The sequence below is a fragment of the Dendrobates tinctorius genome, unplaced genomic scaffold (assembly GCF_039654945.1).
Source record: "Dendrobates tinctorius isolate UK_male_01 unplaced genomic scaffold, ASM3965494v1 ptg000202l, whole genome shotgun sequence".
NCBI lineage: Eukaryota > Metazoa > Chordata > Amphibia > Anura > Dendrobatidae > Dendrobates > Dendrobates tinctorius.
Window position 1 is genome coordinate 2,333,103 of NW_027361869.1, and position 72,089 is coordinate 2,405,191.

Below are 72,089 nucleotides of genomic sequence, written 5' to 3' on the forward strand. Positions count from 1 at the left end.
TGATATTATATTTGTACTATGAATGTTGAGGTGTTCCTTCAGTCATCCTGGAACGTGAAAGTTCGGGTTTCTAATCTAGAAATAATAAATGAGCTATTTAGAAGCTTTCTTGCAGCCTACCTACATCTACTGGAATAAGGGGCAGAATAGAAAAAAATGATTGATAGAAATATAGCTATATAACTTGGATAAAATAGCCAGATGGAGTTAAAAGCGGTTTGTGGGTCTGAAGATGAAACCTGCTTCCTATGAAAGTCCTGTGATTACTGCAACAACAGCACTGAGTCAAGTAGTGTGTAGACATCAACTGGAAGAAGAGAGAGGAGAAGGTGGTAAGTGTTCAAGGCAAAGGCTCTGTAAAGGTGATTGTACATTAGAATCTAAAGTTATTATTTTTCACTGGTGGTACACTTTAATATTTAAAGGGTATATCCGACGCCACTCACTTCAGTTATATGCCGACTCACAGAATGGAGGAGAAATTAAGTTCTCCATTTTCTCCGCATCTGTGATCCGATTCAAGTATGAGAGAATCGGATCACAGTAAAACGACACTCTGATCACGCTCACAGCAGTGCCCATTGGTACCAAGTTTTTCCTCTAATAGTCTGCCTTTTTGTATTGATTCTGTACTTCGCATTCATGTCCTCAGAATATGGATTATGTCTTGGGAGAAAGGTGGCATCTTTACCCCTTAATGACCGCCGATAGGCCTTTTAACAGCAGCAGTTAAGGATACATATTCATCAGCACTGCTTTTATCGGCGCTGAGAAATAAGGTAATAGCGCCCCCCAGCATCGGAAAATCTCCAGGGTCTAGGCTACCGGGGGTAGCCGAGACCCCGGAGAACATGATTGGGGTTGGTTTTTACCGTCCCCAGTGTTGTGATCGCTGTTATTCACTGAATAACGGCGACTGCAAAAAAAAAAAAAAAAGTCAGATTTCCCATATATTTCTCTCTCCTCTGATATGATCTAACATACCAGAGAAGAGAGAAATGGGGTCCCCTGAGCCCACCCCAGTACCTCCGGTGTACCTGGACCCTCAGGCTCTGTCCCCTGGCTATTGGCTCCTTCTTCCTGAAAGAAAATGTCGGGCGCATGCGCAGTGCAACCGCCAAGATGTGCCGGCCAGCAACCAGCAACAATAGGAGATTTTTCTTATTGGTTCATTTTGATCACTGTGATAGACACTATCACAGTGATCAAAATAAAAAAAAATAGTAACTCATCCCCGCTTTATCACCCCCTTAGTTAGGTAAAAATAATAAAATAAAAAAAGGATTTATTTCCATTTTTCCATTAGGGTTAGGGTTGGTGTTAAAGCTAGGGTTAGGGTTAGGGTTTTTTGTTGGGGTTACGGTTGTGATATGGGGGTTACAGTTGTGGTGTGGGGGTTAGGGTTGTGTTGGGCTTACGGTTGGGGTGTTGAGGTTAGGGTGGTGTTGGAGTTGGGGTTGTGGTTAGGGTTGGAATTAGGGTCAGGGGTAGGGCTGTGCTAGGGTTGGGGTTAGAATTGGGGGTTTCCACTGTTTAGGTACTTCAGGGGGTCTCCAAACACGACCTGGCACACGCCAATTGATTCCAGCCAATTTTGGTTTAAAAAAGTGAAACTGTGCTCCCTCCCTTCTGAGCCCTGCCATGCACCCAAACAGTGGCTTTCCCCCACATACAGCGTAACGGTGTACTCACGAAAAGTTTCACAACAAATTTTGTGGTCCATTTTCTCTTGTTACCCTTGTTAAAATAAAAATTGTGTCTAAAGAAAAATTTTTGTGAAGAAAGTAAATTGTTCATTTTTATCTTCCACATTGCTTTGGTTCTCATGAAGCACCTGAAGGGTCACTAAACTTCTTGAATGTGGTTTTGACTACCTCGAGGGGTGCAGTTTTTAGAATGGTGTCACTTTTGGGGATGTTCTGTCATATGCCCCCCCCCCCCCAAACTCAGTTCAAATGTGAGGTGGTCCCTAAAAAAAAGGTTTTGTAAATTTAGTTGGAAAAATGAGAAAGCACTGGTTAACTTTTAACCCTTATAATGTCCTAACAAAAAAAAAATTCTGCTTCCAAAATTGTTCTGATGTAAAGTAGACATGTGGGAAATGCTATTTATTAACTATTTTGTGCGATATGACTTTCTGATTTAAGGGCACAAAAATAAAAAGTTTGAAAATTGCAAAATTTTCAACATTTTTGCCAAATTTCCATTTTTTTCAGAAATAAATGCAAATCATATTGAATAAATTTTTCCACTAACATGAAGTACAATATGTCACAAAAAATAATCTCAGAATCAATGGGATCCGTTGAAGCGTTACAGAGCTGTAACATCATAGAGTGACAGTGGTCAGAATTGTAAAAATTGGCTTGGTAATTAAGTACAAAATTAGCTATGTCACTAAGGGGTTAAGGGGAATTTGTCAGCATGTTTTGGTATGTAATCCAACAGCAGCATTATGTAGGGGCATATACTCTGATTCCAGAAATGTATCTCTTACTAGGCTGTGTGTTCCTGCTTCAATACAATCAGTGTTTTTTCAGCAGGAGATTATTACAACAGGACTACATGTCTCGTGCCTCTTGGTCCAATCACATCTCCGCCACTGACTGGCAGCTTTCTGTCAATATACAGTGTACACAGAAATCTGCCAATCAGTGGTGTGGGCGGGTATGCAGAGCTCAGCATTCGAGCTCTGCTAGATCTGCAACAGAGAACAATGTGATTCTATCAAAATGACAGCAAGTAGCCCAGCAAGTGATACATCACTAGAGTCAGGGTGTCAGCCCCTACATCATGCTGCTCTCATCTTACTTACAAACCCTAAGATAACAAAATGAGCAAATACCCTTCAGTAAGTGAATAAATAGCAATAGTGCATGAAAATAACATAGGGTGATTAGTTAACCTTGTTTTGTTAAAAAAATATAAAAACAATGCCACCACGACAAGGTGACCCTACTTGGGATGGTCACTTTTCACATTTATGTCATTTGACAAATAGTAAGGTTTTATTACTAGAGGTTAGGACCGTCCCGAGTAGGATCACCTTGAAGTGATGGCTTTTGTTTTTTTATCAAAACAATGTTAACTACTTAGTGAGCAGATCCCCAGTGATCAGTAACTGCCTACTAAGAGTCAGGCACCCGTACAGCTCAGACTACCCGTACAATGTAATGCTCAGGCTGGCCGACAGCTCTCTACACCCGGGCGTGACAGCTGCAAAGAAATACATGCTGTCACGATCAGGTCGGGAGAGCCGCTGGCCAGTCTGAGCATTGCGTTATGATCCTCAAGTTATTTGGCCATCTGACTCTTCCCCAAGAATAAATTTTGTCTAAAGTGCGAGCAGAGTACTCCTGCCTTTCAACAAAACAGAAAAGACCACTAAAGTGATCCACTATCAAGTTTAAAAAGAAAATTGTACAAAACTTTTTGGATATTTTAATTAAAAATTGATTGCACAAGGAAATGTCTTCCCTATCATACTGAGCCACATCGCAATAAGACCATTGCTTGTGAAAGCCAAACTTAGCAATATTATTAATACTCTTCCGTATACCATAAGAAAAGTTTTTGTTGGGTATGAATTTTTTTTCTCTATTTCCTGATATTTAAACCTGGGAGCATTTTATAGTCAGGTGTGTCTCATAGTCTGAAAAATAGGATATATATTGCTGGCTAATAGTAACTCAAATTAAGAAGCATTTCTGCACGTTAAGCGAATTCCCTTTAAGAGCCGCCATGCATCTTCGACAGACGGCATTGTTCATATTAACATTTTATAAATAGTTAATTTCTGCTTCCTAAAAAGGCAAAAAAAAATCTAATAATGTCCAAGAGCTGCGTTTACAAACTGAAATGTTTTGGCTAAAGAAAAGCAGAGAACAGAAGTACAAAACAAGTAAGTGAACCCAGACGAAAAACAAAAACTCCCCTTTAATAACTTATGAGTTTGCACTAATTGTACACGTCCACGGTGAAGACATCTGTTCATTGGAAGTCTATGTATACAACTGGCGTAATTGACAAGTCTTTCCTGCCATAGACACTGTATGTGCACACCCAACAAGATGTGAATATACCATTAAGGGTCTGTTGTAGTCCTAATGTGACCATGTTTAAGTGTCCATATTTTAGTGTCCGTTTTTGCTGAGTAGATCCATGATAAGTTTGTTTCTTGCAGTTGTAATATGAACACTATGTTTCTGGATCCAAATATTAAACAACAAAATAAATAAAATTGGAAAAAATGTCTCAAAGATTTATAATTTAAACAGAGAAAAGAGTCTAAGAAATTGTGAGGCCCCCACATTCGTGAAGAACAACACCAACAAGGAATATATGTGTTGGATCATGTGATTACTCATCAGTGATCTTGATCCCTGTTCATAAGATCTCTGGGGTCCTCAATGGTCAGGCCCATGAATAAGGGTATAACTTTTTAACTTGGGAATGATCAGGTCCAATGACAGCAGAAAACTTTTTAACTTAAGAAAGCATCTTCGTCTCAAAAGTTACCTTCAAATGGAGTGGTTTTTTGCTCGACCATTTGGTGCCCATTTTTGTGTCAGTGTCCATCGGACAATTCACTAGGTTGAAATAGCTTGTTCTTTGACAAATTCTCTTAATTTATTTAAAAAAATGTCATGACCTGATGACCTTCTGTAGTTTCCTATGGAGCCTCCTCCAGGTTTTTCTCACATACAGGCACATGACTCATTTCCTTTCTTCCAACACCTTGCTTGGCTCTCCATGATCTGATTTCCAGACTTAACACTCTACTGAAAGAGCAAAGACATGCTCTTTCTGTAAACCGTAAGGACCTGTAATTTGTTTGTACTCTCCACTACCTTTTATATTAACCCTCACACCCCATCTCCATTTATAGGACTCTTCATCCTGACATCCTCTGGTTAACTGCGCTCTTCTGATTCCCATCCTAATGAAACATATTAGATTTGATTTGACATTCAGTATTGCGATACCTTTGACTTTCCAATGTGTACCCCTTCACTTTCGGGGCTTTAACCTTCCGATTTTCCTTTGGCGAGAAACACCGCAACCAGTGGCACCAGTCATCTTCTCATCTTTTGTTCTCAATACCCTTGTTTACTTTTCACTTCTATATAAGATATGCACAAGCTCTCCCGCCATCCTAATAGGATGAAGCACGTTGGCACTGTGTGTCAGATCGCTGAATCGGTGGATTCTGCATTCATTCGAAAATAGAGGAGTCCGTGAAGTTCCGAGGTCTGTACTATAATGTTTCATGTGATGCTCCGGCTAGCAGCACTGGTGCAAGCACGCCAAAGAAAAAAATTGCAGCTTCCAGACAATGTGACGTCACTTACTACGGGTGCACCCATGGGCAAAAAGGAATACTAAGCGATTGTACGCGTTTCAGAGGTATCGTCCTACTTCATCAGGGACTCCCTGATCGCTTCTCCTGATGAAGTTGGTTCAACTTAGAAACGCATTGAGAATAAAATGCTTGGCTTAAATCCGTCATTGCTTCCGGTAGATTTTTTATAACCCAGCGCAGACTGCTACTTCTAGTTTCCCATTTATCGGTCTACACGGTGGGATTTCCCGACCTGAGGATACTGCTGCAGCTGTCACATCTTGATTCCTAAGTTGTGGATTTTAACAACCCCAAAAGGTGAGAAAACGTGTACATCTCTAACCTAGACTCATCTATTCAACGGATAAGACCCTGTTGCTTTTGGTGTCCCCCGAATTCTCACAGATCCATATGAGTATCGGCCCTATTCAATGCACGTTAGAGGACAAAAGGACACATTATGGTGTTATGAATGGGTCACCGAGGAGGATAGCAGGACCAGGCTAAGCCACAGAAAACCGGAAAGGTTGGTAACTAAGCGGAATGCAGACCCCTGATCCTATCAACACAACTAGCAGTAGCCGTGGAGTGTACCTACGATGCCCTAGACACCTCGGCACAACCGGAGAACTAACTCAGCCTAAAGCAAGAAAGGTGAAATCTAAATTGGCCCGGAGCAGACCCCAAAGGAATAGATAGCCCCCAAACATATATTGTCGGCGAGACAAGATGAAAACACAAACGCAGGCAGAAAAATAGACTGAGCAAATGATGGGGCCCAAATTGACTAGACAAGACAGGAAAGGAAAGACACTGTCTGCAATCACGCAAAAACCCTGAAAAATCCAACACGTCTGATGCACAAAAAACACTGAAGTCACACAACTTCGCCCCCACTATATCAGCACTCTGGTTTATACTGAAAGCAAAGCAAAAAGAGACCAATATAACAGGGGACAAAACAAACTGACACAAGCAGTAACATATGGGCGGTGATCCAGCACAGCCCCAGCAGGAGCAAGCTGACCCACACAAAGCAGAGATAGACAAAACCAGATCAAATGCAAAAAGAATAGCAAATGAACCACATAGCTGAACCATGCAGGAACAGAGCAGGAGACATCAGACCTCAGAAGGCACAGGAAGAAAATCACCAGCAGGGATTGAAGGAAGTCAGCTGTCTTAAATACACCAGTCAGAAACCCCAGATCTCCAATCGTCATCATCATTATCAGGTGGCAAGCCTCTGTCAATCTGACCAGCTCCACTACCTCCAGTAACCACCAGAGGGAGCCCAGAAAGAGAATTCACAACATTATGGTCTCCATCAGGAAAATGGAGCCCTGTGAATATGAATGATGTATATTACAAACATGGGATACAATAAAAATTTGAATTGAGACCAAAGTATTCTTCATATATTCAGTAATCGTAAAGTGGACAATCCCTTCTTAGCAGCTAGACTGCCCCTCTTGATATAAAAAACAAACATATACTTACCTCTCGGATTGATGCTGTTCCTCCATTGTTAGGTCATGTGACCACTGCAGGTAATCAGCAGCTGCTGATCGGCTGCAGCCTTACAGTATTCCGTCCGCCAGAGCAGAAGTCTGAGCACAAGTGTAAACCTACATCTGGTGCGCTCCCTACCCAACATAAGTCATACCGACACCTGTCAGCTCTGCACCTGCACAGGTTATTTATCAGGGAGTCTGAAGGGAAAATTAGGAAATATTGTAATAAGCGTCATGCTTTTTTTTGCTTGTTTGTTTTTAAACTTTCCTTCGCAAATAATGTCTAACATGTGCGAGTCACTAATATACATAAACTCGGCACATGTACTACTACACTTTTGGCTTCTCCGAGACTTTCACAGGGAGAAGCCATATGTATTTATTTGTCTTTTACCTATAAAGATCAATGCTGCCCCCTAATGAAAAATGATTGAATTACACACACCAGATCAAGGCGACTTAGAAAATAACTAATTCCTTAGTCAAGGGGCTACACTTTGCTACACTGCAGCATAATGTGGTTGAATATTTTTGTGACTTGCTTGTCAGGGTGGCAATGCTCTGGTGGTCACAATGCAACCCCAATCACTTGCACTATGCTGGGATGTAGCAGCGGTATACAGTGATCGTTGGCTATGTGACCTGTGACGTACCATAGCCGCCGTATAGCTCCCAAAGATCATCAAAACAACTTTTACTCCCCTATTAGATCTACAGCCACTTCTTCCCACCCGATAAAATTGGATGACACTCTGATCAAACTCAGATCAGAGTTTGATCAAAGTGTAACTAGCATAATCGTCCTGTTTCTCTTGGATGAGACAAAGTAAGCTGGTATTCCTATATACCTTTTTTGACAAGCATCGTCTTCTTTCTCTCGCGTTCCTGCTTCTATTCCCTTTCGTCTCTAAGACACAGGGTAATAAAACATTATTTTTGGCCCTATGTGTCCCTCGCCTTCCAGTAACCTGGTCAGGCGAAGGTCCAGGAACTAATGGTTTCCCAGTGAACACCAGATGTGTGCATGTAATGTACATCTGGGACTGTGTGGGCACCTGGACTTTGGCCATTTATTAGCCGGACGGTGGAAAATATTGTTTTTCTAAACAATGTAACAAGGTTAAATACGCAAGTATGCTGGGAAAAAAAAAAAAAGAGTAAAAGGCAAAACTAACTGTGTAACATCGCCCCATTCCTCAGCCGTACCTATGAGATAGGCAGGTTCATGCACTGACTATTAAATAGCATTTAACCCCTGCATTACCAGCAAAAGACACTTTAAAGGGGTCGTAAGCTTCTTTTTAAAAATGGGCTCTAGGTCTGGAAAAAAAAACAATGTTCACTTTGTGGACCCCTGCCCTTCCTCATTTGTGCTGCCCTTAACCTCCACCGCTCTCCTCACTTCTTCTTACAGTCATATGACTACAGCAGCCCATCAGTGGTCAGTCAATCCTGCCGTCATTCATTGGCTACATTGGTTGTATGGCTGCTGCTAATGGCCTATTTTTTATTTTTGGGGTCAGTGGTATATACCTGCATATTCTGGATACAGCATTAGTATAAGACCCCAAAAAAAGCATGCTATGAACTTGTACGATCATGAAAAATGCCACTAAAAAGCTTCATTAAAGGGTTTCACCCAAAATTAGTAAGGCAAGTCATATCTGTACGATAGGAGACTTGCTGATTGCTGTGCGTCCGACTGCTGGAACCCTCAGGCTCTGTGCACACCGTGCGGATTCTGCTGCGGATCCGCAGCAGAACTGCAGGTGATGTACAGTACCATTATTGACTATGTTAAAAAAAAAAAACGCTGTGCGCATGCTGCGGATTATTCCGCGCGGTGTTGTGAGTTCATTTTCCCCTTCACCATTGAGGTCTGATGAACTCCCTCTTCTGGTGAAGGAAGGTAGTGAGGCTGATTACCAAGCACCTGGGTATGATGATGATGACTGGGTGACGGGAATTGCTGACTGGATATAAGGCGGCCGACGCCCTTCTGCCTTGCTGGTGATCTCTCTGAGGGATTCTAGGAGACCAGTCTGATTCCTGCTCCTCAAAAGCTAAGTTTTCTACACTGCTTTTTGCATTTGTGTTTTGTTTTGTTTTTGCCATGTTTTTCTGAATTTCTGCCATTCCCTGCTAGGGTGAGTTGAATTCCTTTTTGCTCTGTCTTCAGAAAATACCTGAGTGCTGATATAGTCTTTTTGAAGCCTAGCGTCTTCAGGTCCTTTTTCCCTATCAGCCTGTTGGCCCTTGTTTTGATAGGGTTTTTGGCGGATTGCAGACAGCAGCTTTCCTATCCTGTCCTATTTAGTTAGCTTGGGCCCCATCCTTTGCTCAGCCTATCTTTCTGTGTGAGTGTTTTTTCATCTTGCTTCACCGTCATTATGTTGGGGGCTGCCTATTGCTTTGGGGTCTGCTCTGGGGCAGTTTAGATTTCCCTTTCTGTCTTTAGGCTATGTAGTTCTCCGGCTGTGATCGAGGGGTCTAGGGCACCGTAGGAACCCCCCACGGCTACTGCTAGTTGTTGTTGATAGGTTCAGGGGTCTGCAATCCGATAGCTGCCAACTTCTCTGGTTTTCTGGACTTAGCTAGTATTTCTGTTTTTGCCTCCTACAGTGACTCATTCAGAACAGAATCACCAGCCATACCGCAGATCCTAGGGTACTCAATAGCAGGAAAGAATTGTAAAAAAAAAAAAAAAAAAAAAAAAAAGTGTGTTTATTTTTTCCTCTATATCTCTGAGGCCGTAGGGGGAATTTTTTTTTTCTCTCAATGGAGATAAAGCAATTGTCTGATCGTGTGGAGCAGCTCGCTGCAGAAGTGCGGGGAATTTCCACCTACCTTGCTCATTCACATGCTGCTGAACCAAAGATCCCTACTCCTGATGTGTTTTTTGGGGATCGGTCTAAATTCTTGAATTTCAAAAATAATTGTAAACTATTTTTTGCCCTGAAGCCTAACTCGTCAGGGAGCTCCGCGCAGCGTTAAAATTGTCATCTCTTTGTTGCGTGGCGATCCCCAGGATTGGGCGTTTTCTTTGGAACCAGATGATCCTATTCTGACTAATGTGAACGCATTTTTTCAAGACTTGGGGTTGTTGTATGACGAACCTAATGCTATTGATCAGGCTGAAAAGACCCTGTTGGCATTAAGCCAGGGTCGAGATTCTGCAGAATTGTACTGTCAAAAATTCCGAAAGTGGGCGGTCCTTACTACCTGGAATGATAATGCCTTGGCAGCTCTCTTTCGGAAGGGTTTGTCAGAAGCCGTAAAAGATACTATGGTGGGATCTCCTGTTCCCTCTGGTCTTGACGATTCTATGTCATTAGCCATTCAGGTTGATCGGCGTTTACGTGAACGCAGGACTGCACGAGAGGTGTTGCCACCTGTTGAACAAGTGTCTGAACCTATACAATGTGATAGAGTTTCGTCCAGGGAGCAACGTCAGGAGTTCAGAAGGCGTAATAAGCTGTGTTTTTTTTGTGGAGATGCCTCGCATATTATTTCTGTCTGTCCTAAACGAGAGAAACGTTTTGCACACACGTTTTCTGTGGGTGGTGTTCAACCTAAGTTTCTTCTGGCAATTACTCTGATCTGCTCTCTGTCCACATTTTCCGCCAAGGCTTTTGTGGATTCGGGAGCAGCCCTGAACCTAATGGACTTGGATTTTGCTAAACGTTGTGGATTTCCGATGACACCTCTGCGGACGCCTATCCCTTTGAGAGGGATTGATGCCACTCCTTTGGCGAAAAATAAACCTCAGTTTTGGACCCAGGTGGTAATGCGGGTCACCCCAGACCATCAAGAAAATTGCAGATTTTTGGTGTTGCATAATTTGCATGATACCATTGTTCTGGGGTTTCCCTGGTTGCAAATTCATAATCCAGTTTTGGATTGGAAATCTGTGTCTGTGGTGAGTTAGGGTTGTCGGTGTGCCCTTAATGAGGCTCCGGTTTTTTCCACCTCTCCTCAGTCGCATGATGTTCATGACTATTTGGCGGACTTTTATGATGTATTTAGTGAGAATGAGTCTGCGTCTTTGCCTCCTCATAGGAGTTATGACTGTGCAATTGAACTGAGCCCAGGGTGTAAATTTCCCAAGGGTCGGCTCTTCAATTTATCTGTACCCGAGCACGAGGCTATGCGATCCTATATTAAGGAGGCGTTGGAGAAGGGTCATATTAGACCATCCTCTTCACCCTTAGGTGCTGGGTTTTTTTTTCGTGGCCAAAAAGGATGGTTCATTAAGGCCTTGTATTGATTATTGTGCCCTCAACAAAATTACTATTAAATATCAGTATCCGTTACCCCTGATTTCAGATCTATTCTCCAGAGATAAAGGTGCTTGCTAGTTTACCAAGCTTGACCTCAGGGGGGCGTATAATCTTATCCGCATTAAGCATGGGGATGAATGGAAGACGGCGTTTAATACTCCGGAGGGACATTTTGAGTACCTGGTGATGCCTTTTGGGCTCACTAATGCCCCTTCTGTCTTCCAGTGCTTCATGAACGACATTTTCCAAGACTTTGTGGATACATTTTTGATTATTATCTGGATATTTTGATCTTCTCCAAGGATTGGGATTCTCATGTGGAACATGTTCGGACTGTGTTCCGGATCTTGAGGGAGAATTCCCTGTATGTCAAAGGATCGAAATGCCTTTTTGGGGTACAGAGTAATTCTTTTTTGGGATTTATTTTGTCTCCGTCAACTATTGAAATGGACCCGGCCAAGGTACAGGCCATTTATGATTGAGTTCAACCCACTTCTTTGAAGGCCCTCCAGAAGTTTTTGGGTTTTGCTAATTTTTATCGGAAATTTATAGCAAAATTTTCTAGCATTGCCAAGCCATTGAATGATTTGACTAAGAAGGGTGCTGATGTGTTGAATTGGTCTACGGAGGCTCTTTCTTCCTTTCAGGAGCTGAAGCGAAGATTCACTTCTGCCCCGGTTTTGCAGCAACCTGATCTCTCACTCCCGTTCCAGGTAGAGGTGGACGCTTCTGAGATTGGTGCAGGAGCTGTTTTGTCCCAAAAGGATCCTGTAACATCTAAAATGAATCCCTGTGCTTTCTTTTCCCGAAAGTTCTCTCCATCTGAACGTAACTATGATGTGGGGAATCGGGAACTGTTAGCCATGAAATGGGCATTTGAGGAGTGGAGACACTGGTTGGAGGGAGCTAAACATCAAGTCGTGGTCCTCACTGACCACAAGTATTTGATTTACCTGGAGTCGGCCAAACGCTTGAACCCTAGACAGGCTAGGTGGGCCTTGTTTTTTACACGCTTTGATTTTGTGGTCTCTTTTCTTCCTGGCACTAAGAATGTCAAGGCTGACGCTCTCTCTAGGAGCTTCTTTGCTGATTCTCCTGTGGTGACCAAGCCTGCTACCATCTTAGGCGAAGGGGTAGTTCTTTCTGCCATCTCGCCCGATTTGAGACGTGCTCTGGAAGAGTTCCAGGAAGACAAACCTCAGCGTTGTCCCAGGGGAAAGTTGTATGTTCCTGACCAGTGGAAGAAGAGAGTGATGTCTGAAGTTCATTGCTCTGCATTGGCTGGTCATCCTGGTATTTTTGGTACTAGAGATCTGGTGAGTCGGTCTTTTTGGTGGCCCGCCTTGTCTCGTGATGTCAGGAATTTTGTGCAGTCCTGTGGGACTTTCTCCCAGTCTAAACCTTGTTCTCGCTCTAGTGGGTTGTTGATGCCTTTGCCGGTCCCCAGGAGGCCATGGACCCATATTTCAATGGATTTCATCTCTGATATGCCTGTCTCTCAGAGAATGACTGTTATTTGGGTGATTTGTGATAGGTTCTCTAAGATGGTTCATCTTGTACCACTCCCTAAGTTGCCATCCTCCTCTGAGTTGGTGCCCCTGTTTTTGCAACAGGTGGTTCGCTTGCACGGGATTCCTGAGAACATTGTATCTGACAGAGGAGTTCAGTTTGTGTCTAGATTTTGGAGGACTTTCTGTTCCAAGCTGGGAATTCAGTTGTCCTTCTCCTCTGCTTTTCACCCTCAGACCAATGGGCAGACGGAGAGAACAAACCAGACCTTGGAGTCGTATTTGAGATGTTTTATTTCCGCTGATCAGGATGATTGGGTTTCATTTTTGCCCTTGGCCGAATTTGCTTTAAATAATAGAGCTAGTTCTGCCACTTTAATGTCACCTTTTTTTTTGTAACTTTGGGTTTCCTCGATTTTCTTCAGGGCAGGTGGAGCCTTCTGCCTGCCCAGGTGTTGACACTGTGGTGGAGAGAATGCACCAGATCTGGGACCAAGTGGTGGATAAGTTATCTCTCTCCCAGGAAAAGGCCCAGCGGTTTTCCAACCGACATAGGACCATTGGTCCCCAGTTTAAGGTTGGTGATATGGTTTGGTTATCATCAAAAAATATCGCTATGAAGGTGGCTTCTCCTAAGTTTAAGCCTAGATTTATTGGACCTTACAAGATTTTGGAGATTATTAATCCGGTCTCTTTTCGTTTGGCTCTTCCTGTCACATTTAAAATCCATAATGTGTTTCATAAGTCCTTGTTGAAGAGGTTTGTTGAACCAATAGTTCCTGGGGTGGCACCTCCGGACCCTGTATTGGTTGAAGGTATCATGGAATATGAGGTAGAGAAGATACTGGATTCCCGTCTGGCTAGACGGAGACTCCATTATTTGGTTAAGTGGAAGGGTTATGGTCAGGAGGATAATTCCTGGGTCTCTGCCTCTGATATTCATGCCAAAAGATTGGTGCGTGCCTTTCATCGGGCTCACCCTGATCGCCCTGGTGGCGTGGATGAGGGTTCGGTGACCACTCCTCAAGGGGGAGGTACTGTTGTGAGTTCATTTTCCCCTTCACCATTGAGATCTGATGAACTCCCTCTTCTGGTGAAGGAAGGTAGTGAGGCTGATTACCAAGCACCTGGGTATGATGATGATGATACTGGGTGACGGGAATTGCTGACTGGATATAAGGCGGCCGACGCCCTTCTGCCTTGCTGGTGATCTCTCTGAGGGATTCTAGGAGACCAGTCTGATTCCTGCTCCTCAAAAGCTAAGTTTTCTGCACTGCTTTTTGCATTTGTGTTTTGTTTTTGCCTTGTTTTTCTGAATTTCTGCCATTCCCTGCTGGGGTGAGTTGAATTCCTTTTTGCTCTGTCTTCAGAAAATACCTGAGTGCTGATATAGTCTTTTTGAAGCCTAGCGTCTTCAGGGCCTTTTTCCCTATCAGCCTGTTGGCCCTTGTTTTGATAGGGTTTTTGGCGGATTGCAGACAGCAGCTTTCCTATCCTGTCCTATTTAGTTAGCTTGGGCCCCATCATTTGCTCAGCCTATCTTTCTGTGTGAGTGTTTTTTCATCTTGCTTCACCGTCAATATATGTTGGGGGCTGCCTATTGCTTTGGGGTCTGCTCTGGGGCAGTTTAGATTTCCCTTTCTGTCTTTAGGCTATGTAGTTCTCCGGCTGTGATCGAGGGGTCTAGGGCACCGTAGGAACCCCCCACGGCTACTGCTAGTTGTTGTTGATAGGTTCAGGGGTCTGCAATCCGATAGCTGCCAACTTCTCTGGTTTTCTGGACTTAGCTAGTATTTCTGCTTTTGCCTCCTACAGTGACTCATTCATAACAGTGCGGATTTCGTGCGGAATAAAAAAAAGCAGCATGTTACTTCTTTTGTGCGGTTTTGCTGCAGTTTTCCACCTGCTCCATTCTACAAATCTGCAGGTGGAAAAAACGGCAGTAAAACCGCACAAAAACGGCAGTAAAACCGCAGGAAAAATGCAGGTCATTTGACCTGCGGATTTAGTAAAATCCGCGCGGAAAAATCTGCGGGAGGATCCGCACCGTGTGCACATAGCTTCAGTGATCTCAAGCTTAGGGCTCTCAAACTCAAAAAGCGGGGACTTAAATGGAGCACATGCTCAACCTCCGCTCCTTTCATTGTCAATAAACAGAGCACAGCGCTGCACTATTTCCAGCAGTCCCATTCACAATAAATAGGGGCATACTGAAGGCAGACGTGATTGCCACATAACTACTTCTATGTAGGCCTAAATGGGCTTCACATGAGATCGTTAATCATACAATATACGTTTTATTATAAAGGAGATAATCTAAAAAAATAATATTTGTATATTTTCTCTGTGTGCATAATTGTCAGAGCTAAAAGAAATATACATATATTTATCTGTGTATCAGAATTGCTGTTTTTGGGGTCTAGCCACCTTCCAAAAAATGTAATGTAAAGAGAAAAAGTCACATGAATTCCAAAATGGTACAGAAAAATACAGCTCTTTCTGAAAAATCAACAAGCTTTGATACAACTATATAGTTGGAAAAAATAAAAAGTCACGAGTCTCAGGGTAGGTTGACAACTTTTTTTTTTTTTTACTTTTTAAAGAACATACAAATTTGCTATCAGCATAACAGTACTTATGTATAGAATAAAGTTACCAGGGCATTTTGAATCATGTAAAAAAAAAATAAATCAATAGCATAATTGCTGCTTTTGTTAATATTCTATAGAGGTGGAAAAGGATCATTATTTTTTTTAAAGAGGAATGAAAGTTGTATTATTATTGTATTGGGACACAAAAGGGGCATCATTATTGTACAGGGGTGCAAGAGGGACATTATTATTGTATAAAGGGAGCACAAATAGGCATTATTATTTCCAAAGAGGAGATGGGGGCACCAATTTTAGGGCTCATACTCACATGCGAGAAACTCGGACGAGTCTCGCACGTCAATACCCGGCACTGCTGCCGGCACTCGGATCGGAGTGTTCAGCTGTATAGAAATACATGCAGCTGAACGCTCCGATCCAAGTCCCGGCGGCAGTACCGGATATGGACGTGCGAGACTCGTCAATGTTTCTCACATGTGAGTATGAACCCTAAAGCTTTTTTGCGTGTCAATAAAACCCGATGTGCTTCATGAATCTCTTAAAAGGATCTCTTCAGGGTAGTGCACAGTCATAGCATACAAATAATAACCAACGTGGAGGAAAAGAAAAAATTGCTGCACTCACCCGATCCTTGAAAATGAATTCCTTTATTTCTTCATGTAAGTAACATCATAAAGTGCAATTTGCGCAGGTGACAGGGGAGTTTTACAAGGAGAATCAATAGACCTGACGGACTACGGCCGTTTCACGCCATGTGATTTTGGACCCGTAGAAGCACAAGCTAAGTCTATTGTCTCTTCTTGTAAAACTCCCGTCACCTGCACAACCACACTTTTTTAAGATGTTATTTACATGAAGAAATAAAGGACTTCATCTTTAAGGATCGGGAAAGTGCTGCAATTCTTTATTTTCTTCTACATTAGGCATTATTATTGTATGAGGGTGTAAGACGGGCATGATTATTGTATGGGGGCAAAAAAAAGGGGTATAATTATTGTATGGGGGTGCAAAAGGAGACTTATTATTTTATTTACTGTGCAAAAGTGGACAATTATTGTTTGGATGCGCAAAGAAAGACATTGCAAATGTGACAAGACTTCTGTAAGGGAGCAGTATAAATGTATTAAGATAGAAGGTGTGAGCTGTTAGTCATGGAGGTCACAAACATAGTGTACAGCAATGGGGGGGTGAATTATTACTGTGCGAGGCACTGTGCAGTCTGTTTCGAAATGGTTAAAAGCGATGAGCCAAAAAATTCTAGTTTTGGTTACATCTTGCAGACATAAGACGTAGAAGGAAGGAGTTGCGATTTTGGTCTGGGACAGATGTAGAAAAAGAAGGGAAATGAAGGACAAGGATCAGAGAGAACAGGATGACTGGACTTGTATATACAGTACACAACCATATGGTGCACATAACACCTGTGTACAACACATATCTCTCATTATACGGTCACTGTATGGTGGTAATATTGGTCTTGGTACAGTTGTATGATTAGTATTGTGGTATTATTTACATTATGTGGTTATGGTGTGGCAGTATTAAACTACCTTATATGGCATCATTGTTGCTAGCATTGGTGTCAATAACAATAAGGTGGTATTATTTGGTTATTATATAGTGGTATTATACTACCTTATATAGCTTTATGATTGCTAGTACTGTTGTCAGCAACAGTATGATGATATTACGCCGTTATGGTGTCGAAATATTATTTGTACTGGTAGCAATAACAGTATGGTGTTATTATTTGGTTGGTAAGTGGCAGTAATATCCTACCTTATATAATGATATTGGTAGCAGCATTGGAAACTGTTAGGAGTGGCGGAAGACACTAAAAAAAAATATAAATAAAGTGCCTTCGCCACTCGGGGTCCACCGTGCTGTAGATGGAAAGACCGCTGCTAGGTGGTGGCAGAGCTATATGGCGGTAGAGTGCACCGGTTTAAGTGCGTCACCAGGTGCACTGCACAAACTCTGTTGAGCTCACAGAGCTGTAATAATAAACAGTAACACAAAAGACACTGAGTCTGTTCAGGACACAGAATCTCAGCGCAACACACGCGGTATGCGGTCACCGGAGAAGCACAAGGTGTCGGTACAAACTCCGTAGGGACCTACCAGGAAACGTGTGCAAGGCGTCGCAACCGCGAACGCACTCAGGAGCTGCAACTGCAGCGCGGCGATAACTGAGCCGCTGCAAAGACACTGCTAACTAGCAGGCGCAATGCTGACGCTTAAGCTGCTGTGGTATGGAGCATAGCGCGCTGGCGCTTGGCGCTGAGTACTGGCACTAACACACTCACACATGCATAGTATCAGAGGGTAGGGGTTTCAAATGAGTCAGTCACCAGTCCATGCATCCATCAACAATCATACAGCAGCAGTATGGCTATACTAGCGCATGGCGGAACGGCCATGCGCACTTTTTATAGCCAGCGGGACCTGCCGGAAATCTCCTGGTCTCCAAAAGGAGCCAATAGGATCCGGAGCAGGACTTGAGCACCTGACTCCCGAACTCCAATGGAAGCTCGTCCCGTGGGCATGCTCAGAAGCTGGAACAAAGGACTTAGCCTCTGGAGATAAATGTGAGAATCTGGATTCCTGCATAGGCAAAGTAGAAACCAGATTCCTAACATTACCCCCCCTCCTAAGACCCCCCCCCCCCTCCCTGAGCCTTCCGACCCACCGGCCTGTGCCCAAAAGAGGCGTAGGTCTTAGGCTCGCTAGGAAGCAAGCCTGGTGTCCTGGGAGATGACACGGTAACCCGGGACATGTGGAAGGCCTCAGTGGAGGCAAGGTCGCCAGGTTTTAGAAGGGACACCTGGGAGACAGCAGGAGCGGGAGTTACAGTGGGACGCCGCCTTGTGTCGACGGTCGTCGCCACACTCCGCCTAAGAAGGTGCAGGCCTGAATGAAACTCTTGACGTCCCGAGCCCTGTGCGGCCACCAATACGCATGAGCCAACAGTTTGGTGGCCTGCATGTAGCCACGATGGTTATGCGTATTAGACACGTGTGCCCACGCGAGAATCCTAGACCTCAAACGAGGAGGGACAAAGGTCTCGTCAACCGACATGGAATCCGAGGATTGCGGGGCACTGACCTCCGGAGAAGCAGCGTGTAACCGGTGGCAACCGCAAATGGACTCCTGGGCCGGAGGTGTATTAGCTAAGGCACGAGATACCTCCATGGGCTCTGGGGGTAGAACCTCTGGTTCAGGCAGCTCCAGAGGCTGAAAGAATTCAGGAGCCGGAATACCTCTCCGTTTGGAGTGAGCACGCTCCAAACCACGCTCTGAAAAACGGAGGTCAATCCGCGAGGAGACAGATATTAACTTCTCCAGGCTGGAAATTGCGCAGCCAGCAGCTCCAGATGGATTGAGCACTGGCTGATAAAACCTATACAGGAGGCGACATCACCGGAAAATTTTTCGGGCAACGGGAGGCGGGTGACTGTCGGCGCGAGGGCAGACATGGACATACGCGCTACCGCATCGGTTAGGGCCTTGACAGCAGCATCAGTGGCCTGTGCAGCAGAGAGAGCCCTCTCAAGAGTAACCAACCGGTTCTCAAGCTGCCATATGCACTGTGTAAGTTGCTGCTGATCTGCCATCCCTAGCCAGACCCTGGCGCTAGTATAATGTTAGGAGTGGCGGAAGACACTAAAATAAAAATATAAATAAAGTGCCTTCGCCACTCGGGGTCCACCGTGCGGTAGATGGAAAGACCGCTGCTAGGTGGTGGCAGAGCTATATGGCGGTAGAGTGCACCGGTTTAAGTGCGTCACCAGGTGCACTGCACAAACTCTGTTGAGCTCACAGAGCTGTAATAATAAACGGTAACACAAAAGACGCTGAGTCTGTTCAGGACACAGAATCTCAGCGCAACACACGCGGTATGCGGTCACTGGAGAAGCACAAGGTGGCGGTACAAACTCCGTAGGGACCTACCGGGAAACGTGTGCAAGGCGTCGCAACCGCGAATACACCCAGGAGCTGCAACTGCAGCGCAGCGATAAATGAGCTGCTGCAAAGACACTGCTAACTAGCAGGTGCAATGCTGACGCTTAAGCTGCTGTGGCATGGAGCATAGCGCGCTGGCGCTTGGCGCTGAGTACTGGCACTAACACAAACACTCACACATGCGTAGTATCAGAGGGTAGGGGGTTTCAAATGAGTCAGTCACCAGTCCATGCATCCATCAACAATCATACAGCAGCAGTATGGCTATACTAGCGCATGGCGGAACGGCCATGCGCACTTTTTATAGCAAGCGGGACCTGCCGGAAATCTCCAGGTCTCCAAAAGGAGCCAATAGGATCCGGAGCATGACCTGAGCACCTGACTCCCGAACTCCAATGGGAGCTCGTCCCGTGGGCATGCTCAGAAGCTGGAACAAAGGACTTAGGCTCTGGAGATAAATGTGAGAATCTGGATTCCTGCATAGGCATAGTAGAAACCAGATTCCTAACAGGAAAGTGTGACATTATTTGATCACTATGTGATGGAAATATGCAGTCATCTTGTGGTGGTATTATACTACCTTACATAGCAGTATTGCTGGCAGAACTGGTGTCAGTAGCAGTATAATAGTATTTTTACTCACTATGTGATGGTATTACATGGTCATGGCGCGTCGGTATTACTTTTCCTGGTACAGCAGTATTGTTGGTAGTATTGGTGACTGTGACAGTATGGTGGTATTATTTGGTCACTATGCAGTGGTAATATGTGGTCATGGCGCTGGGGTCCTGAGTTCAAATCCCACCAACGACAACATCAGCAAGGAGTTTGTATGTTCTCCGTTTTTGCGTGGGTTTCCTCCAGGTACTCCGGTTTCCTCCCACATTCCAAAGACATACTGATAGGGAACTTAGATTGTGAGCCCCATCGGGGACAGTGCCAGTAATGTCTGCAAAGCGCTGTGGAATTAATGGCACTATATAAATGAGTAAAATAAAAATAGTGTATATTGGTGATAGTATGGGGGTATTATTTGGTCACCATGCAGTGGTAATATACGATCATGGTGTGCATTGCTGACAGTATGGGGGGATTATTTGGTGCCCGTAATAATGTATGGAGGACTATGTGATGCCTATAATACTGTATGGAGGACTAGGTGGTGCCCATAATTCTGTATGGAGAACTATGTGGTGCCCATAATTCTGTATGGAGGACTATGTGTTGTCCATAATACTGTATGGAGGACTATGTGGTGCCCGTAATACTGTATGGAGAACTATGTGGTGCCCATAATACTGTATGGAGGACTATGTGGTGCCCATAATTCTGTATGGAGGACTATGTGGTGCCCATAATACTGTATGGAGGACTATGTGGTGCCAATAATTCTGTATGGAGGACTATGTAGTGCCCGTAATACTGTATGGAGAACTATGTGGTGCCCATAATACTGTATGGAGGACTATGTGGTGCCCATAATTCTGTATGGAGGACTATGTGGTGCCCATAATTCTGCATGGAGGACTATGTGGTGCCCATAATACTGTATGGAGGACTATGTGGTGCCAATAATTCTGTATGGAGGACTATGTGGTGCCCATAATACTGTATGGAGGACTGTTGTGAATTCACTTTCTGGCCTACCTCTGGTTGCTGGTGAAGGTAGTGGAGATGGTTGTATTGACAGAGGGGTCGCAAGTTCTCTTTCTGGGCTCCCTCTGGTGGTTACAGGAGATAATGGAGCTGATCTAATTAACAGAGACCTGCCACCTGATAATGAGGAGGACGATTGGACATTGGGAGTTTCTGATTGGATTTAAGACAGCCGACTCCCTCTATCCCTGCTGATTTTTTTCCTGCCTCCTGAGGTCTTAGTTTCCATTTCAGTCCCGGCACGCTCAAGCTAAGTGTTCTTTTGCTATTGTTCACATTTGATTTGGTTTTGTCTATTTCAGTTTTGTGTGGTCAGCCAGCCCCGGCTGGGGCTGTGCTGAATTTCCATCCTTATGTTACTGTTTGTGCCAGTTTGTTTTTGTCCCTTATTAGATTGGCCTCTCTTTGCTCTGTTTTCAGAATATACCAGAGTGCTGACACAGTGGGCGAAGTCTAGTGACTTCAGTATTTTTTCTATCAGACGTGTTGGGCATTTTTTGCAGGGTTTTTTGCCTGATTGCAGACAGTGTCTTTCCTTTCCTGTCCTGTCTAGTTAGTTTGGGCCCCATCGTTTGCTCAGCCTATTTTCCTACCTGCGCTTGTGTTTTCATCTTGTCTCACCGACAATATATGTTTGGGGGCTGTCTATTCCTTTGGGGTCTGCTCCAGGGCAGTTTAGCTTTCCCCTTTCTTGCATTAGGCTTATTTAGTTCTCCGGCTGTGTCGAGGCATCTAGAATCATTGTAGGTACGCTCCACGGCTACTGCTAGTTGTGTGGATAGGATCAGGGGTCTGCAATCCGCTTAGTTACCAACCTCTCTGGTTTTCTGTGGCTTAGCTTGGTCTTGCTTTCCTCCTCGTGACCCAATCATAACTGAATCAAATGTGAACAATAGGAAAAGAACACTTAGCTTGAGCATGCAGGGACTGAGCTGGAAACTAAGACCTCAGGACGCAGGAAAAAATCACAAGCAGGGATAGAGGGAGTCGGCTGTCTTAAATCCAGTCAGAAACTCCCAATGTCCAATCCTCCTCCTCATTATCAGGTGGCAGGTCTCTGTTAATTAGATCAGCTCCATTACCTCCTGTAACCACCAGAGGGAACCCGGAAAGAGAACTCGCGACCCCTCTGTCAATACGACCATCTCCACTACCTTCACCAGCAACCAGAGGTAGGCCAGAAAGTGAATTCACAACAGAGGACTATGTGGTGCCCATAATACTGTATGGGGTGCCCATAATACTGTATAGAGTAAGTGGTGCCTGTAATACTGTATGGAGGACTATGTGGTGCCCATAATACTGTATAGAGTAGTAAATGGTGCCCGTAATACTGTATGGAGGACTATGTGGTGCCCATAATACTGTATAGAGGAGTAAATGGTGCCCGTAATACTGTATGGAGCACTATGTGGTGCCCGTAATACTGTATGGAGGACTATGTGGTGCCCATAATACTGTATGGAGTACTATGTGGTGCCCATAATACTGTATAGAGGAGTAAGTGGTGCCCATAATACTGTATGGGGCACTATGTGTTGCCCATAATACTGTATAGAGTACTTTGTGGTGCCCATAATACTGTATAGGAGTAAATGGTGCCCGTAATACTGTATGGAGGACTATCTGGTGCCCGTAATACTGTATGGAGGACTATGTGGTGCCCATAATACTGTATGGAGGACTATGTGGTGCCCGTAATATTGTATGGAGCACTATCTGGTGCCCGTAATACTGTATGGGGGACTATGTGGTGCCCATAATACTGTATAGAAGAGTAAGTGGTGCCCGTAATACTGTATGGAGCACTATGTAGTGCCCATAATACTCTATGGAGGACTATGTGGTGCCTGTAATATATTGAGGACTATATGGTGCCCTTAATACTGTATGGAGGACTATGTGGTGCCCATAATTCTGCAAGGAGGACTATGTGGTGCCCACAGTACTGTATGGCGGACTATGCGGTGCCCATAATTCTGCAAGGAGGACTATGTGGTGCCCGTAATACTGCATGGCAGACTAGGTGGTGCCCATAATTCTGTATGGAGGTCTATGTGGTGCCCATAATACTGTATGGAGGACTATGTGGTGCCCATAATTCTGTATGGAGGTCTATGTGGTGCCCATAATACTGTATGGAGGACTATGTGGTGCCCGTAATACTGTATGGAGGACTATGTGGTGCCCGTAATACTGTATGGAGGACTATGTGGTGCCCGTAATACTGTATGGAGGACTATGTGGTGCCCGTAATACTGTATGGAGGACTATACTGTCCTGTCTAAAATGAAAACGTTCGATTCACCGGTTTCTGAGCTACTGTATCATTTACAATAGAGATCACTCATGTAGTGTAAGAAGTCAGTGAAATCTTTCGCATTGTACTTTTTCATACGTTTCTCTGCCGTATCTGTGCATCGTGAATAGTGGTCTGTGTTAACGGGACCCACAGATGCGTTCACCCGCGGCCCATGAGAACCTGGAGGCGGCCCTGGCGGTATAGCTGTGTGTATGGGCGTATTTGCCCGTTGTCTGAATAACTAGTTGGGTTTTTTTAGGGAAAACTTTACCTTTATAAACAAGGCCACAGGGACCCGACATAAAAGCTGGTGGTTGTGGGGGCGTCCAGGACACTCGCTACTCGGCCTGGGGGTCCTATATTTCCATATTACACCTCGCATTCTCCTTCAGCCTGTCAGTCACTACTCTTCCTTATTCCTAGCACTCACTGCTATGAACAGGAAGGTCTGCCGTCTCCCGCCATGACTGATACCTAACAGCAGATCGCAGACGTCGACGTCGCGTCAATGAGGTGTTTTCTGCGTGGCAACTGCGCATGCGCCGACTAGCGGACTTAAGCTTGGAGTGGGCGGGGCTTAGCCTGTGACTGACAGTAGGAAGAGCGCGGCGTCTTACTGAGTGACAGCTGCGGTGAGGAGGAGGAGGAGGGCGGGGCTTTGATTGACAGGTTATCTGAAGGGGGTTCAGTAGTGGGCGGAGCTGCAGCTTGTGAGTGACAGCTCCGGTGGAGGCGCGGGGGGCGTGGCCAGTAGCTGTCTTCTCCGGAATCTTAGGGCGGAGACGGAGCGGTAATTCGTTACTTGCAGCTCGAGATAAAGAGGGAGGAAATGAGAGCAGCCGCGGCCTCCCCTGCAAACACGACCCTTTGCATAACAGGTAAGACCGGTGAGTGCAGCACCAGCCTGGGGCCTGGGAGCCAGTCCTGCCCCCTGGAATGTGACTGGGGGGGCTTTAAAAATGGCAGCCACCCTGTGTGCATGTGTCTGTGCTGAGGGCAGGTCTTGGTGGGCTGCAGAATGGGCATTTAACCCTCTCTTGTTTTGTTTTTTTAAGTACTTGTGCTTTTGTTTTTTCCTCCCTTCTCAGGGCCATAACTTATTTTTTGGTGTTGATGCAGCGGTATGAGGGCTGGTATGGCGCCATTCGTTGTACCCCATATTTTACAATCCACGTCTGTTTCTGTGCAGAATATTTCCATTCACGTGTCTGCTCCTGTAATCCCCTAACACACTTTACCTGGTGAAACCGGCAGTTTTTCCTTCCCTTCCTTTATGGCGTCGTGCACCAGGTGTGATGAATGGACCAAATCCGCGATCAGTAGGATCTTGTGCTTTTGTCATAGTGACCCGATGATGGGATCTTGTCATTTGTGTGATTTCATCGTCTTTTCTGTTTGTACTTTTTTCTTTTTTTTTTTTTTTTATTCTATTTCCTTTTAGACTATACACGTGCTGCGCCAATTCTTTGGAATGCACTTCCCAGGTCAATACGATTAGTCCCCAATCCCCACAACTTTAAGCGTGCCCAGAAAACTCATTTATTCAGACTGGCCTATCGCCTCAACACATTAACCGAATCTATCCCTGTGTGGCACAGCCAAAAGTTTTACCATAACCAGGTTCCCCGCATCATGTTCCCACATGCTTTATGCATCCATTAGCCCTCTATGTCTGTACTGTTACACACTTAACATTATGACTGGTCCATACAATCAGGGCAATTGTTACCACCCACCTTTCGTGTCTACCTCTTTCCTCATAGACTGTAAGCTTGCGAGCAGGGCCCTCATTCCTCTTGGTATTTGTTATAATCTACTATATGTGATTATTGTTATGCTGTAATGTCTATTGTCTGTACAAATCCCCTCTGAAATGTAAAGTGCTGCGGAATATGTCGGCGCTATAGAATAAAATGTATTATATTATTTTACACCTCGCAGACTGCAATAGTCCGGACCGATCATGGGTCTCCTGGCGCAAACTCTGCACCCTCATCGAAGCCTTTATATTACGGCTTGTGCTTGGACTGTGAATATCCAACGTCTTAAACCAGTTGGAGATAACTGTAAGTCGACGATCTGACCCAATTCCCCGCCCCCCCCCCCCCCCCCCCCCGTACTCGTGCATGCTCAGCCGAAAGTTCCAGGGATTAAGGGGAGAGGGCCGTAAGCCGCGGTAGGACACTTCTGGGAGCCGCTCGCTTCCCTGAATCCATTGAAATTTCAACTAGTCAATCCTCATCGCCTCCAACAGATGAGTCCGGAGGGTCCCATATCCGTCAGATTGTTAGCTGAGTGTACTAGAATCAGGGTCATCTCTCATCCAATGTGTATTGAGGCCATTACAGTAATTTGCACCAATTCTGGCAAACTCCTATAAATGCATTTCTGGGAGACTGGAGTTTGCAGTTTTCAAAATTTGCCACATTGAGGCAAACTTGGGCAAATGTTGCGTCATTCCTTCCACTAAATGGGAGGCTGATGAAGCAACATTGCTGTGTCATTGCAAAAGATATGTTGGAGAACGTTACCTTGCTGCAGATTTGTGCTGCATCTGAAGCAATGGCCAGCGTTTCCAATCAAAAAGATTTCCCCCTTTTTTGTGGGGGGGCTTTTGAACATTTTGTGAAAGTTGCCCTGTTCTCTTCCCTTCAGTGGAAAGGCGCCACATAGTGCTCCCTTCAGTGGAAAGGCGCCACATAGTGCTCCCTTCAGTGGAAAGGCGCCACATAGTGCTCCCTTCAGTGGAAAGGCGCCACATAGTGCTCCCTTCAGTGGAAAGGCGCCACATAGTGCTCCCTTCAGTGGAAAGGCGCCACATAGTGCTCCCTTCAGTGGAAAGGCGCCACATAGTGCTCCCTTCAGTGGAAAGGCGCCACATAGTGCTCCCTTCAGTGGAAAGGCGCCACATAGTGCTCCCTTCAGTGGAAAGGCGCCACATAGTGATCCCTTCAGTGGAAAGGCGCCACATAGTGATCCTTTCAATATAATATATAATAGCCACCACATAGTGCTCCCTACAGTTTAATGGGGCCCATATTTAAAACAAAAAAAAATCACCCGCCCCTTCCCACACTGCTCCGTTCTCTTCATGGTGTGTTCAGATCCTCTGCTCATCTCGGTACAGTGGGTGCGTCATAATTATGTAACTACACCAGCTGTGCTGATACGTCAGACGCGCAGGGGGAATGATGGGAGAGGGAGCATCAGCTGATGCTCCTTCCTCCATCGTTGCTATCAACTCTTATCCACATCTAGGATGCCGATATAGTTGAAAGGGTGATGGCAGGGAGGGGATGGGCCAAATATACTCGAGGGACCCGCTCGGCATCGAGAGCCAAATATACCCAACCTGCAGGCCCAATTTGGCCCGCGGGCCAGAGTTTAACATGTGTAATGGTAGGATATCCCCATCACTGTATATACTGGAGCACCTCAGGCACTATTGTTTGCTCCAGGTGCCCATTTATTTCCGTGTGTCACTTGCCTGAACTGGGCACCCACTGCTTTAGAAGTCTCTACAGCCAGATGACTGCCTAAAATCTGACTGCTAAAATGCCCACACCTTTGTCCTACAGAAGACTTGTAGGGTTATGTCACCGATTCCAGTGAATGGAGTAGATGGCTATGCCGGACCAGACTGTTGGGACAAACTTTTCCTAATGCATTTTTTTTTTTTTTTTGTGGGACCTTGCCCATATTAACCGAGGACAACAGGGCCTGTCACTCGGGGACCAGGAAAATGAAAGCTGATCGCTACTCATTGGAAATGATGTATGTTTAGGTCTATCTTCTGTTTAATGAGCAAAGTCTACTTTATGTAACCTTCGTAAATTGCTGTCGTGTCTCGTAGTCTTGTTTTCCTTGTCGTCCACATGACTTTTATTACACTGTGACTCACTGAAGTTAAATTGAATTTTCGAGCCATCGGGTGTGTACTGTACATCATCCTGTCCGGGAGAAAATCCCATAATATGATATTTATGCCATGGTTACCATCTGCGACTGTCGGAACATGCTGGCACATGTAGTTTTTTGTTTGTTTTTTTTTGCGCGGGGGTGGGGGGTGTTAAGCCAGGTACACCTTTACCCTGGGAGACACGCTAGTGTACATTGGCATTTCCCTCTTTGAAATTGTGGGTACGTTTTAGGCTGTGTGCACATGATGCGGATATGCAGTGGATTTTTCCGTGCAGAAACGCTGCATATCCGCATTGTGATGTACAGTAGCATAGAACTTAATGAAAAAAAAACGCTGTGCAGACGCTGGGGATTTTTTCGCGCGGTTTTCCTGCGGTACAAAATCCGCAGCATGTTACTACTTTTGTGCGGTTTTCCATCTCCCCTGTCACCAAATCCGCAGGGGAGAATCCGCAGTGGAAAACCGCAGGAAAAATGCAGGTCATTTGACCTGCGGATTTCTTCAATTCTGCGCGGAAAAATCCGCAGGGCCAAAAAGTCCATCTGCACTCAGCCTTAGAGTAACAATGAACAGGCATATACAATTTTAGATGTACCGTAATATACAAAAGGGGTACAGTGCTTCCAAAGTTACAAAAAGATGAAACCATGAAGACGTATAAACGCAAAAACCAGCAAAAATAAAAGGGAGAAAAATCTTATGGAGTGGATTTGTGAGACCGTCTGCTAGAAATCTGGCCAGTTCTATGATTGTCATTTCCCAGGATGAGGTTTTTATGGGTCCAATCCACATTGCTCAGCCATGGCTGATATATCCACAGTGCAAGCTGATGTTACATTTCTGTGGTTTTCGTTGATTGAAAAACCTGGCGAGATTATGTCCCCCGATCACAGATGTATGTATGGATGGTGTTGATATCAGTTTATTACCGTATTTTTCGGACCATAAGACGCACTTTTTTCCCCAAAAAATTGTGGGGGGTGCGTCTTATGGTCGAAATTTACTAACCTCCGGAGGCTGGTGCAGGTGCCGCGGGGCTCTGTAGTGCAGTGGTGGCAGCAAGCTTTGCTACGGTGCAGGGGTAGCGGCTCTCTGTGCTCCGGTGCAGGGGCAGCGGCGGCTCCGCCGGCATTTCCTCCAAGCCCGGAGGCCCCCACCCATCCCTTGCTGGGCGCCGCCATGTTGCGGTGGCCTCCGGGAAGATGGTCGCCGGTCCGGGGACGGCGCATGCGCAGGTTCAGATCTCGTCCCGAGATCTTGGGGGACTAGATCTCGTTGCCGAGATTTGAATCTCGTCCTCCGAGATCTCGGGACGAGATCTGAACCTGCGCATGCACCGTCCCCCGGACCGGCGGCCATCTTCCCGGCGTCCATGTTCCCGGAGGCCACCGCAACATGGCGGTCGCCAGCAAGGGATGTGCGGGGACCTCCGGGCTTGGAGGAAATGCCGCCTCCCCTGCATCGGAGCACAGAACCCAGCTGCCCCAGCCCAGCTGCCCCAGCACAACCAACCTGCCCCAGCACAGAGCCGCCACCGCACGAACCTGGATCACTGAATGACCCCTGTGACCTCTCCTCCTCCACCTGTGCCGGATCCCTTCCCAGGTAAGCTGAATTCGGACTGTAAGACGGACCCCCATTTGACACATTATTATTTTTTTCCCCTATTTTCCTTCTGAAAATTGGGGTGCGTCTTATGGTCCGGTGCGTCTTATAGTCCGAAAAATACGGTATAATGTTGCATTTCCATTGTGCCATGTGGTGTCCCTGGTATGAACTGGAGGCGTCCAGTCTACTTTGGGGCCGTTATCCTGCACTCCGTATATTAGTACCTCCTTGCTAGCAAGGAAATGCACAAGACAGTATTTGGTCTGTAGACTGGCTAACTTACCATAGTTTTGTACCCTAATGATATCAGATTTTGATTTATCTAACCCATAACAGCAAGGAACTTAAATGGTAAGTGTACTGGAAATTTTTATTAAAAAGAGCGCTATCTAATGTGTGCAAAAAAACTAAAGTGCTGCAGAATATGTTGGCGCTATATAAATAAAAAGTTGTTAATAATAGATGATATAATAATTTTTTTTTTGGTCTTCGAACACCTCTTTATTCCTTTTAAAAAGGACCTGTCGCTAGTTCTGGCTTTATTTTATTACTGCTTATCCCCTGACTATTCAGTTTGTAGGTTGAGCAGCCTAAAAACGATCTCCTGCAGAATAATCAACACTAAACAGAAAGATTCATACCTCTGGCACCATGTGCATGCCCAGGCAGGCGAGCGAGCAGCGTGACTGCAATAAGAACAAAACTGGCCACTTCTTACCTGGTGACAGGTCCATGAGCCTATCTCTGTTATGTATTCAGCTTCTCTGCTGAAGGTTACAGACTACAACCAAACCATGTGTAGTCCTAGCCTGGATCTTGCTGTTTGCAAGCATAGATACACATCTGTTTGTGTGGGATCTGTAAACACAACTAATTGCAATAATGTATCTGTTGTTTTAAAGGGCATGTCACACTAAGATATCGCTATAACTAGTGACGTTATAGCGATATTGCTAGCGATATCTCTGTGTCTGATACTTACCTACGACCAGCTCCCCCGCTGGTTATCGCTGATCGCGCGAGAACGTTCAGGACTGTTTCTTGTCGTCAGCTTCCTGTGGCGCTTCCTGCTGTGAGGACGAGCGACGCGTGGAGCCGGGCAGGAGGACGCAGGATCGCCTGGTGTGACAGGTAAGTAGCGATCCCCGTCCCCAGCGATGTCGCTGGTGAGATCTGCCTGTGTGGCAGCTCACTAGCGACCACTTAGCGATGTACCAGCGATCCTGACCGCGTCATATCGCTGGTCAGGATCGCTGGTACATCGCTAAGTGTGACAGTACCTTAAGTGTGGTATATCTATTTGTTCTGCAATATGGATGCGATTTCATGCTTGGTCTGTGCCTTCTACAATCAGCGTTTCATGCTCTGAACCATGAGGTTCATCTCCGACTCGTGAGCCTTTTGCTTGGGTCTCATCATTTTTTTATTTTTTTTTTTTTTGGTTCTGACTGGCTCTGCTAAACTACCTATCTGTTAAAATTATTCTTATTATTTCTGTATCGCCAACATATTCTGCAGCACTTAACATTTTAGAGGGGACTTGTACAGACAATAAAAGACATTACAGCATAACAACAGTCACGTAAATCAACAGATACCAAGAGGAATGAGGGCCCTGCTCGCAAGCTTACAATCTATGAGGAAATAGGGGAGACACGAAAGGTGGATGGTAACAATTGCTTTCATTGTTTGGACCAGCCAAAGTGTAAGAATCAGGTGTTCATGTAATGCTGCATGAACCGGTTATCAGCCAGAATGTTTGAAAGTACAGACACAGAGGGCTATTAAATGCATAAAAAAACAGATGATACAAGGGTCCTGGTTATGAAGAAAACTTTAAATGGGCAACACAGGGATAGTTGGATAAATGTGTTGAGGCGGTAGGCCAGTCTGTAGAAATACGTTTTTAGGGCACGCTTAAAACTGCGGGTATTGGGGATTAATTGAATTATCCTGGGTAGTGCATTCCAGAGAATTGGCTGAGCACGCAAGAAGCCTTGGAGACGGGAGTGGGAGGTTCTGATGATTGAGGATATTAATCTTAGGTCATTAGCAGAACGGAGTACACGGGTAGGGTGGTAGACTGAGACAAGGGAGGAGATGTAGGGTGGTGCTAAACCGTGGAGCGCTTTGTGGCTGAGAGTGATAAGTTTATATTGAATTCTGGAGTGGATGGGTAACCAGTGCAATGACCTTGCACAAGGTAGAGGCATCGGTGTAGCTGCTGGAAAGGAATATGATCATGGCTACAAAATTCAAGATAGCTTGGAGAGGGGAGAGTTTGGTAAGAGGGAGACCGATTAGTAGAGTTGAATTCTAGAAATGTTTTTGAGGTGCAGATAACAAGAGCGAGCCAGTGATCGGATGTGGGGGGTGAATGAAGACTCTGAATTGAGTGTGACCCCCAAGACAAGTCGGCATGTTGCTGGGAAATAATGGTAGAACCACACACGGAAATAAGTTCAGAGAAAATCACTGCCCACGGTCAAGAAAAATAATGCTTCAGGTGAGTTTATTGCTGATGGGTGAAGTGACAATTTAAACGACGTTTCGGCCAATCATTGGCCTTTATCATATAGTTGCCTTTTCACTGAGTGTCAGTCACCGCTGGGACAGAGAAGTGTCTGCACCCTCCACTGCGCCACCAATGAATCAAGCCCATACTTTCTGGAGAGCGGCTCCTCCTGAACCCATTGCATACACTGGGCATTGACTCTAAACTGGACCCAATAGGCTCTGACATATCATATTGCATTGCGGTGACACTACTTACCTGGTTTTCCCATGCTGCTTTTTTGAAAAGGCGACTATATGATAAAGGCCAATGATTGGCCGAAACGTCGTTTAAATTGTCGCTTCACCTATCAGCAATAAACTCGCCTGAAGCATTATTTTTCTTGTACGTGTGCAGTGATCTTCTCTGAACTTATGCTTATGGGACCTCGGGTTCCTTTCACTGGCACCGTTTCACAAAAAATCGAGTGCTAACCATTTTTTCCACTTATCACACATGGAAATGGCAATATCGGGCATAGGTAGGTTAGTGGAGGGAAGAAAGACTAGGACTTCAGTGTTTGACAGGTTCAGTTTCAGATAGGGGGAGGACATGATGTTGGAGACAGTGGTAAGACAATTACTGGTGTTTTGTAATAATACAGGCGTGATGTCAGGAGAAGAAGCGTATAATTGCGTGTCATCAGCATAGAGATGGTACTGGAGACCAAATCTACTGATTGCTTGACCAATAGGGGCAGTGAAAAAAAGAGAAGAGAAGGGGGCCTAGGACTGTTCCTTGAGGAACCACAACAGTAAGGAGAATATGAGAGGAGGAGGTGGAACCAGCAAAAGATACAGTGGAGGAGAACCAAGAGAGAAAGTTGTCCTTGAGGTCAAAAGAGCGGAGCATAGTGAGGAGGAGCTGATGATCCACAGTGTCGAATGCTGCAGAGATCCAGGTGCATTAGCATGGTGTAGTGACCATTAGATTTAGCTGTTAGTAGATCATTAGAGACTTTAGTGTAGTCAGTTGTTTCAGTAGAGTGTAAAGAGAGGAAACTGGATTGAAGAGGGTCAAGAAAAGAGTGATCTGAGAGATAGCGGATAAGACAGGAGTGGACCAGGCATTCCAGGTCTGTAGTTCGCAGCACAGTTTTGGTCCAGGCATGGTTTTAATGTAAGTATGATGGCATGTTTAAATGAGGGAAAAATACCAGAAGAAAGAGAGAGGTTGAATATTTTTGTTAGGTGCGTGGTGACAGCAGGAGAAAGGGACTGGAGGGAGATGTGAGAGAATAGGGTCACTGGTGCAAGTAGTTCCAGTATGCTGGCACCCATCTGAAGTCTGTATTGTCACCCTGGTTGACGTGTCCATTATACTAACAAAGTAAGGTGTGCATCAAGCGTCATGAAGAAAAGATCTCATACATGTCACCATTTGCATACAGTGAGTTGTATCTGCAGGTAATTGGATTTTCTTTTTTTTTTTTTTTTCCTCCTTTTTTTCCATAAACCAGAGATATTTTTTTTTTTTTTTTTCTTCTGCCATATGGCTCATTTTTCTCCCCTCTGTGCTGATGTGCTGTCACGATGAATAATTACGCTCCGCGCTGTGTAGTGTCCGCCTCTCCTTTTTTAAATTAAATGTTCCAGCAAATGTGGAGTATGGCCGCAGTTAACAGCCCATATCGACTGCCTGCGAACAAAAGCATCATTCATGGAGGCATAGGTACTGGCAACTCGGCATTACGTAACTTTGCCCCATCTCTTCTGAGATCATCTGCTGAATTAAGATCGCCAGCGCTGATTTTTTTTTTTTTTTTTTGTGTAATAATACATCACTTTTTTGCTTGGCTGACAGCTTAATACATTAAGAGAAATAAATACATCAGAGCTGTTAATGAAGAATAAAAATGTATAAAGTTAGTGTTTTTTCTTTTATAAATATTTGGTTGTATTGATTTTATAAAATTTAATGGGGGGGAGGGCAAATGGAAAAAAGTCACAACCTACAAGTAAAGGGAGTGTTCTTAGCGTACATCTATGTATATGGATATATACGTATATCTATATGTAGAGTATTATGTCCCTTTTCTGACCCTTCCAAACAGAGTGAATATGGTAAAAAATTTGTTTCATTCTGTGTTATCATCTGAAGTAAAAAGGCATCAAGGCTCTGAGCCAGCAGGGTGCAGAGAACAATTCATCTGGAGGGGATGCCAACCTTTGTTGCGATATTGTATGTCACAGAGAGAGTAAAAATCCATACGGACTATCCAGAAGAAGAGCTGACACTTCAGCCTCCATTGAAATGGTACTACATATTGAAAATCTGGCATTAATTAGACCTAGGTACAGAGCGGTCTCTCATTTCATTTGTTTTAATGAGTCAAACACGTCATCCCCTTTGAAGCGGAGACCTCCTGCCTTAGACAGGTGATTAAAACAAGATATCTGCTGGGGAGAAAAAGACAGTAAAGGGCCCGTTACACATAGCGATATCGCTAGCAATATCGCTGTAACATCACCGATTTTGTGATGCAGCAGCGATATTGTTAGCGATATCGCTACATGTGATACTTACCTCCGACCGGCTCCCCCGCTGGCTATCGCTGATCGCGCGAGAACGTCCTGGACCATTTCTCGTTGGGCGCTTCCTGTGGTGCCAACGAGCGACGCGTGGACGCGGGCGGGAGGACGTCAGGATCGCCGCGTCTGACAGGTAAGTAGCGACCCCCGACCACTGCTATGTCGCTGGTGAAATCTGCCTGTGTGGCAGCTCACTAGCGACCACTTAGCGATGCACCAGCGATCCATATCATTGTCGGGATCACTGGTGCATCGCTAAGTGTAACGGTACCCTAAGCTTGAGTCCTGTTTATGCACAGGCAGAGGAGTGCAGAGGCTTCCTTTGTTCCAAGGAAAGAGCACCCTTTGTTCAAAGGATTTTTTTGTGGGTGTTCTAGAAATTTTGTCCCCATTGTCCAGAAATAAACATTGGGGTTTTGCAGCAATCCAAAAGTTATGACTGATAGATCTTTGACGTTGTAGCAAAGGGACAAAGAGACTGCATAAACTCGCATCACTGTAAGGCCGTTAGAACCCTTTCAACTTAATAACGGTCCGATAGCTGATGCTATCAATCATATGATAAAATTGAATTGCTCTGTTCCTCTTGCTTTGTAAACCTCATCCTTGAAGGCATTCGCTACCTGTAACTGGTGGTGACAGCTAGTAATTTTTTGTTATTGTGGAGCTGGCAGTGACCATACTGGGCCGTACTCTATATATATATATATATATATATATATATATATATATATATATATATATATATATATATATATATATATATATAGGAATCAGAGGTGTGTATATATATCATACACTCACTGTGAGTTCCCCAATAACCGGCCTAGTAGTGTAAGCAGTCTCATTTTTGTCCATCAGTCGTTAAGGCCCGTCTCACATAACGAGATCGCTAATGCGTCACCGATTTTGTGACGCAACAGCGACCTCGCTACATGTGACACGCAGCAGCGACCGGCCCCCTGCTGGATATCGCTGATCATGCAGGAATGTCCTGGGCCATTTTTTCTTCGTCTGCATCCCGCTGGCCAGCATGCATCGCCGTGTTTGCTCGCTGGATCGTTGCGTCACTGAAGAGATCTGCTTGTTTGGCAGCTTACTAGCGATCATTTAGCGACGCACCAGCGATCCCTACCAGGTCGTATCGTTGTTGGGATCGCTGGTGCGACGCTAAGTGAAACGGGACCCTTAGACAATTTCCCTGACAATTGGAGGTAGCAGAGTTGCGTTCCCCTGACAAACTGCTAACAGTGGTGGGGATCTGCGTGACCTTCCCATCCCCAGCTGTAATCTTTGGCATGACAGTGTAAGTAAACAGTAATTGGACAATGGTAACAAACCTATTGCTTCATTCTGTTCTATCAGTTGAGATAACAAATGTACATCTTGGCCCTAAGCCAGGGATGATGGGGGGGGGGGGGTGGTGAACCTTAGCCAGAAGGTGGGGAACTAAACAAGCTATCCCCCACACGTGAAACTGGACATTTCCCCCTTTTTTGCTAGGCTTAAAAGTAAAAAAAACCTGGACATGCACTCCCTTTGACCACTACCACCATCACAAGAGGAGCCTACCATCAGCCCTGCAGACCTTTCCTGAAGTTCCTCCTCCACCTGGCTGAGTACCAACTTACCCCCTGATCCATCCTCTACAGCCTAAGGTTTATTCCCTCTGTATTTTCACCCTTTCCCCCTGTATTAATCCCTTCTTCCCCATCTAGTCTCTCATCCTACACCTCTCCCATGTTCACCTTCTGATAAACCCTGTATCCTTATATTCCCCTCTAGGAATAGGGATACCGTAGTTCTTGATTGTCGCATGGTGGAAGTAGGGACGTGCGTTTGTAGGAGTTTTTTTTAGATAATGTGGGTGGGAAAATTGTTAAAAAATTGAGTTTTAGTGGATGCTACTATATTTTTTTCTGTATTAGCGTTGTAGTAAAATTGACTGTAGACTTTTGTGTGCTTAAGGTACTCCACGATCACATTGCGGGGTGGTGGCGGCGTGATGGGCATCCATACATATCCGTGTAGGATTGTGAGTTTTCTGGGGGGTTTTTTCCTTACATTTTTGTAATGCGGCTCGTTCCTACCCTGTGTGGAGTGGACTCTTCTCCTGGGTCGGCTCCACATGCCGAGTCCCAGCCCATGACGTGTGTCAGTCATGGAGCATGAAGGGGTTAAGCTGGTGTGTGTGAGTGTGTTTTGTTTTTAATTTTGTCGTTTAGATCATTTGGGGCCCTAATTGTACGGGGGGGGGGGGAGGGGGAGTCTAAATATGACGACTTTTGATGCAAGTCATGGTTCAAACTTTCCATTTCAAGTCTGTGGACAGAAGGAGAATAAAGGAAGGGGGTGGAAGTCCACATGGATGCCATATGTCATCCAAATTCTGTTTTTCAGTTAATGGCTAGGAGAAGCATTCATTATTATTTTTTTTATTTTTTTTTGTGCAAAAAAATTCACATGCTACACTGATATAAAAAACATACGGCCCAAAAATGAATGAAAATGGGATCCAGCACACTGAAAAACTGTTCGCTTTTTTTTCACATTCTATCAAAAACTGACGTATAGAATATTTGGATTTTTCTGCAGTTTTTCATGATTTAGAGGGATTTTTCAGGACTACAGAGCCGAAAACGATATCTGCATTCATTTGGCAATGCAGACAGTTGGTTTATTACCGTCCCTTTTTTATGAGTCTGCCTGAATGTTAATTTCTGCAAAAACCATCTAATAAATCATGTCAATCATTGACTTTTTGCATGAAGGTGCAGAGCGCTGCATGTGATGTGGTCAGACCGCTGATGCTTGTGTACTGCCGGGTGCAAAGATGTGTGCGCGGTGCTCTGAGCCGCCGGCAGCTGTTCTGGGGAGGATCGAATAATGGTTAATCTCATTACAGGACGTTATTGAATGGTGCAGTGATTCTGTAATGGAGCTTTGTCGTGGCTGTGAGCCCCCTCCTCCTGTCATGGCTGGGTAGGCGCGCCGCACTATGGATGCTGCTGCAATGCATCTCTATATTTACCTACTGGGAAAAAAATTGGGGAGTTCTCTCCTCAATTTTGAATCAGGAGGCATGTGCCGTCAGCAGATCAGTGCCCGTATTTTGCACCAGCCTTATTAACTCGCACCTGTGTTCTGCCAGGCATTTGCTGACGCAACATCGTCAGTGCCGTTGACTGCCTCCCAATGCGGAACTTGGTGACGCCAGAGATCCTTTCTATGGCCATGTGCACACAGAGCAGAAAATGTACCATTTGCTGCATTTTTGTAGGCAAATCTTGTGCTGAATATTTTCACGATCCTGGCCATTAAAAAAAAAAAAAAAAAAAAATTGCCACCTCGTGGCCTTGAGGTCGCACCATTGCGTTATTCCAGATTCTTGTATGATTCGGCCGTCATTTTTCGTACAGTTCAGTTTTCTCTGACTTTTTGCTGTAAACCTCAATATCTTCCTGAAGCCAAAAAACACGAGGCTTTGTGGAATGTGTCATCCTGCAGAAATTTATGGGAAGGCTGTCAACAACTGTGACTAATGGCATAAAAAAATACCCGGCAGCCAGTAGCCCGCGCTTACTGATTATTTTTTCTTTTCTCCCCTCACACCCTTCCGGTAATAGTTGGAAGTGGACCTGGCCATAGATAGGTGCACCGGTTCCATAGATTTCCAAAAGTTGCAACTTCATCAGAAAAATCATTGTCTGAACTGCTGCGTACAGAGGCGGTTAAGGAGCTTCACAACCTCCATGTGCTGCTGTAAAGCCTCTGTGTGCTGTTCGGGGGAAAGGCATCTGATGGGACATGCAATAAATGTATTTTTCTTTTTATTTAAAACTTGTAGGGAGATTGATGTGATATGTTGCCAATATTTGATAATGTTTCTCTACAGACTTGGTTCTTCCCCATAATTATGTACTGGCCTTAGGTGACTGCATGAACTGTCAAGAACCCTTTCCTATTTAGCTTCCAGAATTGCCTTTCCTCCACACATAGTGAATACCCCCTAATCCATCTGTAAATTTATTGCAAGGAATAGGTCCATTGAGTGGTGACTACACCACTATGATGGCTGGATGTAAGTGGATGCAGGGAGAATAAAACTGAATTCTTTTTTTTTCCCCTGCAACCGCTGCTCCAGTAAGCCGGATAAATAGGATTTATGTGCAAATTTTGTGTTAATCTGATTCCCATTTAAACAATTTTTTGCTTGCGTGCATATAGTGTCACTGCTTCTAATGCTTCAGTAAAAGGCTGTGTGCAGCCACCCGGTGTCAGATTATCTAGGTCACCTCTGACTATATCTCGCCCGTGCAGGTTTACTGGGTTCTGCCACTTGTACTGCAGATACCCCTATAAACTAGTGTATGATTTCACAGAAATGGCTAATAGATCATGAGTATAGAAGCTTATATCAGGGATATTCAGATAATAGAAAAGCGCATCTGCAGGGAGTACAGAGCTCTGCTTTTTCCAGCAGTCCCATGCAAAACTAATAGACCGGTCGAGCATGCATACTGTCATTTTACTCGGGGTACAAAAGTGTTCCGTTCTTGCGATCATGGTTGCCATGGTGGCCTATCTCAAGAAGTTGTGGATGGGTGACACCTTGTAAGTGGAATAATGCTTTAAATTTTACTTATTAATTTTTAAGGGCGAAAATTCAGGCGAAACTGATTCACGTTTATATCTATTGAAGGGTCTAAGATTGATTCCTGCTCTTTATCATAGCGTCCCTATCAGGCCTTGGAAAAATAACAGATCAGTAACTTCTGGAGTGTAAATTACCATTTTAAAGGGAACCTATCGCCTCAGAGGGGGACACATTTTACCTGTAGATATGCGTTCAGTCTGCAAGTAAATAATGTTGAAATTCTGCTTTACTTAAAAGTCCGGCTACTGTGAGAAAATTAATTCATTTCTCTCGGGAGCCGCCGGCTTTCAGTCATGGGGCAGGTACAGCCACCGCTCACAGCACTGACCATTCGTTATACTGTGAGTGGTGGCTGTAAGCACAGTCCTGCACTTTAACAGTAAGTGATCGTAGTGTATGGGCATAATTACAGCTGCCCCTCACAGCACAGTGAGCAGTGAGTTTAACTTGTCCACACACGCCCCATGACTGAAAGCCGGAGGCTCCTGTGAGGAAAAGCTAACTTTTCTCCTGGCATCCGCACTTCAGTAAGGTGGCCGGGCAGTATTAGAACGCCATTTACCTGCAGATTAACACTATACAGTATATAGCATTTTCCGAGATTTCCCTCTTAAGTGTTTAATCTTTGAAACCTGCGATTGTCATGGAAATAGCGTGTTTATCATTGAGCCCCAATGGAGTAATTTAGCTTGTATTTTACAATATGTGATCTAGTCCAGAGCTGAAATCACAATTCTGCTGATTAACGTTGGAAACCATATACAAGCTGGTTATCAGACGTACTCCTAACAATTCGGATCTATAATACTTTAGGAGAGTTAAGGCCCATTCAAACTGGCTGATTTTGCTCACTTACTGAGCGCTGAACAATTGCATCTAAACCAATCTGCGCTTGTTTACTGGCCAAAATAAAACATGGTTTCGGGATCTTTAATGCAATAATTTTGTCCACATATAGCATCATGCTTTCAGGAGCGCATCCCTCTCTTATAACGGATGATGTACGATCACTAACTGGTATTTTTATAAATAATCCGATCTCCCAACGAATGAGTGTTTCTCTCCATTTGCAGACCACACGAAAACAGAATTGTATTCCTGAAGGACACCATCTTCTTCCAAGGAACAGCCATGGACGACACTGAATATGGCCGTTTTGTGGACTGGGATAAGATGGAGACAGGCGGCCAAGAACAGAACCCAAAAGTATTAAACTGCACAGATTTCCAAGAGCTAAAACAACTATCCCGTCAGGGGTATTGGGCAAAAAGCCATTCATTACGGGCCAAGGTATATCAAAAACTGATCAAGGAGATCCCATGCCGCACAGTAACACCCGATGCCAGCGTGTATCGAGACATTGTGGGCAAAATAGTGGGCAAGCGCAATGCTAATACCCTGTCTCTTCCGGAGTTTGTTGATGATCGACAGGTTCCCAGCTATTGTCTAAACTCTGAAGGTATCGGAGCGGTTAGGAAAATCCTCTTGTGCATCTCAAATCAGTTTCCGGACATCTCCTTCTGCCCTATCCTGCCACCTATTGTGGCCCTTCTCCTCCACTACAGCAAGGATGAGGCAGAATGCTTCGAAAATGTTTCCAGAATATTGGCCTGTAATGACCCAAACAGACGACTCGTCGATCAGACTTTCTTGGCCTTCGAGTCTTCTTGCATGACTTTTGGGGATCTTGCAGGCAAATACTGTCAGGGACCTCACAAGCTCATGGTGGCTGTGTCTGAAGATGTCCTTGAGGTTTATTCTGACTGGCAGAAGTGGCTTTTTGGAGACCTGCCCTTGACCTATGTTGCTCGTATATTTGATGTCTTTCTGGTAGAAGGCTATAAAGTGCTATTCAGAGTAGCCCTGGCTCTTCTCAAGTTCTTCCATAAGGTAAGAGGTGGCCAACCGATGGAGTCGAATGATGTAAAAGGAGACATCCAAGCATTTGTGAGGGACATCAGCAAGTCGGTAACTCCAGAAAAGGTATTAGAAAAGGCCTTCGCTATCCGGCTCTTCTCCCGTAAAGAGATTCATCTGCTCCAAATGGCAAATGAAAAAGCTCTGCAGCAAAAAGGCATCACCGTGAAACAGAAAAGGTAAGTGGCCAGAGTATGCTAAAATAAAGATATTCCCAGCTCCCCAAAACTTTTTTTTCTTGTAGTGATCGTTGTGGAATTTGTGAATGTAACTACTTGCTGTTGCGAAGTGAATTTTTTACAGTCCCACAACTGGGACCAACTCCTAGCTATTCAACAGGGCCGATCTCACGCCACCTGAATTGGAGGTCACCATGCATGCACTACTTTCTCCATTCACTTCTGTGGGTGTTCTGAAAATAGCTGAGCATGCTTGACACTGTATAGAGGGTACAGCCATAATTCCATTTTGGGTGGTGCAAGACAGGGCTGCTATCTAAAGACAGATGTGAATCCTGCTTCTGGTAATTTCCAAAAGTTGACTGTAAAGTATGCTTGTATATACTTCAATAAAAGGTGAATAAAGCTGTGACTAGGCAAGGACCTTTCAATTCCAGGTGGAGAGATGGTTCTATCCTCATTTTGAATATGCCAGAGATGGGAATACACCTTTAAAGAGAACCTGTCATGAGGTCAAAAGTGGGCATTTTTTTTCTTTACTCACACTGCAACCCCTTAAGTATTCTTGTTCTGCTTATTTTTTTATTTTTACCTTCTTGCTTTTGTTCTTTCTTTTTGTCCCTTCTTGCCCTTGTTAGTTTTTTTTTTTTTTTTTTTTTTGTTTTTTTTTTGCGCTCTTTCCCTTTTTTTGCGCTCTTTCCCTTTTTTTTTGCGCTCTTTCCCTTTTTTTTTTGCGCTCTTTCCCTTTTTTTTTGCGCTCTTTCCCTTTTTTTTTTGCGCTCTTTCCCTTTTTTTTTTTTTTTTTGCGCTCTTTCCCTTTTTTTTTTTTTTTTTTTTTCCCTCTTTTTTTTTGTGCTCCTCTTCGAGGGGGAGTTGTTCACAGATTAATTATGCAGATCAGCCTAAAGAAATGCCCTTTTGAGTAAAGACTATAACAATTTGTGCTAAATAAAAAAAGCCCATATTTCTGACCTGATGAAGAGTCCTCTTTTGAGTAGTAAAATTGCCTTATAATGTTGGCCCTATAAAAGGATTTCTGTCTATGGTGTTGAACCTTTTTTTTAAAAGATATTTCCACCTCTTGCATCTATGATCTTAACCAAGAAAAGAAAATATGATTTTTATTTTTTTTTTAAATCAAGATATTGAAATTTTCACCCCCAAAATATTAGCAAATCACTCAATATTCTTCTAAAAACAAGCCGCTTTGCTTTTCACCTTTTCCTTAAGAACGTTGAAGACTTTTTAATAACTGAAGGTTATTTTATGGTTTGCCGCTCACTGCCACCTTCGCAGTCTTTTCAGCGGTGGTCTGTCTCTTACTACTTGCATCACAATGCTGTAAGTGTGGTATCTGGCTGAGATTTCTGATCACACCCCATTTGCACAGGTGATTGTTGTAGCCACGTATTAGACCTCCAGGATTCTGCACTGCGCTTTCAGACTATTTTCTTTCCTAGGTGACCTTCCGGTGGACTCGGTCAGTGGTTTAATGTGAAATGTTTCACTTATTTTATTTTTTTCCTTTCCCTGTTTTCTCTTTCACTTCTTCTCTCTTCTGCTCTCCTATTTCCAGAGTAAAGTCTCCTGTCCGGTAAGTGACCTTGCGGTCTTCCTTCCTCTCCATACCCTGTGGCTGACTTTTTTTTTTTTTTTTTTTTCTTTTTTTTTTCTCCTGCTTATTCTCCCGTAACATTCTGCCGTCCTGCCTGTCTAACTGTTCCCAGCCTCGGATTGCAAATAATAACCTCCAACACTAAATTATTTGCTCATTTTTCCAACCTTCTGTTCATTGCACACAGGATTTGACAGGTATACATACATGGGGGTAAAGGCTCGGGCTGCACGAATACGTGAGCCTTTGCACATGGTATGGGTTGATCTGCCATTGAGCCTATAGGGGGTCACATCAGCCTTCAATTTTTGAAGGCTATGCCCACTTTTCCCTTTAATATTTAGCATCTATAAAAAAAAAAAAAAGTGAATTAAAAATGTTCTGCCGTTTTGTTTACAGATTCGGCACAGAACTATGTGTTTCCGTGGTTACAGATTACAAACTGTGTAGTCTGAGCCCCAAGTTGTGCTGCGTCCGGCAGCTTCACGACCATGGAATTATATGGCCATAAATAAGTGTCGTGCTGGTGGTGAATAGGACAAACCATTGTTGCCGGTCACGGTGTTACACTGCATTGCTTGTGTCACAGGCGACCGCTCCGTCGTTCATTTTTAATGCCGGTTTTATGAGCGCATCCATTCAGAAGGGGGAAAAAAACTTTCGGTGAGAAATGTAGACCAGTGCATGACACCCAATACGGTCCTATTGTACCACGCCGCACAGCTGAGCTCCTACACCACTGCAACGAGGGACTCTGCACCGCCATGATCCCCTCCATGCACGATCGGCTTATACTAACGTCAGGCATGCCGACTAATATCTGCGACATGGAGCTTCTCCTGTCCGGCTGTGTCTGGTATTGCAGCTTGGCGACTATGTGCGTGTATAAGGAATCGCCTTTTTACAAAGTTGCTTGAATTTGTGTTAACAGGAAAGTTGTGCAGTTAGTAATTTTAAAACAAGAGCAAAAAAACCAAAAAGTTCCTTGCCTAACCTCCCCAGGTCCAACACTGAGTGTCTGATTCCTGCAGCACTGATGTGACGTTGAAACGGCTGCAACCAATAACTCTGCCCAAACTGGTGGCACGAGCCACTGAACGCACAGATTTGATTGCAGACAACAGATACCGGAAGCAGCAGCAGAGACTGAGTGCTGGACCTGGGGAGGGGGGTAAAGCACAAATTTTATTTTTATTTTTTTTACTACAAACTGCACCAGGTGGGCACAGCTTTCCTGAAAGTGGTTTTCCCGTGAAGTCACTTAGTAGGCACTTGGAGCTCCAGTCTGCTCCTTACAGTGCCAGGCTTTTGCTCTGCAGACATGGTGCCCTCCTAATTGAGTCTTTTGCCTACTCACTTTTTTCTTTCTTTCCTGTCCTCATTTTTGACAGACAGAATGTCCACCTAGCCGTCCATGCCGAAAACTTCAAATCTGAGATTGTGAGCGTGAAAGAAATGAGAGATATATGGTCCTGGATCCCAGAGAGATTTGCCCTCTGCCAACCGCTACTGCTATATACCAATCAAGAGCATGGCAACACCCTGAGCAGGTGCGTCGTCTGTGTGTATGCTGTGGTGTATGGATGGAGAACGTATCCATCTTCCCGCCCGGCGTGGCTTGATTGACAGGTCTCATCTGTTTGTTTATAAGGAGATCTGTCAATCAAGTAGCTTAGGACTCGCTGGGTCTTCAGCCTGCACAGTGGTTTTCTCGGTTGCACCATTGATGCCTCCATATCGCTGTGTACTCTGAGCTTTGTGCTCAGTTTTGCTTTTATCCATTGGGCACCAATAATATCGCTTATAAACTGCAGCCATAACTGTAGTGTGAACACTGCCTATACCTGCACAATGGTGACGAAGACCTGATGGTTTTAATACTTCTGATGCCGCAGACTGACTCCAAATATTTCTGTTTTGTCTCTCTCCATGGTCAGGTTTTACTTGCACTGTGAAGGACATGAGCCCACCCTGCTCCTCATCAAAACCAGCAATCAAGAGGTGGGTAAGCGCCTTCTGGCGGTGCACTTTCTTAAAGCGAATGTGTTATTACAACATGACCCATTTGTGAAATGTCTTTAATATTTTTCTATTATGCAAATATACATAAAGTCATTACAATCAATAAGTATATACATTAGGATAATGTACTGTATATCTCACATGCACAAAAATAATGTATAATATAATTTAATTTAGAAAAAAATGTATATTCTGAATAAAAAATATATTTAGCATATAACACATTTTTCCATTTAAAATATATATATATATATATATATATATATATATATATATATATATATATATATATATATATATATATATTATAATTCAGTGTATATAGAATCGTAGAGTTGGAAGGGACCTCCTGGGCCATCTGGTCCAACCCCCTGCTCAAAGCAGGATTCGCTAAATCATCCCAGTCAGATGTCTGTCCAGCCTCTGTTTGAAGACTTCCATTGAAGGAGAACTCGCCACTTCTCGTGGCAGCCTGTTCCACTCATTGACCACTCTGTCAAAAAGTTTTTTCTAATATCTAATCTGTGTCTCCTCCCATTCAGTTTCATCCCATTGCTTCTAGTCTTTCCTTGTGCAAATGAGAATAAAGTTGATCCTTCTACAATGTGACAGCCCTTTAGATATTTGTAGACAGCTATTAATAAATAAATAATTATTATATAATAATAATATAATATAATATATTTTGTTCAAGTGTGTGTATATAATATGTATTATTATTATTATTTTTCTAATACGTACATTTCTATTATCCTAAAATAAAAAAAATATTAACTCATGTCTCAAAGTAGTGGCTCACATATGAAAACCTATAATTAAAAACATGAACCTTTTATTAATTGTAAATAAAATAAAACTAACATAGACACTCACTAGACAATAGTGTAGATACTCCTGGATTCACCCTATGTTATTCCCTTCCCTGAGCACCTGTCGACACAGCGGAGGTTAGCACCCTAATAATGTGACAAGTTCACCCCCCCATCAGTGCTAACTGGAAGATCAATGTGTACTAGCCAGAAATAAATGGCACCATATAAAATTGTGAACAGAGGCATGCACCACCAAATCCACAAATAGTAGGAGACAAAGGGGAAAGAGAATCAGTCCAGGTATCTTGCTCTGCAAGCAGAAGGTATAGCTGAAGGATGCGGTGTTATCTGTAAATGTACAGGGGGAGGAAGTGAGCTGTGACGTCTCCTATGGAGGATGCTGTTATCATATAGAGATGTTATCTGTAGATGTACAGGGGGAGGAGGTGAGCTGTGATGTCTCCTGTGGAGGATGCTGTTATCCATTATATAGAGATGTTATCTGTAAATGTGTAGGGGGAGGAGGTGAGCTGTGACATCTCCTGTGGTGTGGAGGATCCTGTGTTATCTACTGTGTACTGTCATTGTAGTCCCGATTTGTGATTTTAATGAAGCTGCTGAAGTAGTTGTTTCGGTTTTGCAGAACAAGAACTGATTTTAGAATTAGGGTCAGTGTGAAAATGTGTAAGGTTTCTTGTGTTAACCTTCAGTCAGTAATGTGGAACATTAAAGGATGGGGGAGGATACATTTTAACATAAAAACCGGATTTAAACAATGGTTAACTTTCCTTGTAATGAGCTTTCTTCTTATATGGCCGCTTAACCATCACTTCCCAGGTGTGCGGGGCATACTTATCCACTGACTGGGACGCACGGAAGAAGAGTGGGAACAAGCTGAGCTTCTTTGGGACTGGAGAATGCTTTGTATTTCGGGTAAGGTCTTGTTCATCCGGAGTATAATGCAAGCGCTAAACCGCTCACTCAGTTTGATCTTGGTCCTCTGATCTTAAGGATTTATTACTCAGACAGATTGCACTCTGAGCACAAGTTCCAGATAATATATTTATTTGTCTAAACAATCCCTGTCCTCTCCATATATCAATAGTATAAATGACAAATATTGAAGTGACTTAACAATCCCATCTTCTCCTGGACATAACATCTCATTCTTTGGGTTATTCTCTCTTGTTCTCACAGCTGCAGCCGGAGGTGGAGCGCTATGAGTGGGTGATAATAAAACATCCAGAGCTCGGTAGAGATACACCGGTGCCTGCCGACAATGGTTCCAACTCTTATCAGGACGCTGCCGAAAGCTCGGACCCTTCCGCCCGTCTCTCGCCTTTTCTGGCCACTCGGCATTTCAATCTTCCATCCAAAACGGCCTCCATGTTTATGGCAGGAAGCACAGACTGCATCATCATTGGTAAGTCTCCTGTAAACACTTAAGAGAAAAAAACAATCACATTGTATGATTTTTAAAGGTAAAAGAAAGCAGACGAGAGATTGATCATGCTGCACTTTCTAATAAGTGTTTTACCTCACCCCAATGCTGGATTCACTGCTACACTGCTCAGTACTGCTATATAATTTTCTTTATGCTGCTGCTACTTTTGAACATGTACTACATAGATGCAGGAGAACCGGAATCGTGTGTGTGTGTGCGCGTGCGCTGTGTATGGGAGACATCATAGCAGCTAGTCTCCATCCACTAGACTAGAGGCAACTGAAAATTGGAGAGTGAGCCTGCACCCAGAAAAACTGGAGAAAAAATACAGCATGCAGGTCAAATAAAGCCATATCTAGTGTTATTCTTCCCTGACGTCACCACTAGGAGGAGTTGGTGGGTAGCAGTATGCAGTAAGCTCCCTCTAGTGGTGGCATCTGGAAGACTTAAATCTTTTTATTTCTACATATCTCTAGTTGTTACAAATCCTTGCATATGGCACGTGCACTGTAACCTGACTGTTGTGTTCCCTCAGGAGGGGGTGATGGACAAGCCTTGTATCTAGATTCTGACTTGAACTATGGACGAACCAGTCACTGCAATACTTTCAACAACCAGCCTCTGTGCTCCGAAACCTTCCAGATTGCCATCATCGAGGTGTGGGGCTTCAAGGACAATCTAAACAATGACGAGCGCTCCTCTGCGTTACCATGAGGCGGTCTGTTCATGTGATTGTGGACGTGTCTCGGTTGAGGCATCAGAGCAGATGTTGGTACCTTCTGGACCTCTTGCTCGCTGTCTATCAATGTGAAGAGTTAGTGTCGGACTTTAGATGCCAATCCGATGACTGTTAATGGTCTCGTGGACGTCTACATGCTGGACCAAGCACTTACCAATTCCTGGACTGGTTTTTGTTAGAATTCATTCCCACTAATTATCTGATGGAAGCCCCCTGTAGACTGTCTGTCCCCGTGTGTGTTTGCTGTGCAGATCTACCCTGAGATAGAGAAGAGAGTCTACTTGTCTCCCCAATGTCCATGTTTTGTATTTCCTTTGACTTGTCTTAAAAAACAGCAATTAACGGGTTATTCCTGATTTAAAAGATTTAGTCCACTATAACAATTTTTCTACTATTCATAGGATAGACTGCTAATCGCTGGGGTCTTACCAGTGGGATCTTCATGATCCTAGTAAGGGAGTCTCTGGAGTCCCCGATTTGAAAGTAGCAATGATCAATGCGTTTTCTATGGATCCGACGGACACGGGTCAGCACTGTTTTGCGTAGTTGCGCTTATGAGCGGCGGCCATTGCTCCATTCATAATGGGGGACGTTTGATCCTAATTCTCATGATCAGGGTTGGTCCAGCAGATGGATGGGTAGGCGATAAGTTATGGTGGGATAACATCTTTAAAGCGCCTCAAGTCTGGATTCATGTGAGAATATAAGATAGTCCTGATTAGTGATGAGCCCAAGTGTTCGTCACTCAAGTTTGTCTAGGGTGCTCGAGTGATATGTTAGCATCCGCGGCCTCATATTTCGAAGCTGTTAAGACATCCACAAAACGTCGGGATTGCCTGACAAACACGGGCAATCCTTGCATTTACTGTGGCTGTCTGACCGCCTCGAAACATGCAGCCGCGGGGACTCTTAACACATCACTCAAGCACATTTGCTCATCACCAGTCCTGATCTGTCACTCTGTAAATGGAGAGCATTGTAGGAATACAAAGAAAAGGAAAAATTATATATCTCTATCTTAAAAGGATTTACAGGCCACACACAAATTTCTGCACTCTTGACTGTTCTTACCAAATGCACCATGCTCGAGCGGTCATCATATGATTAGCAACATTTCTTGCTTCTCCAAATATTCTATTGAGAACACCTTGTCGGCACATGACCCCAACTATGCAAATTTATGAGCTGAAAATGGAAGGGAATCCTGACGGTGTGCATATTGAACGCTGTCAATAGTTGTTCTGCAGTCTGTGCAGAAATTCATAAATGTATCCCTTTAAATGAATCTAGGTGTGAATCTTTATTATAGCCACATATCGTAAGAGTTAATAATCCTAAAACCCAGAACTCCCACCATAATGAGGCGACATCAGGTCACCACATAGAGGTTGGACAAATGTCATCCAGACCCGAAGAGAGGATTTGTGCCCTTTTTTTTTTTTTTTTCTTCTTTGGTGTTTTGTATCCTTAGTGTGACACAGGACATGTGTAATAAACCCATCTCAGGTGGTTAATTCAGGAAGAAGTCATTCTTGGTGTCTTTTTTTTTTTTTTTGTTTTTGTTTTTTCAGTCTTAAAATTAATGTTACTTTGCTTCAGATGTCGTTAATCAATAAGGAGGTAAGCAACTATAAATTGAGGTTTATTTTATATTCACTAATCCTTAAAAAAAAAAAAAAAAAAGACAACTTTTGGGATTTGCCCAAACTTCATGAATTGTGTGACATTTTGATGAATTTGATGAATGGAAAAAAAAATCAAAGAATTAAAGCGACTTGAGAAAAAAAAAACCCCGCAGATGATGACTCGGGCACTGTGTTCTTCTTCTGCTGCATTCCTGCACCCTGGCTCTGATTTTGGTGCTGCCCATGATTTGGACTGCATGAATCCTAAATGGAAGCTGACATTATCCCCTTCCATTAGTCCGGTCTCCTTGTGTTATAAAATTTCCTGTAACTGGTTAACGTATATTTATGCCACCCGGAGCTGGGTAACTATCAACTGGGGATTCCATGATTGCAAAGAAAATTTATTTCTCTAATTTCTATGTAAAAATTTACTAAGTATTGATTATTAGGAGATTCCTTTTTTTTTTTTTTTTTTTTTTCTTTCTGATCTTTAGTTGATGGAGGTCATCCCCATACTCTGAATTGCTTTGGAAGTCGGGATTAGGCCAGCTCTATTTCACCATGTGTCCACTAGATGGCAGCAGTAACAGACATTTTACATGAGCACATCATGGCATCCTTGCCACCAAGTGGTGGTGAGATCCTCTCCTAGTGTCGGTCTGTTCCCATCATTAGCGATTGCAGGGTCTGATTTCAGACTGTTAACTTCCAAAATGCTACAATTCTTCTTTTCGGGACCATTATCTTGATCAACGGTGCAGGATTAAATTTTAGTTTTTTCTAGTTTTCATGTGAGTTTGGCTCCCAAGACATTTTGAAAGCAATTGACTTTGGCGTGCAACTCGCTGCCTGCCAGACATCAAGAAAACCTCTAATAAATGTTTTGCACCTATTTCTCTAAAAGGGGCAGCATGGTGTAAGGAGATGGTGAGCCGTCATGATACAACTATGATGAGAAGAGCAGAACAAGGGTTTTCCCTTCACCCATGACAGCACCACCTGAGAGAGAGGGATCCGCCCCGCCAGGACAGGAACCTACTGAGACATAAGGGGCGGCACCTCTCCCCCGCTTCAGTTGGGTTCCTGTCCTGGAAGGAATCCCACTGTGGCGGTGCCTGTCATGGGCGAAGAGAAAAGATAAAGACCCAGGCCCGTCCCGGCGCGGGAAGAACAGGTAGCTTACCTGTAGCGCCGGCCGTCGGGTCCTGGAAGCGCAGTCCCCGGGGTCCCTGGGGCTCCGGGTTCGTGCGGGCGTGGATGGGATCCCGGTGGCTCCGGGAAGCCCCCACCGCGCCGCCCTCCCCTCGCGCACGCCGCATCTCGATCCCCGTGGTAGGGGAGAGACGCTGGCGTCTTCCGGCCGCTGACGTCAGCGGCGCTTGGAATGCTGGGTGCGCCGGCTGACGTCAGCAGAGGGCGACGGTGTAATGGCGCCGGGTGCGACGCCGGCCGGCTTTCTGAAGCGCTGGGCCGGCGGTCGCAGGGGGGAGGGGAGGAAGACGCTCACCAGGCGGAGGCATGCAATTTAAAAGAGGAAAGACAGCTGTAGATCGGCGGTGCAAGATGGAGTCCGAGCAGGAACGTTCAGCGTCCCTGCCTCCCTCACAGCCCTCTGGCAGAAAGCATGGAAGCCATTCAAGCAGCAGTCGCCCCAGCCGCAGGTCGGGGCACTCCTCAAGGTCCAAAGAGCGCGGGTCAGGTGCTCCGACGCAGCCTCCAAATCCGGTACCCTTGATTACGGGTGGTGAGTGATCTTCGTGAATGTCAGCAGTATATTAATAGGGGGTTTTTCTATTGTATGCTTCACCCTGTAGGAAAGGCCCAGAAAAGCAGGAAGCAAGAAGAACAATAGGGATTGTGCTATATGTAAATCTCCCCTAGCAAGAGACTGGCAAAAAGATCTCTGTGCTTCGTGCATTCAGCGGACTATGGCGGAGGAAGCGCCTAGTTTCGCAGCCAATCTAATATCTGCCCTCAGGTCAGAAATGGAAGGCTCAATTAAGTCCTTATTGAAAAAAGGGAAAAAAAGCAGGAAAGATTTCCCTAGTTCCCCCTCAGATTCCGCATCAGTATCATCTCAGGCGGAAAAATCATCCTCCTCAGATAGTGACACAGGGGGAAAGCCATGTTTCCCTGTAGAAGATACAGATGCCCTCCTAAAGGCCATTAGAACCACAATGGGCCTACAGGAAGAAAGGGCGGCTAAAACCCTAGAGGACGTCATGTTTGGGGGGCTTCAGGAGAGGAAAAAACGAACCTTTCCAGTAAACGCGAAAATCCAGGCGCTTATTGAGAAGGAGTGGAAAAAGCCTGAAAAATCGGGGGCCCTTCCATCCGCCTCTAAGAGACGATACCCCTTTGAATACAAGGATACGGAAATATGGGACAAAGTCCCAAAAATAGATGCAGCGGTGTCCAGGTCTTCCAAAAGGTCGGCCCTGCCCTTGGAAGACGCAGGGGTTCTTAGAGACCCGCTAGACAAAAAAGCGGACTCATATTTGAGGCACGCATGGGAAGCGACAGCAGGAGGTCTTAAGCCGGCGATAGCGGGCACCTGCACAGCACGCTCCCTCATGATCTGGCTGCAGCAGTTAGAAGAGAAGCTGGCGTCAAGGGTCCCAAGAGAGAAGATCTTATCAGACATGTATCTCTTGCACGGGGCAGCGGCTTTTCTGGCAGATACCTCGGCGGACTCTATGCGATTGACAGCCAGAGCAGCGTCACTATCAAATGCTGCTAGACGCGCGTTATGGCTTAAGGGCTGTCCGGGTGACCTTCAGTCCAAGGCCAAATTGTGCTCTCTCCCCTGCGATGGCCGATTCCTGTTCGGCAAGAACTTGGACGATATTCTGGAGAAAGCAGGCGATAAGAAAAAAGGCTTCCCCAGATTCCCTACGGATCAGAGGAGACAGCCCTTTCGGAGGGGGAGATTCAATAGGGGGCGTCCTCCCGCTGACAGAAGAAGATGGGAGGATAAAAAGAAAAAAGAATCAGGGTTTATGTTTGGTGGAGGCACCTCCACCTCCAAAAAGTCACCACAGTGACGCCAGTATTCCAGTAGGAGCGAGATTGGCACTCTTTTTCCAGGCCTGGGAAAAGATCTCCTCCAACACCTGGATTCTGAGCATCCTAAAAGAAGGCCTGAAAATCCCCTTTATTCGTCAGCCAAAATCCGTGGTCGTCATCACACCTATCAGGAAGATGACCGAAGAACAACTGGCCTTAGAAACAGAAATCCTGAGCCTGATAGACAAGCGGGTACTGTCCGAGGTGCCACGCTTACAGGAAGGAAAGGGGTTTTATTCACCCCTTTTCCTAATAAAAAAACCGGATCAGTCGTTCAGGACAATCATAAATCTCAGACGCCTCAATCTACGGATAAAGAACCCGACCTTCAAGATGGAATCAGTAACTACGGCAGTGAAGCTGCTACATCAAGATTGCTTCATGGCCGTAGTCGATTTAAAGGATGCGTATTACCACATCCCTATCCATCCAGATTACCAGAAATACCTGAGGGTAGCGCTTTATATTCAGGGCACACTAAGGCACTTTCAGTTCAGGGCTCTTCCGTTTGGCATATCCATAGCCCCGAGGGTCTTCACCAAGGTCATAGCGGAAGTGACAGCCTTTCTCCGGATTCACGATACGGTCATAATACCATACCTGGACGATTTTCTTATAGTGGGCAGTTCAGAGGACCACTGTACAGCACAGCTGACTCAGGTGATCAACACCTTGCAAGAGTTAGGGTGGATAGTCAATTTCAAAAAATCAAAATTACAACCCCTAAAGAAACAGACCTTCCTGGGATTTATACTGGACTCAGAAAGGCAAGAGTGTCTGCTCCCAGAGTCCAAGATAGAGAAGGTGCAAAATCTGGCCTTGGCGGGCCGAAACCAACCATGTATGACATTAAGAAAAGCAATGTCCCTGCTAGGTACCCTAACATCCTGTATTCCGGCGGTCAGGTGGGCTCAGTTTCACACCCGGCAACTCCAGTGGGAGATACTAAGAGCACAAAGATCGCTAAGAGGGCGTTTGGAAGGAAAGCTGGAGCTTTCCTTAAAAACCAGAGACTCTCTCAACTGGTGGTTGAACGAGACAAATCTGACCTTAGGAATACCATGGGACAGACAGGCGACAGATATAATTTTAACAGATGCAAGCTCCTCGGGGTGGGGGGCACACCTAAGGGGCCTCATAGGTCAAGGTTCCTGGACACCTCAAGAAAGGAAGGCATCCTCCAACCTGAGAGAACTGTGGGCAGTGGGCAAGGCCCTAAACCACTTCATTCCGCTATTCCAGGGTCGAGATGTACGCATCATGTCAGACAACAAGGTAGCAGTGGCATACATCAACCACCAAGGAGGGACAAGATCACACTCCTTAATGGAAGCAGCAACAGACATTCTGAGCAGTGCAGAGGATCACCTACACTCCGTGACAGCCCTACACATAAAAGGGGCAGAAAACATAGAGGCAGATTTCCTGAGTCGCAATACCCTGAGGCAAGGAGAATGGGCGCTAAACCGATCCATTTTTCAAAAGTTAATTCAGCTTTGGGGGGAACCGGTGATAGACCTCTTTGCAAACAAGCACAACAGGCAAACAGAAAGGTTCTGCTCTCTAAACCCAAGAGAAAACCCATGGGCAGTGGACTCATTGCACATCCAGTGGAACTTCAGACTGGCTTACGCGTTCCCCCCAGTAGCTCTGATCCCGACTGTGGTAAGAAAAATCAGAAACGATCAAGCCAGGGTAATTCTAATAGCTCCATTTTGGCCAAAAAGGCCCTGGTTCGCTCTGCTACGGAAGATATCCCTCTCCGATCCTTGGGTTCTGCCAGAAATCCCGGACCTACTAGTTCAGGGTCCAATATTGCACGCTCAGGTCAAAGGATTCCATCTGACGGCGTGGAATTTGAAAGGTCGCTTTTAATAGATAGGGGGTTCTCCCCTGGGCTGGTGGCCACTCTGCTAAAAAGCAGGAAACCGGTGACTACTAACATCTACGGCAGAACATGGGATAAGTTCCTACAGTTCTTGGGTAAGCCGTTAGGGAAAGAACCCCCGATTAGTGACATCCTAGAGTTCTTACAATCTGGGTTGCAGATGGGGTTAGCAGTAAACACACTTAAGGTTCAGGTGTCGGCACTAGGGGCGCTCTACAATTGCAAACTGGCATCAGATAGGTGGATAGCCAGATTTATTAAATCCTGCCATAGAGCTAGGCCTATTCCAATACCTAGAATAGCCCCCTGGGATTTAAACCTGGTGTTAGAAGCCCTTACAAAAGAACCGTATGAGCCATTACATCAGCTACCCCTAAAGTTTTTGACCCTAAAAACGATCCTGTTAGTAGCCCTCACATCAGCCCGCAGGATAAGCGACTTACAGGCTCTCTCAGTAAATCCTCCTTATACGCAAGTCTTTCAGGATAGGGTAGTGTTAAGAACAGACCCCAGTTATCTGCCCAAGGTAGTGTCAGATTTCCATCGGGGTCAGGAAATTGTTCTTCCATCCTTTTGCGAAAATCCAAAAAATCTGGGGGAGGAAAAATTCCATAGTCTGAATGTTAAAAGAGCTCTTGTAGAATATATATCTGCCACTAGCCAGTGGAGGAGGTCACAGTCCCTATTCGTAGCTTTTCAGGGTGCCAGGAAAGGCTATGGGGTTTCAAAAGGGACTATTGCTAGATGGATCAGGGAAGCCATTAGTGTAGCCTATTCAGCTAGTGGTATCCCGATTCCTGACGGCATCAAGGCTCATTCCACCAGAGCCGTGGCGACCTCCTGGGCTGAAAAGGCAGAGGTATCAATCGAACAAATTTGTAAGGCCGCTACCTGGGCCTCACCTTCAACCTTCTTTAAGCACTATAGATTAAATCTATCCTCCTCTGCTGACTTAACCTTTGGTAGAAGGGTGCTGCAAGCGGTGGTCCCTCCCTAAGGTGTTTCGAAGTCTCCAAAAATCTCTCAGGTGGTGCTGTCATGGGTGAAGGGAAAACCACCATGGTTACTTACCGGTAGCCGGTTTTTCCGGAACCCATGACAGCACCCGTACATTCCCCCCCTTTTTCACTGTATGGTGTGCACAATTAGTAGGGTGTTTTGAGTGTTGTGGTGTTGGATTAAACATGTAACTAACCGGGAAGTCCTCTCAATGCTCTGTAACCCAACTGAAGCGGGGGAGAGGTGCCGCCCCTTATGTCTCAGTAGGTTCCTGTCCTGGCGGGGCGGATCCCTCTCTCTCAGGTGGTGCTGTCATGGGTTCCGGAAAAACCGGCTACCGGTAAGTAACCATGGTGGTTTTCTGTGCGTATGTACATTTTGTATACTTGAAAAAGGAAAAAAAAACTTAAGTACTTTTTTTATTGCTTAGACTATATACTGCAATATATTAATGTTTCCTTTCCTGTGGCTTGACATAGCCGAAGAGATGTGATGATGGGAGATGATCAGTATTCTGAAAAATAAACATGATTTTGTGACATTTTGTTTGGAGACGTGTATGCTATAGGTGTCTTTGTGGCCACCTAGTGGTGGCTTTGCTAATTGCAGCCTGTAAAGGTTTTTGCTAGGAAGCTTCAGTAATGTAATAATCAAATTCAAGTTAAGGTAACTCTATGATATTAAAATTAATGTTCTCACTCATCCATTTTTTTATGAGGGGGGGGGGGATATTATTACTAACTGTAAGGCCAGTCATAGCTAAAAAAAAAAAAAAAAAAAAAAAGAAAGCAAAGACCAGTTTTCTCATAATGGAAGGACAGTAAACCATTGTTGAAACAGGTGTCCATACATCACACAAAACACTTTTCATCTTCGTTCCTGGAAACTTATAATTCTTTTAAATAATGTCAACTGAGACGTTGTAAAATTTCCCCTTCTCCTGCTGGCAAACAACTTATCTCACCACACCCATGGGGAAAATTGCTTAGCAAATTGCATATGCTTGCAGAAAATCAACTTTTATCAAGACCAAGCGCCTGACAATGGCCACTTGAATAATTACTATAAATTGTGTGGATCTGAACAAGAGAAGCAAGGAACACAGGAAGTGTTGTCATAGGGGCCCAGAAGTTGGGCATTATTGTTGAAGTGTAACTTACATAGAAGATGGAAGGGAGACAAATGTAGCATCTGACCTATTGTGGTTTGTTTAAAACTGGTGATGTATAGGCAGCAGAAGCGCTGTATACATCAAACAATTGAAACTTTATTTTAATTTTTCTCCACTTTTTGCAGGGTTTCTTGACTAGGCACTTGAGATGCAAAAAAAAAAAAAAAATGCTTTCATGAAACCTGCTCGTTGTGCACATGTATGTAGTTGTGCAGTTAATAGTTAATTTTCCAGCACCACGCGTACTTCCGTATCAAAAAGTGAGCACTGCCAAATTATTTTTTAAGGCTGTTTTTCTGGGTTGTTTTTTTTAAAGGCTAGGTTATCAATATTAGATTGGTAGTGGGGGGCGGTTTGTTTTTTTTCTCCGCTCCCTGCTGCACAGCTGCCTTGCTCCACTTGTATAAGATTGAGCTGCTCTTGTTTGTAATACCAAGCACAGCCACTACTGGAAGTATGGCGCTGTTCAGAAATGGAATAAAGTCTAGGCTGCCTGCTGCCACTTCAATCACATGATCATGAGATTCCTGAAAGTTCAGCTCAACCAACCTGATCTTGATCCTAGCAATAGGCCACCAAAATTAAAGAGACACTGCACTGTGGGAGCAGGTGCATGGAAAACAGGCCTGGAGCACACAAGACCTATCACAAATAAGCACAGACCCCCTTTCTGTGTAGTCTACAAGATCTTGGAGAAGGAAGGGCACTGGTAGTATAGGGCAGAAACGTGACCGAGAAGTGTTAAAACAGGAAGAAGCAGTTACGTAACCCGTAAAACATAAAAAAGGCGTATTGCACAAGTGGCCGCTGTGCAGACTTCTCTATTAGTGGAGCCGCTCTTCCCAGCACATAAACTATCTATCTGGGCTAGGTTCATCACCTGTAAAATATATATATCTAATATATAAAGCTCAAGTGTGTGTGTCCGGGATAGGCATCCGCACCGTCGCAGCTACAGCCACAATTTGGCAGTCACACGTCTGGACCCCGAGAGCATCCTAAGCTATGTTGAGGCGAAATTTTAACCCAGCGCGTTCCAATTCATCAAATAATTTTGCCCCTATCTACATAATGGGGGAAAAGTGTGTATCAAGCCCCGCCCCTCATTATGTCATAATGGTTGACTATGGGATGGAGGATATGTATGATGGGTATATGGGCACGGGACTATGGGATGGAGGATGTGTGATGGGTATATGGGCACGGGACTATGGGATGGAGGATGTGTGATGGGTATATGGGCACTGGACTATGGGATGGAGGATATGTATGATGGGTATATGGGGACGGGACTATGGGATGGAGGATATGTATGACAGATATATGGGCACGGGACTATGGGATGGAGGATATGTATGACGGGTATATGGGCACTGGACTATGGGATGGCAGATATGTATGATGGGTATATGGGCACGGGACTATGGGATGGAGGATGTGTGATGGGTATATGGGCACGGGACTATAGGATGGAGGATATGTATGATGGGTATATGGGCACGGGACTATGGGATGGAGGATGTGTGATGGGTATATGGGCACGGGACTATAGGATGGAGGATATGTATGATGGGTATATGGGCACGGGACTATAGGATGGAGGATATGTATGATGGGTATATGGGCACGGGACTATGGGATGGAGGATGTGTGATGGGTATATGGGCACGGGACTATAGGATGGAGGATATGTATGATGGGTATATGGGCACGGGACTATGGGATGGAGGATGTGTGATGGGTATATGGGCACGGGACTATAGGATGGAGGATATGTATGATGGGTATATGGGCACGGGACTATGGGATGAAGGATGTGTGATGGGTATATGGGCACTCGACTATGGGATGGTGAATATGTATGATGGGTATATGGGCACGGGACTATGGGATGGAGGATGTGTGATGGGTATATGGGCACTCGACTATGGGATGGTGAATATGTATGATGGGTATATGGGCACGGGACTATGGGATGGAGGATGTGTGATGGTATATGGGCACTCGACTATGGGATGGAGGATATGTATGATGGGTATATGGGCATGGGACTGTGAGATGAAGGATGTATGATGGGTATATGGGCACTCGACTATGGGATGGAGGATATGTATGATGGGTATATGGGCACGGGCCTATGGGATCGTGGATATGTATGATGGGTATATGGGCACGGGACTATGGGATGGAGGATAATTATCATTTGTTATAACTAACCACAGTTCGTTACTATGCCCGGGCAGCGCTGGGCTCTTCAGCTTATATATTTTTTTTTTTTTTATTCTATCCTCGTAAATCCAGGCACATAAGATATAAATCACCGATCTATACGGCAGCAATTTACAAATATACAGAGTGACTAATACCCTAGAAATCACAGTGTTCACTCAACCCAAGTGGACCTGACGATTCATTACAAAACTGCTCTACTGATCACCCATCGGGCCATTATACTAGCATTTCAAGTCATGTCAAGTTATAAGTACATGGTTGGTACCCATAATTTTTCCTTGACACCGCGACTCACTGCTGGACTATCCTGATGCATGTTTCGCTTGTCTACATTGTCAGGGGGTAATGGAGAAGGAGATAGCATAGTTCATTCTATAACTCTTTAGCATATGTATAATAAAGAGTCCTGAGACCAGAGTTTTTGGTGTTTATTACAAATCTACTCTTCTCACTCATATGGCCATATATTATAACTAGCATTTCAAGTCATAAATACAGAGCTCTTACCGATCATTTTTACCTGATAATGTGACCCACTGCTTTACCACCCTGATGCATGTTTCACCTATCTGCTTTGTCAGCAGATTTCACAGTTTATCCTACAACTTTTTATATTCACATTAATCAAAGATACAGAGATCACTATGTTTTTGGTGCATGCGCAAAGAAACCATATTCTTTGCCACATTTTGGTGGTCTAGCTCGACCACAAATGTCTTCCTAATCAAAGCACCATGATATCACAGGCAAGAACACCCCAACCGTCGGAAGGCTTCCTTTAGACAGACTGAATTGCCTTGGAGCATGTCCACCAGAGGTCTGTGGATCATATACTTTGTATCGCATATCAGAGTCCTCATCATACTCTTAATGTTAGAAACTAAGTGCAAGAATTGCCAAAAGTACGTGAGCGTTAACAACACTAATGTTGTAAGTAATGGTATGTGTAATACATTTATGACAATATAACCATAAAAGATCCTAATGTTCAATCACATACATGAGTGCAATTATTTTCTAAAAAAAAGTATCATATTATCCATACCAAGTTAAAAAAAATACCCAAAAATCACATTTTAAATATATCCTGCAAAAAAAATCTGAAAACTGAAAAAAATAAACTGATATCATCGCTTAGCACGGTCCATTGAGTTTTACTCCTTTTCTGTATTCATAGGCAGATCTGACATGCTGGACAACCCTAATAGAAGCTGTAATGAAGGTCATGTAAATCCCTAAAGCTAAACCCTTGATCAGGGCCGGCGTTATGGGCAGGCAGACCAAGCAGCTGCCTAGGGCCCCCGCTCCCCCAGGGGCCCCCAGCCAGCGGCACATCACACAGCCGCTATGGGGCCCCTGTGAGGCAGGGGGGCCCGCCGCCGCACTGAAGGAGGCAGTGATGGAGGAGAGAGCGTCAGCTGATGCTCCCTCTCCCATCATTCCCCGCTCTGCCTCTGACACAGCAGGGGCGCGATGATGTCATTGCGCTCTCACTGTGTGCCAGACAGAGCAGGAGGAGACAGGAGCAGCCAGCAGCGCAGGCACGAGGAGAAGGTGAGGAGTTTTTTTTTTTTGTTTTGTTTTAAATCAGTGCGAGTACTGGACTGTGGGGCCACTCTGGGGGGACTATATACCATGCTCAGCTGTATCATACCATGCTGGGGGGCCTATATACCATGCTGGGCTGTATTACACCATTTTTGGGGGCTATATACCATGCTGGGCTGTATTACACCATTCGGGGGGACCTATATACCATGCTGGGCTGTATTATACCGTGCTGTGCTGTATTATACCATTCTGGGAGGGCTATATACCATGCTGGGCTGTATTATACCATTCTGGGGGGCTATATACCACGCTGGGCTGTATTATACCATGCTGGGCTGTATTATACCATGCTGGGGGGGCTATATACCATGCTGGGCTGTATTATACCAATCTGGAGGGGCTACAGTTGTGGCCAAAAGTATTGACACCCCTGCAATTCTGTCAGATAATACTCAGTTTATTCGGACCCCCATGACAACACCACGAGAGAGGGGATCCGCCCTTCGGGAACAGGAAACCTACAGATACAAAAGGGCGGCACCTCTCCCACGCATCAGTTGGTTTCCTGTTCCTGAGGGGACGGGATCCTACAGACCGGATCCCAGGCCGGCCGGCCGGTATAGGTAGCGAGGGGGTCTCCTACCTCGGCCTGTGCGGAGCTCCTGGAGGACGCCACGGTGGCCCAGGATGGGTGGAACGGCGGTGGTGGATACAGCAGGGAGCGGCATCCGGAGGAGGTCCGTCTCCATATGTGCGCCGCCGCCGGTAAGTATGCCCCCCGGGGGCTCCCAGCTCCGGCGGCACGATCGCGATGGATTGAGGGGGCCGGCGCAGCTGCAGGACGCTGGGGCCGGGGAGCGCTCCATGGTGGAGCGCCCGGGCGTCCCGCGTGACTTCGGGTCATGTCGGGGTCGCGGTGACGTCAGGGGGTGGAGCCTCGGGGCGCTTCCGGGTCGGTGGCGCCACTGCGCAGGCGCGGGGACACAAGATGGTGGCGCCCATCGGGAGGACGCCGATAAGCACCGGTTCCCCTGCCCAAAGCGGCGCCAGCTGGGAAGGGGGGCCCTATTAGGGGGGAGGGCGCGGCAGGAGGAAATTGCTGTCCGGAGGAGGGGTATATAGGCAGGACCCTAGATGGGTGCCTTGCCTTGGCCACATTATGGCAAGCCAGTAATGGAGAGCGATCAGGAGCAGCAGCAGCAACGGCGGCAACAGCGACAATCTTCACTGCCGCCCCTGGATGACCTTAGGCAGGTCAAACAGAAGAAGAAAGAGGCCCGTGACAGTAAGGAGCGTCCGGGACGAAGTGACCAGTCCAGTCATAAAAGCTCCTCTAGGCGGACAGGAGCATCGACTGAGAAAAATCCCCCTCATTCTCCGGTACTTGATTGTGGCACTGGTAAGTGATCTTCGTGAATGTTCACTCAGTGACGAGGCCTCCTTCTGTGTTTTATTCTAGGGGAAGAAAGCTACGAGTAAAACCAGACACAGGGAATGCGCACTCTGTGCATGCCCGTTACCAGATTCATGCCCCAAAAAGTTATGTCCCCCCTGTATCCAGCAGACAGTGGCGGAGGAGTCGCCCGCAGTAGCGGCGTGTTTAAGGGAAATAGTAAGGGCAGAGATTAAGGAAACCCTAAAATCCCTGTCCCAACCAGAGAGTGTAAGGGGTGAGGAACCGGTGGAGTCGGATTCCTCGACAGAGTGGAGGAGAAGTAAGGGCTCCCATATTTCATCTCCCTCGTCCTCCTCAGAAGAAGAGGACTCTGGTCGGTTTTGCCTGCCGCTCGACCGAGTGGACAAATTGGTAAAAGCGGTCAGAGGAACAATGGAGGTGGAGGAGCCAAAGCCTCAATTATCCATGCAGGATGTAATGTTCGGGGGGCTGGAGCAGAGGAAGCGTAGGGTCTTTCCACTAAACGAAAAGATCCAGGATCTCATCTGCAGAGAGTGGAAAAAGCCAGATAAAAGAGGGTCGCTACCACCAGCCCTCAAGCGGAGATATCCCTTTGACGATTCAGCAATGAATACTTGGGACAAGGCCCCCAAATTAGTTGCAGCTATTGCGAAAGCATCGAAAAGATCCTCGCTACCCTTTGAGGACATGGGGTCCCTTAAAGATCCTCTAGACAGGAAGGCAGATGCCTTCCTTAAAAATACCTGGGAAATGGCAGCCGGTTCCTTAAGACCAGCAGTAGCATCGACTTGCACGGCCAGGTCCATGATGGTCTGGTTGGACCAGTTAGTCGCAGTTAAAAAAAGGAACATCTAGACAGGCAATCCTTGGGGCCCTACCAATAATCCAGGATGGCGCAGCCTTCCTAGCGGATGCCTCGGCTGATGCAGTCAGAATGGCCGCCAGGGCAGCAGGACTCTCTAATGCGGCTCGGAGAGCCCTGTGGCTGAAGTGCTGGCCGGGAGATACTCAGTCCAGGGCGAAACTCTGCACTATCCCGTGTGAGGGGGAATATTTATTCGGAGCAGTCCTGGACGAACTACTGGAGAAGGCCGGGGATGATAAAAAGAAATTCCCAAATCTTTGGTCCGCATCGTACCGACGTCCGTTTAATAGAAGGAGATTCGGTCAGGGGCGAAGGCAACGTAACCCTTCACCTAATAGAGACCATCCCAGATGGGAGGATAGAAGGAGAAGAGGTACGGGCTTCATGTTCAGACGCTCGTCGAGAGAGCAAAAAAGACAGAACCAATGACTAGCAATTCCTGTGGGGGGTAGACTGTCATCCTTCCTCCCAGCATGGCTACAGGTCACCAATAGTGACTGGGTGCGGAATTTGATATCCACCGGACTCAGGTTGGAGTTCACTCAAGTCCCACGGGATACCTTTAAACCAACACCCTTAAGGTCTTCACCCTTCGAGCAAGCGGCTTTAGAAGCAGAGGTCTTGAACCTGTGTCTAAAAAACGTTCTGATAGAGGTTCCAGAGTCTGAGAGAGGAAGAGGGTTCTACTCTCCCTTATTCCTAATCCAAAAGCCGGATAAAACATTCAGAACGATTATTAATTTACGTTTCCTTCATGAATTTTTGGTTAAACGCACCTTTAAAATGGAATCCATTAGTTCTACAATAAAGATGCTGTTTGAAGGGTGTTTTATGGCGGTAGTGGACTTAAAAGATGCATACTATCATGTGCCCATCCACGCAGATTTCCAGCAGTTCCTGAGAGTGGCGGTATCAATAGATGGTATAATCCGTCATTATCAATATAGAGCCCTTCCCTTTGATCTTTCAGCAGCGCCCCGGGTATTTACAAAAATAGTGGCCGAAGTTATGGCTCATTTACGGGAAGTTGACATCTTAATTATCCCATACTTGGATGATTTTTTGATTGTGGGAAATTCAGTGGACCATTGTCTCTCAGATAAAAAAAAGCTAAGTCCAGATTAGAGAACCTCGGATGGATAATAAATTACGAGAAGTCCCGATTTCAGCCCTTAAAGGTCCAGAAGTTTCTAGGGTTGCTGTTAAATTCAGAAGCTCAGCAGTGTCTGTTACCCGTAGATAAATTACAGCAGATACAGCAGCAGGTCCTTCGGGCAATCGATAGACCCTCCATGACCCTCAGGCAGGCCATGTCCCTGTTAGGCTCCCTAACCTCATGTATCCCAGCGGTCAAGTGGGCATAATTCCACACTAGGGCCCTTCAGAAAGACGTCCTGGTTAATAGCAGAACCTTAGAGGGCTTCTTGCAGGGTCAGGTATTGCTAAGCCCCTCAACTATTACATCTCTTAGGTGGTGGCTCGATGTCGGAAATTTAGCCTCGGGGGTGCCCTGGGTGATACAGATAACCCGCGTAATAACCACAGACGCTAGTCTTTGGGGTTGGGGGGCCCATATGGGGGACATAGTGGTACAGGGACAATGGGACTCCGATGCTGAGATCTCATCTAACCAGAGGGAGCTGCTGGCGATTGAATTGGCCATTAAAAAACTCATTATGTATCTACAGGGCCATCATGTGAGGATACTCTCGGACAACCAGGTAGCGGTAGCCTATGTCAACCACCAAGGTGGAACCCGCTCCAACGGCCTGATGCGGATAACGGAACGTCTCCTTCAGATAGCAGAGAAATTTTCTATCTTTAACCGCGCTCCACATCAGCAGAAAAGACAACATGAAGGCAGACTTTCTAAGCCGCAGGGCCCTAAGGCAGGGAGAATGGGCTTTAAACTCAGACATCTACAACCAGATTGTCCGCAAATGGGGTCAATTGGAGGTGGACCTCTTTGCCACCAAGGAAAACAGGAAGGAAAAAACTTTCTGTTCCCTAAATCCCAGGGAAAATCCACTGGCCGTGGACGCCCTCCTAATAAAATGGGACTTTTCGCTGGCTTATGCCTTTCCGCCTTTGAACCTTCTACCTCTGGTAGTGAGGAAGATCAGGGAAGACGGGGCAAGAGTCATATTGATTGCCCCCTTCTGGCCCAGAAGGACCTGGTTTGCATGGTTGAGGACCATGTCAGTAAGCGATCCCTGGGTACTGCCGAACCTTCCAGATCTCCTCTACCAGGGGCCAGTCAACCACCCACAAGTAGCGGGTGTCACGTCGCCGTCAGACTCAGGGCCTGCTGTTCTGCCCTCAGCCACTAGGAGGCGACGGACTGTCACGCCACCCTCGGGCTCAGGGCCTGCTGTCCAGGCCTCCACTACCAGGAGGCGCCGGACTGACATGTCGTCGTCGAATTCAGGGCCTGCTGTCCCGCCCTCAGCCACTAGGAGGCACCGTGGCTCACGCCCCAGTGATGGCGGCAACAGTGAAAGGGCTTCTGCGCAGGCGTCTGGTGGACGCAGACTCCGCTCCTCTGTCAGTCATGAAGGGGTTGGTGCATCGTCATCAGGTCTGGTCCTGGGGGCGGTCCTGATGACATCATCAGCCCGGGAGCCTGTGAGGGATGATCTGATCCCTCAAATACCTTGGGACTGGGCTTGCAAGCCGCCGGATATATTCTTGGTTCCCCTGCGTGTTACTGTGTGAATTGCTATAGCTGACTGACTCTGACCTTGGCCTGGACTTCTGACTCTGCTTCTGCCTAACGATTCTGTACCTCTGCTGCCCTCCTGGTTTATGACTCTGACCTTGGCCTGGACTTCTGACTCTGCTTCTGCCTAACGATTCTGTACCTCTGCTGCCCTCCTGGTTTATGACTCTGACCTTGGCCTGGAGTTCTGACTCTGCTTCTGCCTAACGATTCTGTACCTCTGCTGCCCTCCTGGTTTATAACTCTGACCTTGGCCTGAATCTGACTCTGCTACTGTCTACTGTTTTTGTACCTTGCTGCCTGACTGGTTTAGACCCGGATACCACTACTTTTTTGTCTTGTTTTTGGAACACCTTTCTGGCGACCGTCCTGCTCTGGCCACTGCTCCTATTCAGACAACGCCTCCTGGGCTCTGCTATAAATCCAGATCCCTGTATAGGGGTAAAGGGTATCAGTGTTTCTCGGGGTGTTGGCTGGCCGCAGCCCAGACCGCAGACGGACGCCACAGCGGGACTCCGTTTGACGGCATGGTGTTTGAGAGGACACTATTGAGGGATAGAGGGTTCTCAGAAAATGTAATCGATACACTCCTAAAAAGTTGGAAACAAACCACCACAGGTATCTATGCTAGAACCTGGAGGCGATTCCTGTCCACCTGTGAGTTTAATATCAGGGATGGAATACCCGTAAAACAGATTCTAGAATTCCTCCAGAGGGGTCTCGAATTGGGCCTTTCCACTAGTACATTGAAAGTACAAGTTTCAGCTTTAGGGGCCCTATTTGCATGCGACATTGCCGGTAACCATTGGGTAGCGAGATTCATTAAGGCAGTTACCAGATCGAGACCCATACTCAAAGATAGGTGTATGCCTTGGGACTTAAATTTAGTCCTGACAGCCATGACAGAGAAACCGTTTGAACCTCTGGATTCTGCTTCACTAAAAATGATATCGCTTAAGACAGCCTTTTTGGTAGCAATAACATCTGCACGTAGAATAGGCGACAAACAGGCACTTTCCAGATTGCCTCCGTACACAGAATTCTTACAGGATAGAGTAATCCTAAGGCCAGACCCGGCATACCTTCCCAAGGTAGCATCTCATTTTCATAGGACACAAGAAATAGTTCTGCCTTCCTTCCTCCCTAATCCAACCAATCCTAAAGAACAAAAACTTCAGGCTCTAGATGTTAAGAGATGCCTACTTAAATATTTAGCAGCCACAGATCCTTGGAGGAAGGAGAACGCATTATTTTTATCCTTCCAAGGTCCCAGGAAAGGGTATAGAGTGTCAAAACGCACGTTAGCGAGGTGGATTAGGGAGGCTATCTCTCTTGCCTACACAGCAGGTGGCGGTCCGGCTCCACAGAACCTGAGGGCGCATTCCACTCGTGCCATGGCATCATCCTGGGCAGAGAGATCGGGAGTATCAATTGACCAGATATGTAAGGCGGCCACCTGGTCATCTCCTTCCACCTTTTTTAACCACTATCGGTTAGACATGAGTGCCTCCTCAGATCTCACCTTCGGGCTAAGGGTGCTGCAGGCTGTAGTCCCTCCCTAAATTAGTTTACATCTCTGTAATTCTCTCGTGGTGCTGTCATTGGAGTCCGAATAAAGTATTAAGTTACGTACCAGTAACGGTATTTTTCGGAAGCCCATGACAGCACCCTTAGTTCCCTCCCTTGTTCACGTAGAAGGGTGCACCCCTTTAGAGGATTGTTTTCGCGAGTTCACCTTATGTGTTGAGCTGGTTTAAAGAATTGTAAATAGGATAGATAGGTTGTATATATTGTGTATATGCGGTGTACTTACCATGGTAGCCTCTCAAGCTCTATAATCCAACTGATGCGTGGGAGAGGTGCCGCCCTTTTGTATCTGTAGGTTTCCTGTTCCCGAAGGGCGGATCCCCTCTCTCGTGGTGCTGTCATGGGCTTCCGAAAAATACCGTTACCGGTACGCAACTTAATACTTTCTTCCTGAAAACGATTGCAAACACAAATTCTTTGGTATTATTATCTTCATTTAATTTATCTTAAATGAAAAAAACACAAAAAGAATTGTCCTAAAGCCAAATTGGATATAATTCCACACCAAACATAAAAAAGAGGGTGGACAAAAGTACTGGCACTGTTCGAAAAATCATGTGATGCTTCTCTAATTTGTGTAATTAACAGCACCTGTAACTTACCTGTGGCACCTAACAGGTGTTGGCAATAACTAAATCACACTTGCAGCCAGACATGGATTAAAGTTGACTCAACCTCTGTCCTGTGTCCTTGTGTGTACCACATTGAGCATGGAGAAAAGAAAGAAGACCAAAGAACTGTCTGAGGACTTGAGAAACCAAATTGTGAGGAAGCATGAGCAATCTCAAGGCTACAAGTCCATCTCCAAAGACCAGAATGTTCCTGTGTCTACCGTGCGCAGTGTCATCAAGAAGTTTAAAGCCCATGGCACTGTGGCTAACCTTCCTAGACGTGGACGGAAAAGAAAAATTGACGAGATTTCAACGCAAGATTGTGTGGATGTTGGATAAAGAACCTCGACTAACATCCAAACAAGTTCAAGCTGCCCTGCAGTCCGAGGGTACAACAGTGTCAACCCATACTATCTGTCGGCGTCTGAATGAAAAGGGACTGTATGGTAGGAGACCCAGGAAGACCCCACTTCTTACCCTGAGACATAAAAAAGCCAGGCTGGAGTTTGCCAAAACTTACCTGAAAAAGCCTAAAACGTTTTGGAAGAATGTTCTCTGGTCAGATGAGACAAAAGTAGAGCTTTTTGAGCAAGGGCATCAACATAGAGTTTACAGGAGAAAAAAAGAGGCATTCAAAGAAAAGAACACAGTCCCTACAGTCAAACATGGCGGAGGTTCCTTGATGTTTTGGAGTTGCTTTGCTGCCTCTGGCACTGGACTGCTTGACCATGTGCATGGCATTATGAAGTCTGAAGACTACTAACAAATTTTGCAGCATAATGTAGGGCCCAGTGTGAGAAAGCTGGGTCTCCCTCAGAGGTCATGGGTCTTCCAGCAGGACAATGACCCAAAACACACTTCAAAAAGCAATAGAAAATGGTTTGAGAGAAAGCACTGGAGACTTCTAAGGTGGCCAGCAATGAGTCCAGACCTGAATCCCATAGAACACTTGTGGAGAGATCTAAAAATGGCAGTTTGGAGAAGGCACCCTTCAAATATCGGGGACCTGGAGCAGTTTGCCAAAGAAGAATGGTCTAAAATTCCAGCAGAGCATTGTAAGAAACTCATTGATGGTTACCGGAAGCGGTTGGTCGCAGTTATTTTGGCTAAAGGTTGTGCAACCAAGTATGAGGCTGAGGGTGCCAATACTTTTGTCTGGCCCTTTTTTGGAGTTTTGTGTGAAATGATCAATGTTTTTTTGCTTTTTGCTTCATTCTCTTTTGTGTTTTTTCATTTAAGACAAATTAAATGAAGATAATAATACCAAAAAATTTGTGTTTGCAATCATTTTCAGGAAGAAATTGAGTATTATCTGACAGAATTGCAGGGGTGTCAATACTTTTGGCCACAACTTTATATACCATGCTGGCTTGTATTACACCATTCTGGGGGGGCTATATACCATGCTGGGCTGTATTATTCCATTCTTGGGTGCTATATACCATGCTGGGCTGTATTATACCATTCTGGGGGGGCAATATACCATGCTGGGCTGTATTATACTGTGCTTGGCTGTATTACACCATACTGGGCTGTATTATACCATACTGGGCTGTATTATTCCATTCTGGGGGGTATATACCATACTGGGCTGTATTATACCATTCTTGGGGGGCTATATACCATGCTGGGCTGTATTATTCCATTCTGGGGGGTATATACCATACTGGGCTGTATTATACCATGCTGGGCTGCATTATACTATTCTGGGGGGGCTATATACCATTCTGGGCTGTATTATACCATTCTGGGGGGGCTATATATCATGCTGGGCTGTATTATACCATTCTGGGGGGGGCTATATACCATTCTGGGCTGTATTATACCATTCTGGGAGAGCTATATGCCATACTGGGCTGTATTATACCATACCGGGCTGCATTATACCTTTCTGGGGGCTATATACCATTCTGGGCTGTATTATACCATTCTGGGGGGGCTATATACCATGCTGGGCTGTATTAGACCATGCTGGGCTGTATTAGACCATTCTGGGGGGGGTTATATACCATTCTGGGCTGTATTATACCATTCTGGGCTGTATTATACCATTCTGGGCTGTATTATACCATTCTGGGGGGGCTATATTCCATGCCGGGCTGTATTATACCATTCTGGGGGGGCTATATACCATGCTGGGCTGTATTAGACCATGCTGGGCTGTATTATACTATTCTGGGGGCTATATACCATGCTGGGCTGTATTATACTATGGTGGGCTGTATACCATGCTGGGCTGTATTGTACCATGCTGTGCTGTACTATACCATTCTGGGGGGCTATATATCATGCTGGGCTGTATTATACCATTCTGGGGGGGCTATATGACATGCTGGGCTGTATTATACCATGGTGGGCTATATACCATGCTGTGCTGTATACCATGGTGGGCTGAGCTGTATACCATGGTGGGCTGGGCTGTATACCATGTGGTGCTGGGCTATATACTATAACACAGCCGCATATACCATGGGGGGTACATTGTACATTATATTCTATAGGGGGAGGCTGTGTTATAAAATATAGGGGGCTACATTATATTCTATGGGGAGGTGGGCTGTATTATATTCTATTTGGGGCTACATTATATTCTATGGGGGGCTGTATTATTTTTATTATATTCGATGGGGCTGCATTATACTATGAGGAGGGCTGCATTGTATTCTATGGAGGGGCTACATTATACTATATAAGGGGCTGCATTATATCCTATGAGGGGGGTTGCCATATATTCAATGGAGGGGCTGCATTATACTATGTGGGGGGTGGGGCTGCATTATATTCTATGGGGGTTACATTATATTCTGTGGAGTGGCTGCATTATACTCTGGGGTAGCTGCATTATTCTCTAAGGGGTGGCTGCATTATACTATAAGAGGGGGGCTGCATTATATTCTATGTGGGTTACATTATATTGTATGGCGGGGCTGCATTATGCTCTATTGGGTGGCTGCATTATACTGTATCGAGGACTATGGGGAATACATTATATGAAGAACTACGGGGTGCATTATGCTATGGGAAGTGAATAGTACTACATGGGTGACTATGGCGGTGCATTATACTATATGGAGGACTGAGGAGTGTATTATACTATATGGAGGACTGAGGAATGTATTATACTATATGGAGGGCTATAAGGAGTGTATTATACTATATGGAGGACTATGAGGCAGATTATATTATATGGAGGACTATGGGGTGTAAACTGTAGATGTGTTGCTGATAACATGATACTGTATGGTAATCTATTAGGGTGTGTGCACTGTGCACACGTTGCAGATTAGTCTGCGGCTTTTTCTGCAGAGAATCCATATCTCTTGGCAGAAACCGCAGGGTAAAACACATGCATTTTTCCTGCGGATTCCTAGCATGTGTACAGCGGATTTGATGCAGGTTCTAGTGAGGTTTGGCAGTGCGGATGAGTGAGAGAGATTGATTTGTATGTCCCGGAACGTACACTGCAGCTGCGGTTCCGCAAAAAAGTAACATGCTGCGGAAAATAAACTGCAGCAAATCTGTGCGGAATTTTCCGCAGCATGTGCACAGCGGATTTGGTTTTCCATAGGATTACATGGTACTGTAAACCGCATGGAAACTGCTGCGGATCCGCAGGACCAAATCCGCTGTGGATCCGCAGCAAAAACCGCAACGTGTGCACACACCCTTAGTTATCCATTAGTGATCGTTCTGTCTCCATCATTCTTTCTCAGACGGTGGAAAGATGCCAGGAAACAAGTATTGAACGACTTCTTCAATTTTGTCGATCATTTAGCGGCCTGAACTCAGCGCATGTAAATACAATCGAAATGCTTGTATGATGTGCAGTTTGTTAGCATTAGGGGCCCCATTTTAAACTTTGCCTAGGGCCCCACTTTGCCTAAAACCGGCCCTGCCCTTGATGACCATCTAACTTTCGGGCAGTCTCCAATGAAAAAAACAACATAGTCGTAGCCACCTTTTAATAGAGATATGTGGGCTAAGAAGGATCAGTTTTTACGTAAAATAGCACCACTTTTGTCCCTGGGTTGTATATGGTATTAAAGATCAGCTGCATTCACTGTAAGGGCTCATGCACCAGACCAATTTTCTCGGACGATTGTTCTCTGTAGGTATCATAGATAGCATAGGTACCCATGATATTCTATGAGGCTGTGCACATGTGTTTTTTCCTTGGACTGAGTTTGGTGCAGAAAAAAAATCGGTGACATATATTCGATTTTACTCCAAGGGAGGGAACAAAATCTGCGTTGCAAGTCTATGGGTCCATGAAAAAAATTGGAGCACACTCGGATGCCAGACTACCATGGTCCGATTTTACGGATTGACATAATGAAGATGGAAAAACTTATTTTTTTCAGCAGTGGAAAGCCATAGATTTCCTCGTCTGCTATGAGAAAATAGAGTATCACATACATAGTAACATAGTAATTAAGGTTGAAGAAAGACTTTAAGTCCATCTAGTTCAACCCATATCCTATCCTAACCGGCCCTAACATGTTGATCCAGAGGAAGGCAAAAAAAACCCCATGTGGCAAACAGTAAGCTTCACATTGGGGAAAAAAATTCCTTCCCGACTCCACATACGGCAATCAGACTAGCTCCCTGGATCAACGCAACACTAAGGAAACTAGTGAATATACCCTGTAATATTATACTTTTCAAGAAAGGCATACAGTCCCTTCTTAAATTTTAGTAGGGAATCACTCATTACAACATCATATGGCAGAGAGTTCCATAGTCTCACTGCTCTTACAGTAAAGAATCCGCGTCTGTGAGTATGCTTAAACCTTCTTTCCTCCAGACGTAGAGGATGCCCCCTTGTCCCCGTCACAGGTCTAAGAGTAAAAAGATCATTAGATAGGTCTTGGTATTGTCCCCTCATATATTTATACATTGTAATAAGATCACCCCTAAGCCTTCGATTCTCCAAACTAAATAACCCCAAGTGTAATAACCTGTCTTGGTATTGCAGACCCCCCAGTTCCCTAATAACCTTGGTCGCTCTTCTCTGCACCCGCTCCAGTTCAGCTATGTCTTTCTTATACACCGGAGACCAGAACTGTACACAGTATTCTAAGTGTGGTCGCACTAGTGACTTATATAGGGGTAAAATTATGTTCTCCTCCTGAGCATCTATGCCTCTTTTAATGCATCCCATTATTTTATTTGCCTTTGCAGC

General features: G+C 45.2%; 1 protein-coding gene across 5 annotated transcripts; it reads left to right on the forward strand.

The window, feature by feature from the left end:
• The first annotated feature begins 23,897 nt into the window (after nt 1-23,897).
• On the forward strand, nt 23,898-48,458 carry TBC1D24 (TBC1 domain family member 24). Of its 5 annotated transcripts, none has more exons than XM_073553589.1 (8): nt 23,898-24,051; nt 39,519-40,541; nt 42,118-42,135; nt 43,548-43,706; nt 44,094-44,157; nt 45,828-45,923; nt 46,188-46,413; nt 46,970-48,458. In XM_073553589.1, exons 2-8 carry the CDS (start codon nt 39,577-39,579, stop codon nt 47,146-47,148), a joined length of 1,707 nt encoding a protein of 568 aa, XP_073409690.1. In that variant the 5' UTR covers nt 23,898-24,051; nt 39,519-39,576; the 3' UTR covers nt 47,149-48,458. The 5 variants fall into 5 exon arrangements, with proteins under 5 accessions (XP_073409690.1, XP_073409689.1, XP_073409686.1 ...); XM_073553585.1 differs by having other exon boundaries at nt 23,905-24,060; XM_073553586.1 differs by lacking the exon at nt 23,898-24,051 and adding an exon at nt 25,117-25,239.
• Nucleotides 48,459-72,089: the final 23,631 nt, after the last annotated feature.

Bases quoted from the DNA above. Each gene is read 5' to 3' on its own strand.
- TBC1D24 (XM_073553589.1), top strand. From the start codon at position 39,577: ATGGACGACACTGAATATGGCCGTTTTGTGGACTGGGATAAGATGGAG. The intron at 43,707-44,093 runs GTGCGTCGTCTG...CTCCATGGTCAG, and splicing joins CATGGCAACACCCTGAGCAG to GTTTTACTTGCACTGTGAAG. The intron at 44,158-45,827 runs GTGGGTAAGCGC...ATCACTTCCCAG, and splicing joins TCAAAACCAGCAATCAAGAG to GTGTGCGGGGCATACTTATC.